Raw genomic sequence first — 72,089 nt, forward strand, 5'->3', positions numbered from 1 at the left:
TAAAAACAAACAAATCAGTTGGCAAAGTGCAACTCTCTCTCTCTCTCTCTCTCTCTCTATATATATATATAAATATATATATAAAATTCATTATGAGGATTATTGGAAGTTATGCTTTGATAGGTAGCTAGCTAGGTAGAAGGTTACTTCTTAGTTCTTAGAGCAGTTGCTTTGATAGGTATCGTATTTAATGAGAATTTGACTTCACATAGCTATATTTTTTAGGCCTAAATTTTATCACATGGTATATAATATACATTGAGAAACTTTAATCAAACTAAGAAACATAATGATAGTTAAGAACAATGGCGGTTCTAGGAATTTTGTTTAGGGTGATCACCAAGAAGTTTAAATTATACAAAATCTAATAAAGCGATAACTTGAATATTTGCTACAATTGCAAGTCGAGTCACTAAGGAGAGCAAAATTGTTATGATTGTAAAGCTAAAAATAGTATAAAAAGCTAAAAAATAGTATAACTATCATCACCATCAAAGAGAACTCACAACCACAATATTTTTCTTAGTACCATTTTTTAAGGAAAACTAAAATTAGAGATTATTTTATATGATAGGTTGAACAATACTTGTGGTTGTTTGGTTTATATTAATTTGTTGTTATTTGGGCTAATATTTATCGTTGTTATTTAAGATTTAAAAAAAAAAAATTTATAATAGGGATTAAGGATTATGTTTGGGGGACAAAAAATTTTTGGAGTAATGCTATGTTTGGGCTAATATTTATTGTTATTATTTGTGGTGAAATTATTGTAAAAATATTGTAAAGGTAACATTACTCTTATTTTTGTTGAAATTAAATTTTTATAATTCTCAAGTCAGAGTGTTCAACATTTTTATTAGGGTGGTCACAATAGATTAGTTTAACATATAATATTTTTTTAGCAAGTGTATATATACATTTTTTTTGCAAGTCAGACACAAGTTAGGGTGGTCCTGTGACCACCTTGGCTTGCATGTGGAGTCGCCAGTGGTTAAGAATATTGTAATTCAATTGGTTGATATTTCAATTGGGCCGCCCCTGTGTATATGTCTTATTGCACTTTTTAGTACTATTTATGGGTCTTATTGTACTATTCAACTAGTTTTTAATTATATATATATATATATATATATACTATTCAACTAGCTTTTAATTATATATATATATATATAGTACTTTCAGTAAAAAGTTTTCAATTTCAGCTAAATAAGTTGTTTTCAAATGAACACTTAGCCCATTGCCCATGTAATTCTATAAACAAAACCCACGTTCTCTGTTACAAACCCCTAATTAGCAATATCATGAAGAAGGAAAAAAATCCCCAATTTTTCTTACAATTATTTATGTACATCACCAACGCTCCACTCCGCCATTAGTCACCACATCATCTTCTTGCCTTCAGCAGCCTTCGACAATGGTTGCTACCTTTCAAAGCTTCCAACTAGGTGATCCTCTCCCTTGTGGCCAACCTATCACCCTACCACGCATGATGTTGTTCGCTCCTGTAATACCCCCCCCCCCAAAAAAAAGAAAAAAAAGAGAGGGATATTTAAGTAAATTTTTGTGGGGCCAATTTTATAATTTCTAATTATAAGGGAGTTTTTAGAAAATAAGGTTGAAACCCTAGCTATATATAAGTTTATTAAATCAACATAAAGTAGAGAAGGATTGACTACACCCTTGAGGTAAAAGCTTAAGAAATCTTGTTCTTTTATCAAATTTAGACTTTATGTGGTATTAGAATATTTTCTTATGTGGGTATTTTGACTAGTAATGAAACTACTTAAATATTCAAAAGTTTTAAGGATGCAAACGAATAAAAGCTTAAATTTATTTTTTGTAACTGGACAATGTACCTGTTGATTTTTCTACGTTTAGTGATAAGCGCATATTGAAGTTGCAGATTTAAGCGGGTGAGGGGTCAAGTTTCTGCACAGTATTTATGTCACGAAACTGTACTGAATTGATGGATTTGGAGAAAAACAAAGGTCTAGTGAGTATAGGTTTAGGTTTGAGGTCTGACAAGTTATTAAAAAAATAAATAAAAAATAAAAAAAGTTGTAATGTAAGTGCTTTACTTGAAGGATGGCCCACGTCCTTGTCTTTCGTAGTGTGATATAGTACTAGGAGCTATAGCCTTATCTTTTAAGGCATTAATGGTGGCAGAATATATATATATATATATATATATATATAGAAAAATATTATGATAGGTGGAATTTTAGTGTAAGATAAGTAGACAAATATGAGATATTTTTAGTAGTCTTTCTTTTGGTCGGGTATCGTTATAAGTCTTTCTTGAATTATTTGATTATTGAGTAAATGATTCTTGTAAATTTGTTAGGTGAGATCTAAGGATTTTAGAGAAAGTGTTAGGGAGAAGTTCTTTGTGGTGAGTTAGCCGAGGTAAGTAAACTTATCCTAATTGGTTTTATTTTGCATATCTTAATTACCAAAAATTGTTTACAGTTATTACAATTTTATTTCTATTGTATTACTGATTTCAAGTAAAGAATTATCACAAATATATCTGATTACTGAATATATGATGTATTTTATTTAATTGTTTTTTTTAGCTATATTGATTTAAAGTAAAGAATTATAGAAATATCACAAATAGATTTGAATATTGAATATATGATTATATATATATATATATATAAGTATGTATTTGAATAAGATATATTTTTGTTAGAAAGTATGATTTCATATATATGATTATGAACAATCTGACTATGAATTTATTCTAATACCTAGCCAATGGAGGTTATTCATTGGTACTCTGATACCCAAACCAATGGAGGTAATTCATTGGTACTCTAATACCCAACCAATGAGGGTTATTCATTGGTACTCTAATACCCAAACTAATGGGGGTTATTCATTGGTACTCTGATACTCAGCTAATGGAGGTTATTCATTAATATTCTGATTCCCAAACCAATGAGGGGTATTCATTGGTACTCTGATATCCAGCCAATGGGGGTTATTCATTGGAATTATGATGCCCAGTCATGAGGATATAGCGTGACCATATTCATAAGATTGTTAAGAATATGAATTACGTTTGAATATTTGAACTATTTTGAGTCCTTAAAACTACATATGTGATTTTGGAAATGTTTGAGTATTTGAACTATTTTGAGTCATTAAAACCGCTTATGTATTTTTTTTTGGAACATATTTTAAGTTATAGCTTTGATATATGGAAAACTAACTACTTTCTAAACCATCTTTGATATATTTGTCAGATTAAAGTATGTGATCTATTTGCAACTTATTATTTTAAGACTATGAAACTTCTTTAGTTATTTTTGAAAACCCATAGTATATTATAACTTTTGAAGATTCATATTACATCTTATTACTTTACAGATCTATTACTTGATAGAACTTATTAATACTTTGGTTACTTATTGAGTTGTCAACTCACTCCTTTTGTCCCCTCCAGTTTCAGATTGTGAAGAATAACAAGTTTTGGGAGTTTTGATGTTGTGTTGTGAGTAGGAAAGAAGCTCAGTGATTTTGAGATTGGATTGTCTTCTAATAGTTTTATATTTTTTGGCCAATTGGCATTATGTACATAAGGTTTGGTTTTGTTCCTTTTAAATTATTGGAGATCTATTCATAAAGAAATTGTTGAGGTATTTTTGATTTATTTGATTTAATTTTTGAGGATAAATTTTAGTTGCTAAGAAGGCTTTGCACACTTGTAGGGGGGTTACTTTATAAGCGTGCGGCAGTTGTCACATGTCTGTCTTTATATTTGGGTTCAGGGTGTGATAGCTCCAATTCCTAAACCACTTGACTGAATTGGTGACTACTAGTATCTCTCTCTTTGTGATGTATCCTAGGGTTTACTGAGAGAATGAAAAATATTGATTGAAAAAAAAAAAAAAAATCTAGGACCACAATATTTTGCACTATAACTTTGATGTGGCAAATATTATGTGGTGGGAAAAATGTGACGGATTTATCTAAAAGTAAAAAGCAATCAATCAAGGTTTGCCACATAAGATATTTGTGAAAAATTGTGTAGTAAATGTTGTGTTCTTAAAAAAATTAATATTGAATAAAAAAAACAAAACAAACAAAGAATGGTAGTATTGATTATTTTCATGATTTTTTTAATGTTGATTATCTTTATGTTTATGTAATATTATAATAAATTAATTTAATGAAAAGTTAGAAAATATTATATAATGTTGTTACTATTTTTTTTTTTTTTAATTCGATGGTCAAAGACGAGGGATTTGATATCTAGATGTTTACATTAAAAACGTGAGGAGGTGTCAACTAATTGAGTTATAAGACTCTTAACTAATAATGTTATTACTTGAATTGATCCTTATAACTAACTTTTGTTAGCTTTTTTGAATAAAAAAAATCACATAACCATCATATGACTAGAGACGCAAATCAATATTTGAAGAATTTTTTTTTAAAATGTGACAATGAGATAGTCACATAATTATTCTTTTCTTAAGAACTAACAAAAGTTAACCCATATAAGACTATAAGGAATAAAATAAAATCAATGAAAATTTGATAACCAAATTAAAAATAATATGATCAAAATATAGAAATCACAAAGTGTTTTTACCTTATTTATTTCTTTAGAAATTGTATTATATTTTTTTGGGAGAAAGCAACGATATCCTAACTGCACTGATTTAATAAATATTTTTTAAAAAAATTATTAAAAGAAAGCTAATTTTGTTACAACTTTTTATATTTTTCGTACAAATTGTATTAAAATGATTCATAAACAAATATTTTGAAGTTATATTTGAAAACTTAAATTTAGACTTAGATTTGAATTTGAATTTTCAATAAAATAAATTTAAAATGTCTTTGCTTTTCATATCCATTGATTTTTTTATATAATTTCAAATTTAATAATTTTAAAATCAATAAAAACCCTCAATCTTTTTAAACCATCGAACAGGATTTTTAGATTTTTAATCCTCGAAATCAAATTCAAAGGCATCAGTCAATGGGTCCAATTTAATTAGGCCTCCAAAAATTGAATGATTCTAGCACTGACTGTCAAAATGGGACTGGGACCCACTAAAGTCTCGGCTGCTTTTTTGACTCCTTCGCCACTCATCTTCTTCTTCTTCTAAGGGAAGGTTAGGATGTGTCACACATATCCACATACTGACGGTTTGACATATATACACACAGACACTCTACTTTTTTCTCTCTATCTTTCACACACACACACCACTTTTTCTTTCTTTGCACAGATCTTTCAAATTTCATTGGAAAATTGGCACCGAATCAGACCTAATATTATAGAGACTCTTTAAGGTGGGGGTGCTACGCACATTGTTGATGGCTTCGGTGATAGGACAACCTATGTAACTCATTAATTTTTTTATGGGAATGTAACTCATTAATGGACAGATGAGACAACACAGAAACACCACATTAAACTTCTTACTCCTAGTTATCTTGTCACACACCCAAAAAAAAAAAAAAATCTTATTCCTATCAATTTGCTTCTTCATTGAATAGGAGGTCAAGTTTTCTTTTTTCTCTCCTTTTTTTTTAGTAATGCCATACTTTTTTCTTTTAAAACTTGCTATATTTGCAATAAATATATAATATGATTGAATAATATCATTTTGTATGAATTTATTATGCATAAATTAAAACAAATCATATTAATAATTGTGAAAAAAATAGTTTATGAACTTTTTTTTCCCCAATATGAGAAGAGAGCAAAATAAATTGATTTTACTTTACAATACTACATGGTCAATAAATTTTATAGGGAACTTAGAGCATCCCATCAATATGTGATAAAATTTTTCCATTTTGCACATCTAAAATCTACTTTTTCTATTTTACACTCCAACTTTTACAAAACATCCACATTAGTTTGTCTATTATCCACATTTATTCAAATAAAATATTCAATCCACAGCCACCATCAACCCACCCACATAGCTGCTGAGGAAGAAGAAGTACAATGAGATCGATGGCTGAGGAAGAAGTCATAGTATTATAGGTAATCAAGCAAATTCAATAGCAACCCATCTTGTCATTCGCCTCGTAGAATTTCAATCTCTCAGTGAAGATCGAATCCCCATTGCTCACCTTAAACTAGTGTGATCCAATCTAAACACAAAAAGATAACAAAAAATCAATACCCCCATAAACAACCAATGAAAAACGACACCAAAAGATGAAGAAGAAGAAGAACCTGAACGACAGCAAAAACCAGGTCGTGTGGCTTGAAAACCCAATCGGAGGGCTCTAGTGGGTAGCGATGAAGGGTTTTAGGGGTTGGGTTTTGGAGAGAGGAAGTGGGAGAGGGAGAGGGAGGGAAGGGAGAGATGGGTTTGTGGAGAAGAGGGCTGAGGAAGAAGAAGAGGGATCGGCGGCAGTGGAGAGTGAGGTGAAAGTGAGAGCATCAAAGAGGAGAGAGAAAAAATTACTAAAATATTTATACAAGTGTTACAGTAACCAAGCATATATGCACAATTACTGTAGCAATTGTGTATAAATGCATAATTTTACACCCACTGATGTGGGTGTTTTTTTTGGCTAAAATGTGTAAAAAGTGTAACTTTTTCTATTTTACAAAACTTTCCACAAGCTAATGTGGTCGCTCTAGCCTAACATCTTATTCTAAGAAGATAACAAATTAAATTGATTTCATTGTACAGTTATAGAATTTATAGAGAATCTAGCCCAACTCTATCATGATTCTAGTATGATTAGGTTACATTGAATTGTCCTGAAAATACAGACATACAAAAGTCTTTGGATTAACAAGACCTTGATCCAATGTTCGTCCAAAAAAAAAAAAAAGACCTTGACCCAATGAAGTGATGAACCCTAATACATCTAACTTATAGAATGGAGTCATGTGGCCACCACACATTTGAGGAATTTTTTTGCTAGCAAATCACAGTTTTAGTCTTTTAGATAACTATGATTATCTAGCTTAAAATATATATGTACTATAGCTAGCTAGTGGGAACGAAGACTTCGTTTGACTCACTTTTTGATCACTCTGTATAATAGTAGTTCATGCAAAGTTAAAACTATACCACCTACTTTCCCAAAATGCATGAACTTGTGCTCATTCTTTCATTTGAGTAAAGTACATTTTGAAATATATGGTGGCCTATTATATAGTTGTACATCGTAGGGGCAATAATACAACCAACTTAGATGAAAACCAATAAGAGGTTGGTCACATTAGTATTTTGTAAAAATGTTGTAAAATAGCTAAATTAGACCTAATTTGGTACCATTTTTTTTTTCCGTCAATCAAGGGCCCTAGCCCTAGCTTAATACCATTTTTTTTCCTTGAATCAATCACAGCTGCTTACTAGTCAGTAACAAAAAATAATTCCCTACAACTTTGTTGTAAAATTAAATCAACAGGAATACTTTATATAAAATGACAGAAACTGATAACATCTAATTCGAAAAATCAACAAAGGCATCTATTCAGAATTCAGTCAAGGAGAAAACAAGGGTATTTATATATATAATGATAGGGACTATTAGTTTGAGTTAAATCAACCTGCTAAGAACGGTATACGTAGCAAGTTCTAAAAAGAAAGAATAATGCTTTGATCGAAAAAAAGAAGAAGAAACAATAATGCTAGAAATATAAACTATTTTTTCAAAAAATTTATAAATTGCTGATATAGTAAATGATTATTGATAAATGAAAAAAAATGATATTAATCAAACAAAAAATTAGACCCTTGGCCTTTGCTCTGAAAGCACACATAATGGTCCACTTTTGTATACTGTTTCTTGTCGGAGAACCTCTCCGTAGCATTTAGTTTACCGAGAATCTTTACAAGAAAATGTTTGCATGGATTATCAACATGATATGGACACATTAGATATTTCAGACCTTTTTTTTTTTTTTTTTTGGGAGGAAGAACTTAATTAAGGAGCTATCTGATCTTTGTATTGATGGAGCAAGCTAAAATCCACAACTACATAATAATGGAAGAAACAACTTTGGTCCTAATAAATGACCAATCAAGACCATATTACACCATGAAACCACACAAAACCCACCAGTAAAACACACGGCCAAAAAAAAAAAAAATTAAAGGTAAACGAATTTACTAATACACTGACTTTTACTGCTTGAATTTTTATATCTTTCTTTGTTACAAGCCTTTTCCTTTAGTTTTATATATCTAATTTTGTTTATATATGGTTTTTTAAAATCTTACTTTTTAAAGTATAAGAATATACTTTAATATATATTCTATAAATAAATAAATAAATAAATAAACTAGTGTATGCCAAGTAGTTACGATCATATTATTCTCACACAATCAATTTCGAAACTAGAAAAAAACCGGGGATACTTTTGAATTTTTTTTAATTAATATATAATAATATATACTATTAAAATTGTTGAGTTATTGAGAGATTTTACAAAGAAAAGAAAAAGTTTTTTTTTTATATTTTTATTTTATAAATCTAGTTAATGGAAAAAATAAACAATATATATATATATATATATATTTAAAATGAGAATGCAACTTTTTAAAATTATAAATGTAAAAGTAATAATTTCAAGAAAAAATATAGGGTTGTAATTTTAAAATTATCTCTCTCTTTGTGATGTATCCTAGGGTTTACTGAGAAAATGATAAATATTAACTGAAAAAAAAATCTAGAACCACAATATTTTGCACCACAACTCTGATGTGGCAAATATTAAGTGGTGGGAAAAAAATGATGGATTTATCTGAAAGTAAAAAGCAATTAATCACAGTTTGCCACATAGGATATTTGTGAAAAATTGTGCAGTAAATGTTTTGTTCTTAAAAAAATTAATATTGAATAAAAAAAATTAAAAAAAAAAAAAAACAAACAAAGAATGGTAGTATTGATTATTTTTATGGTTTTTTTAATGTTGATTATCTTTATGTTTACGTAATATTATAATAAATTATTTTAAAGAAAAGTTAGAAAATTATATAATGTTGTTACTTTTTTATTTTATTTTATTTAATTTGATAGTCGAAGATGAGGGATTTGATATCTGGATTTTTACGTTGAAAACGCAAGGAAGTGTCAAATAATTGAGTTACAAGACTTTTGACTAATAATGTCATTACTTGAATCTTGATGGCTGAAATATTTTAGGCTTAATCCTAAATGTAAGAACAATCCCTAGGGTTCGGGCCAGCTATAAAAACACGTCATGAGTTTCAATTTTCCTTAAAATTCCCTGAGGTTTCTATATCTGCCAAATTGATCCTTATAACTAACTTTTATTAGCTTTTTTGAATAAAAAAATCACATAACCATCTTATGACTAGAGGCGCAAATCAATTGAAGATTTTTTTTTTTTAAATTTGACAATGAGATAATCACATAATTATTCTTTTCTTAAGAACTAACAAAAGTTAACCCATATAAGACTATAAGGAATAAAATAAAATCAATGAAAATTTGATAACCAAATTAAAAATTAATATGATCAAAATATAGAAATCACAAAGTGTTTTTATCTTATTTATTTCTTTAAAAAATGTGTTACATTTTTTTTGGGAATAGGTAATGATATCCTAACTGATTTAATAAATATTTTAAAAAAATTGTTAAAAAAAACTAATTTTCTTACAATTTTTTATATTTTCTAAAGAGGGACAAAATTGGAGGTGACGGATCCACTTAGATGGACTTGACAGTGCGAGACAAATGGGCTAATAGTGAACAGACATAGGATGGACAAATCAAAAGGCCATGTGGCACTCAACTGGTCATTATGTGGTCTCCAAGAAACCCTAAATGGAAACGACTTGCGTCTCAAGATTAACCCTAGTCCATAAAGTCCCAATATGAATAGAATTCTAACATGAAGAGGATTCTAGAATATACGCACATTAATGGAGATTTTCTCCATAAGGAAAAAACTTGTGACGCAAGTAAAGGAGTTTGATTCTACACTACTATAAAAACCCGAAGACTTAAAAAAAAAAAAGGTACACATAATTCACCCCAGTTTTGACACTCTAGAGTTATGAAGAAGTTCTAATTTGACTTTCGGAGGGTATTTGGCCGGCATCATACTGGTGTTCTCTGTTAGGTCTTCTCTTTTTGTTGTGCAGGTATTGGTTCGGGTGTGCAAAGGCGATATGGCTCATTAGTGATTTTTCGGCATCATCATTTTCCATAAAAATTGTATTAAAATGATTCATAGACAAATATTTTGAAGTTATATTTGAAAACTTAAATTTAGATTTAGATTTGAATTTTAAATAAAATAAATTAAAAATGTCTTTGCTTTTCATATCCATTGATTTTTTTATATAATTTCAAATTTAATAATTTTAAAATCAACAAAAACCCTCAATCTATTAAAACCATTGAACAAGATTTTTAGATTTTATCCTCGAATCCAAATTCAAAGGCATCAGTCAATGGGTCCAATTTAGTTAGGCCTCCAAAAATTGAATGATTCTAGCACTGACTATCAGAATGGGAGTGGGACCCACTAAAGTCTCGGTTGCTTTTTTGACTCTTTGGCCACTCTTCTTCTTCTTCGAAGGGAAGGTTAGGATGTGTCACACATATTCACATACTGACAGTCTAACATATACACACGGACACTCTACTATTCTCTCTTTCACATGCACACACCACTTTTTCTTTCTTTGAACAGATCTTTCAAATTTCAATGGAAAATTGGCACCGAATCAGACGTAATATTATAGAGACTCTTCAGGGTGGGGGTGCCACGCACTTTGTTGATTGCTTCGATGATAGGACAACCTATCTAACTCATTAATGGACAGATGAGACAACACAGAAACACCACATTAAACTTCTTTTGTGTTCTTTCCTAATTCCAATTGTATTTCATTAACCAATTGCAACCACAATTCCCGAAGGACCAAAATCTGAACCAGTATTTTTTTCTTCTTGCTTATAAATTTGAACCAGTAGAATCCAAAAAAAGAAAATTCTGAACCAGTAAACAAATATAGAAGCTGTACTGGATTATTCTATCTATAAATGCCTCACACCAGTAGCCAAATTCTTCATCAACCCATGCACGCAAAGTTTGCAGACACACGCAATATCCACTCTCGAGACACACCCTCCGTAACACAAACAGCTACCAAAGTTATGGCATTCAAAGTCTTGTTCTGTAGCCCTGTACTTTTGTTGGTTTCCTTGCTCCATTTTGCTACCTTTGCTTTCTCCACAACATCTTCTGTGGCTGCTACAGCTGAAGTAGGTAAAGCATTTGAGGAAGCAGAAGCTCTTCTAAACTGGAAAGCCAGTCTTGACAACCAAAACAAATCTCTCCTGTCTTCGTGGGTTGGAGACCGCCCATGCATTAATTGGGTTGGAATTACTTGCGATGATATGGAATTGGGTGTCACGCGCCTAATCCTTTCCAGTTTTGGTTTGAAAGGTACGCTTTACAACCTTTAACTTCTCTTCCTTTCCCAACCTCCATAGTCTCTTATCTTTTACAAAACTCGCTTTATGGAACTATTCCTGATAGTATTGGAGACCTTTCTAAACTCACCCATCTCGAATTCTCTCACAATAATCTTTTTGGTGCATTTCCTCCTAGCATTTTTAACCTTTCCAAACTTCGGTTTTTCGATTTGACTGGAAATCAGATACCGGGAAGAATTCCACCCGAGATAGGCCAAATGATAAGTCTTCAATATTTAATGGTTTCCGATAATTTACTCAATGGTTCCCTCCCTCAAGAAATAGGAGCATTGAGAGATCTCCTTTTTCTTGCTTTAGATGGAAATAGTTTCATAGGCCCCATCCCAGGCTCCCAGCTATATATGGAAGCTTAAGCAATTTATCCACTCTTTACCTTGATAACAACGAACTTTCGGGATCTATTCCTCGAGAAATTGGAAAGCTGGGCAACTTAACCATACTATTCCTATTAAACAACAAATTTTCTGGTTCCATACCCCGAGAAGTTGGAATGATGAGATCTCTCACTCAACTCGATTTGTCATTTAATTTTCTCATTGGTCATATTCCCTCTTCCATTGGAAACTTGAGCGAGTTACAACAACTTTACCTTTATTCCAACAGTATCTCTGGTTCCATTCCTGAGGAATTAGGATTGCTTAAATATCTGTGGGTACTTCAATTACCAAATAATAATCTCATTGGTCCAATCCCTGCTTCCATAGGAAAGATGGTTGAATTGTCTGATCTTAGCCTATTTAGTAATAAACTCTCTGGACCAATTCCAACCACGATTGGAAATTTGACCAAGCTTACCACTTTAGCTTTGTACTCGAATGAACTAAGTGGTTCAATTCCCGCCTCTTTTGGAAACCTAGCTGCCTTGTCTAAACTATTCCTTCATGAAAACAAACTTTTTGGACCAATTCCAACCACTATTGGAAACATAACCAGGCTTACCACTTTAGATCTGACCTTGAACGAACGTTCTGGATCAATTCCAACCACTATTGGAAACATGGCCAAGCTTACCTTTTTATCTTTTCGTATGAACAAACTAAGTGGTTCAATTCCGCTAGAGATGAGTAATCTGACAAGTTTGACACATTTGCAACTTGGAAGCAACAATTTCATAGGCCAGTTACCCCCACAAATATGCCAATCTAGATCACTTGTTAACTTTTCTGCCCACTACAACCACTTTACAGGTCCTATCCCAAAAACCTTGAAAAACTGCACTAGCCTCAATCGAGTTAGTCTTGAAGGAAACCAACTGCCAGGAAATATAGCTGAAGCTTTCGACATCTACCCGAACTTGAGTTATATTGATTTGAGTAGTAATAATCTGTATGGTGAATTTTCATGGAAGTGGGTGCAATGCCACAATTTGAGAAGCCTAAAAATATCCAACAACAAGATCTATGGTAGGATACCACTTGAACTTGGCAAGGCAACTATGCTAGGTCTCCTTGATCTCTCTTCAAACCATCTAATGGGAAAGATTCCACAGGAATTGGGGCATCTAAAGTCATTGCTGGAACTTCTTTTGGATGATAACCAACTTTTAGGTAACATTCCTTTAGAAATTGGAATGCTATCTGATTTAACACATTTTAACTTGGCAGTAAACAATCTCAGTGGCTTAATCCCCAAAGAACTTGGAGAGTGCTCAAGATTATTATTCCTAAATTTAAGTAGAAACATACTTGATGGAAGTATTCCTTCTGATATAGGAAGCTTGCAGTCTCTTCAAAGTCTTGATGTTAGTCAGAATTTGCTTGTAGGAGAGATACCACCACAACTTGGAGGCACGAAACAGTTGGAAACATTGAATCTCTCTCACAATAATCTCCTTGGTTCCATCCCATCCACGTTTGGAGAGAGTGTGAGCTTGACATCCATTGATATATCCTACAATGAGTTAGAGGGTCCTATTCCTAACATCACGGCCTTCCACAAGGCTCCAATCGCAGCACTAAAAAAATAACAAAGGCTTGTGTGGTAATGTTGCTGGTTTGAAGGCTTGCCCAAAAATGATTCCTGATCCTCCATCTAAGAGGCACAACCGATTTTTGGTAATAATTTTAATCTCTCTTTTGGGCACGCTGTTTTTTATATTTGTCATTGTAGGAGTTTCACTTCTTCTTTTCCAAAGAGTGAAGAAAACAGAAGACAAGCCAAGAGAGTGCGTAACGATAATCTTTTTGCAATATGGAGTTATAATGGAAAAATGGTGTATGAAAACATCATTGAAGCTACGGAGGAATTCAATTCCAAATATTGCATTGGAGTGGGAGGATATGGAAGTGTTTACAAAGCTGAGTTGCAAACAAGCCAAGTTGTTGCTGTGAAGAAACTTCGCCCACTACCTGATGGTGAGATATCCAATCAAAAAGCCTTCACAAGCGAGATTCGTGCCTTAACAGAAATAAGACATCGTAACATTGTAAAGTTGTACGGTTTTGTTTGCATCCGAAACACTCTTTTTTGGTTTATGAGTTTTTGGAAGGTGGAAGCTTGGTGAAGTTATTAAACAGTGAGGAGGGAGCAAAAACATTTGATTGGATTAAGAGAGTCGATGTGGTAAAAGGTGTAGTTAATGCTTTATCTTATTTACACCATGATTGCTCACCTCCTATAATTCATCGTGATATATCAAGTAAGAATGTTCTATTGGATCTAGAATATGAGGCTCACATCTCTGACTTTGGCACTGCTAGGCTTTTGAAGCCTGATTCATCCAATTGGATGTCACTTGCAGGCACCTATGGATACATAGCTCCAGGTTAGTTTCTTTGTTGTTGTCTATAGTGTAAAAAGTTTTCCAAGCTTATGTAGGGACCATCCAATATCATAGCGTAAATATATTTCCAAGCTTAAGTTAGAAGAACATCTGTCATGGCTGACATGGACACCAAACAACCAATTTCCATAGTTATTACAACATATTTTAGAATAAAAATTTAATTATTTTTATTTTAGCTAACAACTTTTCAAAACACCCATAGCTAATTATCTATTCTATACTATATTTTATTAAAATATTAATTTTCTTAATTTTTTTAATTTTCTCTCTCTCTCCACTCACAATAATTAGCAACCAATAATTGAATAAAATAATAAAATGCACATGAAACAGGTCCTCCTAAATTTGGACAAGCATTATAGCAATATCTTATTTTGTCACACGGGTTCATAACCTGATGAGGGTGTTTTTTAAGTTTTATTGGCTAAATTTTAGTTAGGCCTTTTGCTATTTTAGCAAATTTAAGGCAACTACTCTAGGATTTTTAGCTATTTTCCTATTAATACATATTAAAGTTCATACTCAGGTCTATGTACTTATTGAGGAAGCAATTTAACTTTGTTAATTATTGTTTATACCATGATTGGGCCCATAGTAGAAATAAATTCATATAGAAGAAAATGTAGCCACTTGCAAGGTTATTTTGTTCTGGATGTAAACTTTTAAATAATTCTAACATATGCTCAGTTGTCACATAATACAAATTTTGCTACATTTTTTACCACATAATAGACAAGTTATCAAGTCGCAGACTAACCACCTGTTATGTTTCATTCTAAAAATGTCTAAAAAGTGCAAAGTCAGTTTTCAGTTTTTTTTATTTATTTTTAGGTGAAGTCAATTTTTAAGTTGATTGTAGTAAATGCAGTATTATATCATATGTAACATGCATGTAGTATAGTATACCTTTGATTCTATAGATGATAAAATTAAACGAGAAACTAGCACATGTCCCCCCCTATTTCACCCAATTCATAAAGCTAAAGGTTTTGTTCAATGCATAAGTTCTGTGAATGGATCCAAGTTCCAAACATATGATATCAATAAAATTGATATATTTTACAATTTTCTTATGCATGGGCCCAATTCAAGTAGTGTTTAGATTTTATTACTAATAATGGTGTTGCTATAACCTTGATCAATTTTTTTCCCATGCAGAGCTTGCCTACACAATGGAAATTAATGAGAAGTGTGATATTTTTAGTTTTGGAGTGTTGGCTTTAGAAATAATCATGGGAAAGCATCCTGGGGATCTGATATCATCTCTCTCATCATCAACATTTGCAACCTGTGATATGCTATTAAAGGATGTGTTGGACCAACGCCTTTCACTTCCAATAAATCAAGTTGCTAGGGAAGTGCTCTCCATTGCAAAGATTGCAATTGCTTGCTTGCACACTATTCCCCAATCTCGCCCAACAATGCAACAAGTTTCTCACGAGCTTTCAACTCAAAAACCACATATTCCAAATACATTATTCACGATCACATTAGGAGAAGTAGTTGATCTCGGAGGCTCAACTCTCTAATAGCTTGTTTTGTTTATGTTCCCATTGTCGTTCCCCTACTTCTTCACATATAATCCCTTCTGGTAAACTATTTATCTTGTTTTCTTGTATTATGTTTATTTGCAATCTGTATTATTCTAAATGTAGAATTGAGAATTTCGCTAATAAAACCAGAAAGAGTTTTTATTTGATCCATATATATTAAGTATATTCAATACATTGCTTGAGGATCTTTTTAGTTTGGATACATACATAATTGAAGTTTCAAGATGAGCTCTTCAAAATTGAAGTTTCAAGGTCATGTGACTTTACTTAGTTATTAGAAGCCTTGAGTTATTTAAATTTTAACACAGTTTTGGGGAAATGTTATTTCCTTTCAGCCTCTCTATAGACGTTGTAGAACCCATGTCTTTTCACCTTCAGAACCAAATACTTTTTCCACATGGGTGCAAATTGAAAGGATCCCAAGACTTGAGTATCATTTTATTTGTCACTATTTTAGTACTTCCCATTTAAAGTAGGACATGTTTTTACACCTCAGCCTGCATATAGTTCCACTGTCTTCTAATTCCACATCAATATCCTAGGAGCCTTTGTACACTCTTGTTGTCATGCATTACTTATGCATTTATTTATTTAGCATAGTGCATGTATGCCTTTTGTTTTTGGTTTAATATATAGAACATAGCATAGATTATTTTTATTTTTTCAATTTCTTGTCGTGCATTGTACCATTGGTTGACCATAGAACACTTTGTTCGTGTTGTACCTAGTGTAGCTTGACTTGAGCACTTTCATGCCCTAGCAAATTAGTTAAGTTGTAGAATTGTGGGAGTATTGGACGGCAATTGATCATGTGACCTAAATGTCATTTCGCTTATTTTGACGATACACTAAAAAATTAATTATGGGAGTAGGATATATATATATATATATATATATAACCATCTCACCACCAGTCTATATGTTACAATTATCCGTGTACTTATAGAAAAAAGTCGGTATCACAAAACTAAATAAAATGTGGTACACTACACACAAAAAGGGTTAATGTCAAAAAATATGCTTTATCTAAAAATTACGAAGCATAGGATGCACTTTTAATACCTTTAAAAATGACATATAGGAGATGTAGAGTTATATAATCTAACTCTTTAGATAATAGTGTCACTTTTAATACCTTTAAAAATGACATATAGGAGATGTAGACTTATATAATGTAACTCTTTAGATAGTAGTGTCAATCAAACTATTATGATATTGTATCTGATGATGAGTCCAATTTCCTAAGCTACCTCACATATTTTTGTAACTTGCTCACTAATTTGTTTCACGCACAACTATGATTTTAAAAATCAGACCGGACCGTCTGGTTCAATCGAGAACCGGACACCAATCCCTATTGTAATTGATGACTAAGGTTTTGTTTGCCATTGATGCTATTGTTATATATGTGTTTTGTCTTTGTCTTTTATCTTTCATAAAAATCTCAACTAAAAGACAAAACCACAGGTCCACACCACAGACTTATTAGATAATACACTACTGTACTGTACCATTAAATTAACCAATCAAATGGCCACACTTTACTATTTCTACTGTTAAAACAAAAGGCAATAACTTTACTTGTTGTAAAGTCAAAACAGATGGAGATGAGTTATTGAATATTTTTCCTTCAATAATCCCATATATAGCTCGCTTTGTTTTGGGTTTCCTGTTAATGGAGATCATAAGCACTGGAAGTGCCTTATGCAAATTCTGCTTTGCCTTATTTTAGTCCTTTGCAACTAGATACCATTGTTTACAAATATGAGCAAACCAAGCATGGTATATGGGTTCCGACAACTTGTGTAGAATCAAACTAAGAACGGGTACTGGAAGATAAGCCCATTCTGATTCAGATCTGAAAGAAATATATACGTTACAAATAAAGCCTTATTTACAGACGTCAAGAAAATTGAATTATTCATTAGCACATGCATGTATAAGTATTTTTCACGAACAAATAAGAGTGTGCTTGTATTTTTTCTTTGTTAAACCTTTCATAAATATTCTGAGTGGCTGGGATGAATCAAATAATCTCCTATAAGATAGTATGTAAGAGTACAAATTACAACGTAGTTGTGACTAACAAAAAGTATCCGGTTATATATATTTTTCAAAAATTGTATTGAAGACTAATCTTAATAATATGCAAGCATATAGTATTATATAAAATTTTTTTTGTTATAGTTCTCGTGCATTGAACGAGTTAACAACAAGTTATGCTAATAATTTTGAGACTCTTATCAACTTTTTTTTTTTTTTTTTTTTTTTTTGCTTGGCTGAATCATAGCAACTATTCAAACGTGGTGCGAGTTGCAGACAGCATAAGCACTATATGTTGAATAAGTGTAGGATGGGCTACGGGAGTGATGAAAGGTAATAAGAAAGAACCCTCTTAAAAATAACCATTCAATGGCAACAACAATCATAATTTAAACTTGTTTTTAAATGAAAAATTGACACAATAAAATTTAATACAAATATGCATTCTTTGTCTGGATCATTGATATTACATTACAAACCGGGCAATTATATTACTGTTGTTAAAATAGCATATACTAATTTTTTTTCTTTTTAAAAAAATAAAGTATACTCTAATTCTAAGTCCTAATTCCCATAAAAATAAAAACAATATTTCTATGTCCTAATTGAAAGGAAAAATTTTCTCATAACGGCTCCAACCAATAGGACTATGATTGTTTCGTTGATGAATTCACCCTTGTATTTTTTTTTACATAAATACGACTAGAGTTGAAACTTTTGGCATTCTTCTCAACCATTAATGTTTGTTTACTTAATAAACTAAATTACTTTTGTTAGGTTCTAAAGAATTAGGATCTTATGTATTTAGAACTCTAATGTGTATTGTTGGCAAACCATGATCAAAACAAGATGTTTAGTCGTGTTTAGATTTGCTCAAAGTTGGTTCATTTATGTAAAGTTGGAACAAGTTGATGCAGAAATTAATATCGCTTCTCGACTTGGTTCGATCGATCGAAACTTAGGCTCGATCAATCGAAAATCGGGTTAGATGCATTTTTCTGCAAAATTCCAACTTAGCCCTAGTTCATTTAAAACATTTATGTTTTATGTTTTTGCCCTAGATATATAAGGCAAACCCTAGCCACGTTTTTGTGTTGCTCATATTGTTGTTTGTGTAAATCTCTTGTGAGATCTTGAGGAACTTTCCTTTACACATGTTTAGGATTATCAAGAAGAAGATTCGTTCAAGAACTTGATGATCATTCAGTTGCTACCATAAGAAATTAAAGCGGGTGTGCTTGTACTTGCTGGAGAATCCAAGAAAGAAGGAGTTCGTGGTCTCGGAACTTGCACGTAGTCGTGTCAGTAAGTTTCTACTGGTGGATAGCAATAGGATGTTAGTGGTCTAAGTCCTGTTAAACAATTTCGATTCTTTCATAGTGGATTCAGGTTTATCTTGAGGATAACTATGTTAAATCCTCCCCAAGTTTTTACCGGTTTGGTTTCCTGGATGATCATATTATTGTGTTATTTATCTTTCCGCTACTTTGCATGATATTATTGTTTGATTGTGATAACCTAGATTTGGAATTTGGACTAAGTAACAACTTGACTAATTATCTAGGTTAATCCAATTGTATTTTTAAGGGGTCTAAAAACTATCAAGTGGTATTAGAGCGGGTTGCTTTCTTGTTGTTGATCTTTTGATCACTGAGCTGATCCTTGACCCCTGTTGTCATGGAAAATGGACATTCTCTTGTTATTCCTCATCACTTTGATGGGAATAAATATGCTTATTGGAAAGTAAGGATGAAAGCATTCCTGAAATCAATTGATGAGAGAGTTTGGAACTCCATTGAATACGGATGGGAGAAGCCCATTACTCCTGTTAGTGAGTGGCAAACTTCTCAAAAAGAAGCAGCTGCGTTCAATAGCAAAGTTATGAATGCTATCTTTAACGCTGTTTCTATGGAGGAATTTAAGAGAATCTCAAATGTTGAGATTGCTCATACTGCTTGGAATATCCTCCAGACTGTGCATGAAGGCACAAAGGCTGTCAAAATCAATATATTGCAGCAATTAAATTCTAAATTTGAAAGTATTAGGATGTCCGATGATCAATCTTTTGATGAAATTCTATGCTAAACTTAATGATATTGTTAATTCTGCTTATAACTTGGGTGAAATTTATGATCAACCTAAAATTGTTAGGAAGATATTTAGATCTTTGATTGAAGATTTTAGACCCAAAGTGACTGCCATCACTGAGAGCAAGAATGTGGACTCCATCCCTGTTGATGAACTTGTAGGATCTCTTCAATCCTATGAGTTGACCTACCTAAGATTAGCAAATCCAAATCAATGGCTCTTAAGTCAGTTGATGATGTTGATGTTGGAGGATTTGATGATGAGTTATTTGCTACAGAGATTGCTTACCTTGCCAAGAACTTTAAGAATTTTCTTAGAAACAAAAACAGAAGGGCAAGAGATAAAAACACTGCTGAATCTAGAAACTTTAGGAAGAATGATTCCACTAAGGTTAATAATACTGATAAACCTAGAGAAAAAGTAGGTCAATCTTCAAATAATTCTACGGGTCCTCAGTGTTTTGGATGTCAAGGGTATGGTCACATGAAATCTGAATGTCCTACCTACTTGAAGTCTAAAGGTAAGGCTATGGTTGTAACCCTTAGTGATGGTGAAGTTTCTGATGATGAGTCTGGTTGTGACGAGGATGGAAACTTCATTGCTTTCATTGCTATTGTTGTAGTCAATGAAAGCGTATCTGCTGAAGAGAACCCTTCTGATGAAGAACTCTTTGAGGAGGCAAATCTTCAAAAAGCCTACAATAAACTTGCAAAGTTGCTGTAAAGGATGCTATGAATGTTGAATTAGGCTTGAAGAAAATTGCATCTCTTGAGCTTGATAAGAAAAATTTGCTTGTTAAAATGTTTGATGCTACTGAACTTTTGAATAATGTGAAGACTGAGAACATGCTTTTACTTGATAAAGTTAAGAATTTGGAACATGAGCTTTCTATTGTTAGAGAACAATCTAATAGGTTTGCTAGTTTCAAACTTGATCATATGCTGAGTGTTCAAAAGTTTCCTTCTGATAAAATTGGGTTAGGTTTTGTAGAAAGCATCAATGTGTCTACACCCAATTCCACTATCTTTGTTCTTTCATCTTCTTCTGAACTCCCTGTGAGTAAGGTTGTGCTTGAGGTTGTCAAGCCCTTAGAAGTTACACCTCCTAAGAAGATTAGGGTTGATCTGAAAGAGTCTAAACCTAAGCAGCCTACCATTTCTAAGGACAAGTCACATGATAAGCCTGCATAAGTTTGTCATTTTTGTGGAAAGTTTGGACACATTCGTCCAAACTGTTACAAGCTGCAAGCTGCTAAGAGAGCAAACAAATCAAAAGCACATGTGCCTCAAGCACAAGATCCTATGGTACTCATTGGTGAATTAATAAAGGCTTTAAACCTTTATTCCAATTCTGGAGTTGGAAATCATTCCCATGTGAATAAGAACTCCAATGCTCGTGGTGCATCTAAAAAGTTTTGGATGCAAAAGGCTCAATCTAATTGAGTCCTTTTGACATGGTCCTTGTACTTCATTGCTATTCTTTGTGACCATTGTTCTTTGGTTTTTGTTTTTCTCTATTTCTCGAATTTGCATTGCATAACATTCATGCATCTCATTCTAGGTTGTTTTTGTTTATCTTTTTCAAATAAAAAAAAAAAGAAAAAAAAGAAAAAAAAAGAAAAGAAAAAGGAAGCAAATTGTGTTTTGCACTATTTTTTTGGTTTTTGAAAACAAGGTTGGTCAATTTATTTTCACATAACATGTCTTTTGTATCTTGTTTAGTTTTGATGAATTTACTTATTGCACTTTACTAGTTGAAGCTTTGTAGTGTATGTTGTGTAGGAAAGATGTTTATAATTTTGATCACTTTGTCTTGATCTTGAAGTCACATGTCTTTGACTGTCGAACTTGAACTTTTGAAGAAAAGCAGAAATAACCATCTTACCACTGTTCACTAGCCAATCATGAACATCTTAGCGCATATCGTAAAATTTTGTGCTCGAGAAAGTGTAGTCTCGATTTCATTGCTAAAATTGGTGTGTACATTATTGGACTTAATGCTAAATCAAATAATTGCTAAAATTGGTTATACATTATTAGACTTAATGCTAAATCAAATAATTGCTAAAATTGGTGTGTACATTATTCCGGCTATTTTAATAAGTTTCTGAATAATTAAAATTTGTGTGTAAAATATGAGGCAAAATAAAAAAAACTTACATGATTGCAAGCTTATGATCTAGGAGATGTGAGAGTTATATAATGTAACTCTTTTGGTAATGGTCTCTTTCAAATGCTATATGATGAATTTTGTAAACTTTGCGTTTAATTGCTATACTCATATCACCTCACATGTATCTCAAGTTTTTGCTAGTTGTACACACTACACAAGTTACTCTTTGCTAAACATTGTACGTGTTACTGTGTGTGTCTTTGGTCTGACCAACCAAGTTTGCAAATACTATGAGTTTTTATGCAAAACAAAATTGATGCTTGAAAATTTATGGAGAATGTATGAAATTTTGACTTTGGGAAAACTGGGCTTAAAACTGTTATTTTTGAAAAACATATCATCACATACTCATGCATTTTGTTCATCAATTTCAATGCTTTGAGATGTTTCTAAAAAATTTTTCAAACTCTTTTTGTTAATGAGTCTCTACCTGTTTCGATTGATCCAATCTGTTTTTCGATCAATCAAAATTGTGTTTAAAATTATTAAGGAGTCTCTGTCTGTTTCGATCAATCGAATTTTGGGAATAAGGTTTTTAAAAATTCATATTTGACTTGTTCAAACCACTTTTTCAAAAACTTTTCAAAACTTTTTCTCTCTCTCCGACTTGGCAAGGCTCCACAACAAATTTTTTGTCATTTTCCTCCTAATTTCTTGCAAGGTTTCTCTCTCCATAAGTCGGTATGTCCATATTACCCTTTCTTTTGCATTGTTTTTCATGTTTTCATGCATTCTTTCATGATTTATGGGTAAATTTTCGGACTATGCATAAATTGGGGTTTTTGATTAATCAAGCCTTATTTTGTGAAATTGATCAATGGGTTTTGTTGCTATATTGATATATTCATGATCTATGTTGGTTAATTTGATCAATTTGAGGTTTTGTGATAAATTAAAAATTCTAAGGCTTGTATTAAACCCGAATTGGGGTTTTTGTTCAAATTCGGTTTAATTGATGAAATTGACTTGTTGTTTTGATGTAATTGATCATTTTTACCTGTTTTCTCTAATGTGTAATAATCAATTCGTCAATTTATAACAAATTGAACAAGTGGTTTTTCAAAATTTGGGGGTTTTGTTAGAAACTCTATGCTCAAGCCAATTTTATGAATTTGAACTTAATTGCACTGCATTAGAGCATGCATCACGACATTTACACTGTCCATGCATCATATAGATTTTTTGTTCTATATTTTTTTTGTGCTAACTTGCAGTTTGCCCTTGGTTTTTCTTTTTCTTTCTTTGTGTCTTGGTCCTTATCCTAGCACCATGCCTAGGAAGACTAGAGCCCATTGGACCTTCTTCACTTCCTCTAAGTCTCCCTCTAAGAGTAAGGTGTTTAGGAATGACAAAAGCAGAGAGGCCTTTGAGAAACTGAACTGTAAGCGTAAAATTTAGGCTGAGCGTTCTGTTGTGTTAGATGAGATAGATCTTGCCATTAGGGCAAACCTTGAGAGTCAAGGTTGGCTGTCCTTGTTAGAGGTAGATCATCCACCCTCGACCACCCTGATTAGAGAGTTCTTCTCGAATCTCTCTTGCCACGTCTATGATTCCAACACCCTTGTTAGGAGTTGGATACGAGGTATTGAGTTCACCATTACTCTTCGAATAGTGGCTGATGCTCTTGGGGTTCCGGTCGTTAGAGAGCCTGTCTATCCCTATGAGGAGTCTCCATCCTTAGATGACGTTATGTCATACATCACTGGGTCTTCTATCTAGTAGGGTTTTGATCCTCGGATCACTTTTGCTGAGCTTACTAAGATTGCCTATCTTTTCTTTAGGATAGCGTGTCATTCTTTGTGGCCTATTTCTCATCTCCACACCATCCCTCTTGAGCGATGTGTGTTTTTGTACGCTTTTGTGTCTAGTGCGTCTATTAGCTTTCCACATCTGTTTCTTTATTCTTTGAACGAAGTTCATAGGAGTTTTGCCATAGCGCATGCTCTTATCCATCCTATTTTCATTCATAGGATTTTGTTGTTTCTCGGTGTAGCCGATTTCCCTGCTGGTGAGCCCGTTCATGTCATAGCTCCCATAGGTGCCACCTTCCTTAGGCAAAGGGATTTTCACTTGAGAGTTGGCTCTACGCATCCTAGAGGTGTGTCTTCTGGTGTTGTTCCCCCGCTTTCCTCTTCTACAGGTGTTGATGCTGCTGAGGCATCTGATGCTGTTGCTGATGATGCTGATGCTCCTCCACCGACTACTTCGAATGATTCAGACATTCAACATATGTTGGACCATGTCTTAATCGTTCAAGTGGCTCATGGACAGATTTTGGTGGACGTGCTTGATGAGATCCGTGCTTTGCGTGCGGAGTTGGCACAGTTTCAACGATTTTCACTGCCACCTGTTTTTGATGATGGATTTTGATTGTCCTTTGGCATTCCGTCACAAAAAGGGGGAGTACATACTTAGGCACTTTTATCTAGGTGCTTCACATTGTATTTTATCTTTTTAGCTCTTGCCATATTTTTGTTGGGCTGTTCATGTTAGGGGGAGATACTCTTATTGCTTTATATGTTTCTTGTTTCAACTGCTTATTGATTTATATTTATGAGTTATTCATTGCTATATGTCTTTATTGTGTGTTGGTTGAAATCAAGAATTTATTTTGTTTACTTGTATTTTCCACACATGCGGTTATGTATTTTGTTTAGTGTTTCAGGAAATATACATGTTGATTCAATTGAGCTGGTGTTTACACTTGCAACTGATGGATAGTAGTTAGGATTGGATTTGTTTTTATGAGCATTTTTTTGTAAAGGGCTTTTCTTTGTAAACTTTGAGCTTTTGGTTGTGTTTTGTCACGGATTGCCAAAGGGGGAGTTTGTTAGGTTCTAAAGAATTAGGATCTTATGTATTTAGAACTCTAATGTGTGTTGTTGGCAAACCATGGTCAAAACAAGATGTTTAGTCGTGTTTAGACTTGCTCAAAGTTGGTTCACTTATGTAAAGTTGGAACAAATTGATGTAGAAATTAATATTGCTTCTCGACTTGGTTCGATCGATCGAAACTTAGGCTCGATCAATCGAAAATCGGGTTAGATGCGTTTTTTTGCAGAATTTCAACTCAACTCTAGTTCATTTAAAACGTTTAGAGTTTTATGTTTTTGCCCTAGGTATATAAGGCAAACCCTAGCCATGTTTTAGTGTTGCTTATATTATTGTTTGTGTAAATATCTTGTGAGATCTTGAGGAGTTTTCCTTTACACAAGCTTAGGATTATCAAGAAGGAGATTCGTTCAAGAACTTGATGATCATTTAGTTGTTGCCATAAGAACTTAAAGAAACACAAGCGGGTGTGCTTGTACTTGCTGGAGAATCCAAGAAAGAAGGAATACGTGGTCTCAGAGCTTGCACGTGGTCATATCAGTAAGTTTCTACTAGTGGATAGCAATAGGATGTTAGTGGTCTAAGTCCTGTTGAACAACTTCGATTCTTTCATAGTGGATTTAGGTTTACCTTGAGGATAGCTAGGTTATATCCTCCCCATTTTTCTACTGGTTTGGTTTCCTGGGCGATCATATCATTGTATTATTTATCTTTCCGCTACTTTGCATGATATGATTGTTTGATTGTGATAACCTAGATTTGGAATTTGGACTAAGTAACAACTTGACTAATTACCTAAGTTAATCCAATTGTATTTTTAAGGGGTCTAAAAACCATCAACTTTTAACTACTAGTATGTTTTTGCTAAGAAAATAAAATACAGACAAAGAGTGACAGAGAGAAGGAAAAATTTTATTAAAAAAAAAGAAAAAGAAAAGACAAAGACTACCTGTTTATTGCATTAACAGCGGATTGCATTTTTTATTCTTCTCTCTTCAAGGAAAAGCTAGTAATATGATTTGTAATTGTATTGAGCGGAGGCAACCTACAACTTTTATATTGTACATATGTGTATTAAATATTAATCATTCTCGTATTAGAATTGGTTCCTAGCCAAACCGACTTAAGCCCAAGCCCAAACCCAAACCCAAACCCAAACCCAAACCCAATCCTATAATTCAAAAGTTCTTTAACAAAATTTTTTAGAACATCCCATCAAAATAAAAATATATATAAAAAATAAAAATTTTGAGAACATATATAATTTGACTGGGCTTTCCAAGTCCAAAACTCTATGAGCTTGCCTATTGAAACATTTCACAGTACAGACTCACAGGATTTGGGCCCACTCAGACCCATATCTAAAAGACTAAAACAACGACGTTTTGCACTTCATTGAAAAACAAGGACAACCATCTCTCTCTATATAATTTAAGAGGAAATTAATAGATTCTGTATGGTTATATGGTGTTGTGAAATTTTAAAATACTCACAAGTGTACGAACCGTACTGAAATATAGTTGGACAAGAACGAGGTCGAACCCATAGGGACTTGTATGAATGTAGGAAAATTAATTAAACCTTAACCAAATTAATCCTAATCTAGTTTAACAAAAATTGGTTTTTTTTTTTGGCAATTAAATATACTAAACAAATAATAAAATTAAGCAAATAGTTAAACTAAGCAAAAGATATAAAGCAATAAAAAGATGTAAACAATTAAGGGAAAGGAATTAAGGTTTTGGAATCCGCCTTGTAAATCATATCAGCATATATTTATGATCATTAATTTTTCCCAACCACTGCATGATAATCTAGAAATCAATCTTGCTATCATGGAAAATATCATCATTAAAATCCTTATTTTAAAAATCAAAAGCATGTTCTTCTTCGCTTCTTAAGTATAAAATCAAATCATCAATTGTATCTGTATCCAAACAAATCACAAGATATATTCAATTCTAAAAATCAAATCATAAATTGTATCCATTGACAGACAAATTACAAGCGATATCCAATTTTATAATCAAGAATTAATAAACAAAGCATTCAATTAATTAAGACATATCCAAAATCATGAGAAAAAAATGATTGAACTCATATATAGAATTTCATCTTAGTCAATTGATGTGAAGCAAGAATAATTTAAATCAATAAAGAACAACTATTGTGGGAAAAATCAAATCATATAAATATTACTGAAAATCCTTAACAAGGTTTCATCCTCAACCCTAATTATAAATTTAGCTCCTCATAGTAATTGAAAGAAAACACAAAAATAAAATACTAAACATTAAACTAGACAAATAAAATAAAACTAACTGTTATGGAAGAAAACCAAAGAAGTAGCCGCACTCTCTATGTATAGCCCCCAGCCCTAGCACTAGCCTCCGCCCCCATGAATTTTTTCCTAAAGAGCCTTTAAATAGGTCAATGAATCCTATTACAAGTTGAATTCCCGTTTGGAGAAAATCTCAGATTTTTAGGCTTCAATTAACCGACTATTTTGGCCCACTTAACTTCAGAATTCAGATTTTTGCTAAACTAAAAAGTTGTAGCCCTTTAAGTTAACTTTTCAGCCCAACTTGAATCATCTCAATTGGACATCTGAGCTAAAAGTTATGCTAAAAATACTAACTGATGTGCAGTCTGGATTCCTAATCTGAATTGGACTTGGTTTTGGTGCAAATTTCTTTTGATTCCTTGCTCCAATTGGACTTAAATTTAATTAGGTTGGTCTTTTCTTGAATTCATGCCTGGCTGGATGTAAGTTGGCTTGATTCAATTGGCCTAGCCCCACTTTGCACATAAAGCCCTTGCTACCTACAACACAAAGTTATTATATAATCAGTCACAAAATAACATAAAAGTAAGGCTAAACATGTAGATATGTGAGTACTTTATTGTATATATTTCATGCACATTATATGGCTATATTATTAGTCAATGAATTTTAATTTTAAGTTTCAAAGTTATATTGAAAATGTTAAAAGTACAAAATTATTTTACAAATTTTTTATATACTTGTAATGTGTTGAGTGGTTATTGATAAGTAAAAAAGTGTTAGCAATGTTAGATTCAAATAAGAGTTAGTAAAAATTTGTCAAATCAACAATTTGTAAAAATATTATAAAATAATTTTTACATTCCGGCCAAGCCATCTATAATTATTAAACTGGGTAATATACTTTTTTTATATATAAATATATATATATATATATATATATATGTGGGGTCCAAATAATTCATGGGCCGGGCTCGTTTACCCGTGAAGGGGGCTAGAGGCCCAAGCCAAGGAAAGGCTGTAGCCCAAGCTCGGTGGGATAACCTTGCAATTCAGCCGAGGACAGTTCTGTCCTCGGCAAACCCAACGTCCCACCAAAGAGAGGGGCAAAAACGGTATAGGACTAAGTTTGAAAGAAAATCTAAAATATCTGTGGAAAGCTGCCTTTACTACCATTTAATGCTCTGCACCTGACGGAACCGAATTCTTTGGCTTTTACAACCACCCCCAACGACTTTGGGTATGGGTTGATGGGACAAGTATCAGTCTTGGAAGATTTAACCCTACACGTGGACGAAGGACAGTGGACACGGGCTAATATAAAAGGAAAAGTGAGTAATCTATAGACTTGGCTGGGAAAAATGGCCAAAAACCAGAGCCTCCCAGCCCACCTCCAGGAGAAAGACTCCAGGGGTGAAGATAACATAACCTTGTATGAACACCATGAAAAACCCACCACCTGGTGATCAAGACCTAGCCTTTCAAACCCACGCTCTACAAATGACATTGTTTGGGCCTTTTCACGTGCGAACCCAACACAGTTAGGTTCGTTACGATTTGCGTCCTTACAATATATATATATATATATATATATATCTTCACCTTGAAATAAAAAATTAAAAAAAAAAGTTCCTTGTTCCATCATTTGAGTTATAAATTAATTAATTACAAATGCCTAATTAGTAATTACATTCTTTATAATAAAATATCCGAGCTTTTAAATGGAGCATTACCTTAGGAGTCGATCGCTTCCTTTTTCTTTTCTTTTTTTCTCACATAATCATAAAGCCTTTTCCTAGGGCTCATTTACACTTAGGTGCTCCCATTGTATGTTTGTATCTTTTTGAGGAAGATTGTATGTTTGTATCTGATACTACATTATTAAGAATTTTTATTTCTAAAGTCCATTTCTCTAAGTCCCAATAAGATGGGAACAAATTTCTAAAGTCCATTAAGTTCCATTGAAAAGAGGTCATAAATTAACAATAAAATAAAATATCAAAATCTATCATCTAGTAGGTTTGAGTAAATATGGTACAATTGGTTATTATTAGACTTATACCGTAAGGGAGAACCTACTTGTTCCATCAATTGGTGGTAACCAAATCATGTATGGGACCTGAAAGTTACTAATTGTTACTGATAGGATTTGAATCCATCTTTTTTCTTTATTTTTTAACAAATTGTTAATGATAGGATTTGAATCCATTTTTTTCTCTCTTTTTTAACAAATTGTTACTGATAGTCTTTTTCTCTCTCTTTTTTAACAAATTGTTACTAATAGGATTTGAATCCATCTTTTTCTCTTTTTTTTTTTTAACAAATTACTACTGATAGGATTTGAATCTAGAATATACATGTCCTTTATGAAATTATGTATTTTTTATATATGATGCAATGGCTGATTTAGCTTTTATAGTTGGTTCTTACAAAGTCCACATTAACATCAATAAATCATAAGTTCACAACTCAAATTAATAATACATAATTAGTTTTACCTTTTCAAATCACCCCCCATTCAATAGTCACCTAACCATGCAAAGACAATGTCCATATTATTCTAAATATAAACAATATAATAGCATCAGCATCAATCTAACTTATCTACAATCGTATTAGAATAATACGATTGTAGATAAGTTAGATAGCCATGTGGAATTATTATAAATATAAACAATAATGTTACTTAGCCATATGAAATTTTGCTAAATATAACTATCTAGCGATTATATATAAATACAAACATTAGCATAAAAAAAAAAAAAAAAAAAAAACACGATGGCACTAACTACTACTAGCACAGCCACCATCACCACTTTACTAATCTCCCTCTTCTTCCTCCCGAAAATTTATTCTTCTGAATTCACCCATATACATTTTGCAAAGGCAGACGTGGATCTTTTGGAATTTCCTCTAAATTTAGAATCCTTTGAAGCTGAATTCTTTTTGTATGGCGCTTTGGGTTATGGCTTAGATAAAGTTGCTCCAAATTTAACCAAGGGAGGTCCAACACCCTTTGGTGCTAAAAAGGCAAATTTAGATAATTTTATCCAAGATGTTATCCTGTAATTTGCTTACCAAGAAGTTGGACACTTGCGGTTTCTCTTTTAAAATAATTATTTAATTTCTTTTGGGATTTTTTGTTTGGGTTTAATGGCTAATGGGTTCCAGTTAGTTTGATTGATAAATATTTTTAGCCTTAAATAAGGGATTTGGGTTTGAATACCACCTATATTGAATAGAAACACATTGATGTCTTAACATAATGATAAACAATTATCATAATTATCATAATGTAGATACTATAGATTTTATATCCTATCATAGCTATAATTTTTTTTTAAAAAATTATCATGGTACTCTTTTTGATAATCAAAATTATCATGGTACTAACTATTAAGTTCTTGGTGCAAGGCCATTCAAAAAGTCGTTAAAGGATTTCCAAGACCATTATTAGACTTAAGTAAAGAATCATTTGCAAAAACAGTTGATGCTACAATAGGGAAAAAGTTGTCCCCACCTTTTGATCCTTATTACAGTGGAGTTCACTTCCTCCTTGCTTCTTACCTTATTCCTTATGTTGGACTTATTGGCTATGTTGGAACAATTCCAAAACTCAAAGCCCCTAGTTCTAGAAGGGTAATCAAGATTTAAACTTGATCCATAGTAATGTTCTACAAAACAGGTAGTATCAATAATCTATTGCTTATACTACCACTACAAAACACACAGGTCTTAGGCCGCGTTTGTAAAAACGCGACTACAAACGGCATAAAGCCTCGTTTTTAAAAAACGCGGCTTAAAGTGGGCAAAAGAAGCCGCGTTTTAAACATGTGGCTATAGAATATGTCTATAGCCGCATTTTTAGTGTTTATAGCCGCATTTTCAGGGGTGGAGCTATTGCCGCATTTAAAAAACGCGGCTATAGGACCTTCCTATTTCATTTTTTTTTTTTTTAATCTTAACTATGGCTACATTTATAAAATGTAGCTCTAGCTTACCTAAAGCGGCTTTAAATTTAGTCTAAAGTTGCGTTTTAAACACGCGACTTTAAATTTAGTCTGAAGCCACGTGTTTAAAACGCGGCTTTAGTTTGGGATGGGGTCACATTTCTTAAACGTGGCTTCAGTTTTTGCCTATAACTGCAGGTTAAAAACCCGGCTTTAGGCTTTATATAAATAGTATAGTAAAAAACCTACTAACCCTAGCACACCCTCTGAATCGCTTCATTTTCCCTGTGCCTCTCTTCATTCACACACACAAAAGAAAAGAGAAATCCCAAAAAATCCCAACCACGACCTCTTCTTTTTCTTCTTCCTTTATATTTCTTCTTCAATTTCTCTAACCTACATTCTCATTAGTTAGATTTTAGAAACCCATCAATTTTTGTTTTTGGGTTTTCTTTTTCTTTCATTCTTTCAATTTTTTAGAGGAAGAAAACGATATGAGACTGATAGTGGAAGAGGAAGAGAGCATCGTGGTATTGGTGCCTCCGTCGAATTTCCCAACGGTGGAGGACGGCATTTCTAGATCGGGCTTTCCTTAACCTAACAATCTTCAATCCATCATGTAGGTTTTTTTTTCTTCTCTATATCTATGTATTTATGTATCCAATGTTGAGATTTTAACGTTGTTCTTGAAGGGTTTGTTTGTTTCATAAGAAAATTTTTAAAGACAATTTCTTTTTCTCTTTCTTTTAGTTTATTTTCTTTTTTGCTTCAGATTTTTGTTTTAAACCAAAAAATATATATATGTTTAAAATTTTAGAATTTTCTAGAGTTTGATTGGTTGATAGGAAGTTTTGATGGGAAACAAAACAGAATTTCGATGTTTGTAGAAGTTCTTGAGTTTGTTTTGTTGATAGGAAATTTTGACTTAAAGAAAAGAGAATTTCGAGAATTATTTTTTCTTCTTTCGAGATTTTTTAGTCGCTTAGAAAAAGTTTGAGAAAAAAATAAAGAAAAAGATGTAAAGAATACACAATCTTAATTTTTTTTTGGGTAGGCAGAGGTTGTTATTGCTAATGTCTTGGTCAGCAGAGGTTGTTGATAAGGTAAAAATAGATATCATCTTGAAACCGCCAAAATCTCTCTCAAACACGCAAATACACAATCTGGCCGTGCAACAAGTGACAAAAAAGTGAAATATCTGTGAAGTTTTGGTGACACCGCAATTAATGAAAACCAAGTTTTTTTCCTTAATTTGCTGTTTGTTATGTGCTAAGGGCCGTATGATGTGTTATGCCAACATCTGGCCCACCAAATTTTCTAAAAGAAATAAATTAGAGAAAGTTATTCTTAATCTATTGTGCTATGTGCACCCTTGTTTTGTTTGGTTATAGTAATGCTGTGCTACCACGTGTATATTGTTGGGAGTAGCTTGTGTGCTTTATTAATTTAATTTTTCATTGATTGTTTGGTATAAGAAGTGGGAAGCTTAAGAGCCAATATATGTATAAAAATATATTAAGGGTTGGTTTCATTGTCTCATTATGATTTTGAGATTTTAATGAGCAATATGGTAGGTGGTAGCAAGTGAAGGCAGATCTTAGCCTGGAAAAGTTAAGAGGTCCAAACTAGAAAGGGGAAAAAAGGGTCAAAAGGAATCAAGCCAAAATAAAAAGGTCATAAGGAATTATAATCTATATTGAAAAGTGAGATTTGTATCAATAATTGGAGAGAAGATACCTGTCTATAGTGGTAATTTTATTTTTTGGATAAGTACATGCCTATAGTCAGGGACGGAACTATGTTCAAGAAGAGGGGGGCTGTGGCCCCCCTCCCCCCCCAATTTTTTTTAAAATATTAAATAATAGGTATATATTTAAGATTTTAGAAAAGAAGTCTATGAAAAATTATATTTGCCCCTCTCAAGAAAATTATATTTGCCCCTCTCGACTTCAAATTCTAGTTCCGTCCCTGCCTATAGTGGTAACTTAGTTGGGTGAAATTCTTTTTGATAGTAACTAGAGGAATTGGGGATAGGGGGGTGTTTGTTTATAGGAAACCAGGTAATCCAGTTCTGGCAATAAAATTTTTTTTGTTTGCTTAAAAATAATTAAAAGAAGTTTCGACATTGATGTGTTTCACCCATACGTGAAAAAAATAAAAACAAAACATCAATAACAGGGAATATTTAGGTGGGTTAAAGGTATGTTGAGTGATGTCTTGGTTCACGAGTGTCAGTTGTAGGTGTATTGCCATTGGTGCTTGAGATGTTTGTAATTATGATTGATTGTCTGAACTAACTGTTGTGAGGATAAATCACCTCTGATTTATGACTTGCAATAAAAGTTTTTATATGCAAAAAATAATTAAAAGAAGTTGCAACAATGACTTTTTTAATAATTTTTTTTTAGTTTTTAATTTTTATTTTTAGTAAGATGTGTTTTGAATAATTTGTGACAAATTGATATTGCACTGATTAGCTAGACATGTTTCACCATACACGGGAAAAAAAAAAAATTCATCAATAACTGTGGCCATAGATCACGTTTAAAAAAGTGCGACCATAAACCCCTTAGGCCTATAATCATGGGGTTTAGGTCACATTTGAAAACGAGGCCTAAAAAAATATGGCTATAGGCCAAATCGTTCTATAGCCACGTTTTTAAAAACGTGGCTATAGAACCTTTTTTTTGTAGTGTACCCTTTTGTTTTGTAGAATAAACTATTTTTTTATGCTAAGAAATGATAAAGCTTTTTTTTTTTTTTTTTTTTTTTTTTTTTTTGAGGAAACAATAATACTTATTTTTTAAATATGCTTATAATATATTACATAAATAAAGTACCACTACAAAATGGCTTAACTTTTGTAATAGTAGTCTGGGGTTATACGGACTGAAACTCTAACACACACAACCAATGTGGGATAAACATGTAATACTTATTAGAACATACAAACAATAATAAAGTTTGACAAATGAAATTTGTAATTCTTTTAATGGTCCATAATCAAGTTATATTTCATATAACTCACCTAATAATTTTTTAATTATATTAAAATTTTGAAAATCCTATCATTTAATTATATATGTTTTCTACATTTTTATCGTACAAGCCAAATTTGGTATCAACTAGATATAATTTTCTTTTTAATTAGCAGTATCATTTTTTTCTAACTATTTTTAAAGTAAAAGAAAATTGAATTTTAAGCATTTCATAAATGAGATAATAATTAATCTCTGATAATCTTTATGTTTTGCATACATATAAGATAAAAGGTGACAATGTAATTCAAGTTATTTAATAGTGGATTTTTCAAAATTTACATTTAATATATATAGTTATTGAGTAGTGTAACGTTGATAAATGTTACACCAAATTTAATGTAAACCCAACCCATTTTATTATTTGAGAAGTAGATTGTTAGAGCACGAAAACAAGAGTACATTCACAACACTTACTTTAATATCATAATAAATTACTACTTGTCCAAAAATTATCAAACCGTTATTCTAAAAATGTTGACTTGTATATGTTCAGCTTGTTGCAGGCCTTTTAGGCGTGGAATCAGGCCAAAATGCTGTTATTCAAGCATACCTATACGAGCATGCAAAGGAGATAGTGTCACCATATGGAATAACTGTGGGAGAGTTTATAAATCGCTTTTCAGAACTAAGAGATAGGCTTGGACATCAAGGTCACAAAGATGAAGGCCTTGTGGTTCCTCTAGCTGAAGGTGTTGAGGGAAAGATCAATGGAAATGTGCTTGCTGGAGACGCAGACTCTGTTGCATTTGACAGGACCATAGAAGAGATATTGAGGATTGTGTATGGCTCTGGTGATGAGAAAAAACCCGGTGGATTCTATCCAAAAGGAGGCAATGGTCGCATTGCTAGATCTCATCTACTTTAATTATATGCACACAACTTTATTACAAGAAACCAAGCTTCGGTGTTTTTTGGTTCATTGTTCAAGCTATGTGCCCATTGCATTAATAATGAATAAAACCACGTTCCTCCTATATTTTGTCTATAGACAAATAAACTAACCACTCATTTCGTTTGTATTTAGTCCATAGCCAACTAAACTAACCATCACCCGTTATGTTTCTTTCTGAAAATGATTAAAAAGTGTCGTGTAGTAGTATATCATATGTATAATATGTAATATATCATTGATTCTATAGATATTTGATTCTGTAGATAATTAAATTAAACTAGAATCTAGCACATGTCCCATAAATGGATCCTAACATATGATATTCCTAACATATGATATTTAGAATATTCAGCCAATATATATATATATATATATATATTTATATGATATTAAGAACATTGATGTATTTTACAATTTTCATATGCATGGACCAACTTCAAGTGATGTTTATATTTTTATTACTAATAATGGTGCTCCTATGACCTACAGGGGTGGTTTGATGCATTTGGGGGCCTAAGGCGAAAATTGGTTATCTTGTTTTATATATAAAATTACTATTAATCAATATGAATCACGTAGAATTTTTTTTTTTTTTTTTTTTTTAAAGTTTATAAACACAAAAAAATTGACAAAACTTTTTACATTTGTTGATGTGGCAGATTAATAGTAGTGAGTAAAAGAGTGATGTCAATGGTGAATCTAGTTGAAAACTAGTAAAAATTTGCTAACTTGACTATTGTGAAAAATGTTGTGAATTTTTTTGTGAATTGCTTTCTTTCTTTTCTTTTTTCTTTTAGAAGTGTTACATTCATAATATTTTTCATGACAAATCTTAGGTGTTAAGTTGCTTCTTGTTTTCTAGTTGAACCTGCCACTAAAATTATTTTTTTGCTGTCAATAACAACCTTTAACAATATGCTATTAAAATTTTTTGTAAAAATATTGTGAAAAATGTTATGGACATAGCATTTCTTTATCCTTTTCATTTGTTTTTCATTTGATAAGAAAGTATTATTTTATTTATTGATTAATATTTTGGTTTAATTAATACTATGGTTAAAATTTAGGGGCCTTTTTTTTCACATGAGGCCTTAGGCGGCCGCATCAATGACTTATACCATTGAGCCGGCCCTGATGACCTGGGTCAATTCTTTTCCTTGGCAAAGCTTGCAAATACAATCGAAGTTAATGAGAAGTGTGATGTTTTTAGTTTTGGAGTGTTGACTTTAGAAATAATTATGGGAAAGCATCTAGGAGATCATATCTCATCTTTGTCATCACCAACATAATTTACAACTTGTAATATACTGTTGAAGGAAGTGTTGGGCCAATGCCTTTCACTCCCAACGAATCAAGCCGCAGCAGAAGTGCTTACCATTGCAAAGATTGCTATTGCATGCTTGCACACCATTCCACAATCTTGCCCAACAATGCAACAAGTTTCTCATGAACTTTCAAATGGGAGACCACCTTTCCCAAATACATTACACACAATCACATTAGGAGAATTGGTGAAGTAGTTGATCTCGGAGGCTCAACTGTCTAATAACTTGATTTGTTTGTGTTCCCATTGCCGTCCCTCTACTTCTTCACATACATCCCCTCCTAATAATATGTTTGATGGGCAAGAATGTATTATGTTTGATTGGCAAAAATATATACATGGAAATGCAAAGTTGAGAATTTCACTAATAAAACCAAAAAGAGTTTTATATTATTTGAATCCTTAACAAGTATATTCAATTCATTACTCAAGAGTGTTTTTAGGTTTATATATATATATATATATAGAGAGAGAGAGAGAGAGAGAGAGAGAGAGAGAGAGAGAGAGAGAGAGAGAGAGAGAGATAACCCCATCTAAAATAACTCTTTTCAATAATAGAAAAATAGAATGCATGTGGCCAAACTCTAAGGCAACATGATGTACTAAATAACCTTCATATGTCTGAAGTCTATACTCAAAATATGTCATTTGTTTAAGTTGTTGAGTGATTCAGAGTGAAAAAAGAGAAAAGAGAAAATAAAGTCAACGTCTTTGCTACGTACTGAACTTGTTTTTTTACAATAAACTCAATCCACGGTTCATGTACTAGAAAATCTTTGGTCAAAAGTAGACTAACTCGGGATAGTTTACTTTTATTACGAGCCTATAATAGGTTTTGGTTTAGGCTTTTAAAGCCTTGATATGGTTTGGGCCACTTGGACCATGATATTACTAAGGGTCTGTTTGGTTAGAGGTGAAATAAGGAAGACAGAAAATAAATGAGAGAAAACAGGAGAGAAAAATGGGTGGGAAGAGTATTTAGTTTGGAGAGGAAGGGTATTTTGGTAGTATGTTCAAATTAAAACCAGTAACAACTTATCATTTAGGATTTGTTGTGAAAATATTGTGGACATAGCACTTCTCAAAAATTGTCCAAACAAATACAAATTAGCCCAAATCAAATTATTAATTATTAGCTCAAAAATTGTCCAAACAAATATTGTGGACATAGCACTTCTAAAATAGCTTTTTTTTTTCTTCCAAACAATGCACATTTTCAAATCATTAGTCTATTTGTGCTTACTTTAGTCTTTAACTGAATTTGTTGAATTTATGTGATACATTTTGTATACACGCATATGCACTAAAGTAATACCTAAATACTTTATTGAACATGATTAATGTGACAATTAAATGCTTAAGTTGAATATATAGAATGAACTTATAGTTTACCCATTATTCTTTTGCTAGCACTATGAACAATTTTTTTTTAAAAAGGAAATCACTTATATTACAAGATTCGTCTTCTAAGCAAATTCATATTGCACTTTAATAATCTTCTTTCAGATCCTAGGCCATGAGAAAATGTCTCATCTTTTCATCCTAATGCTCAGAATGAAATAAGAGTATATTTACAAAGAGGTTCTTGTCAACCTCTTGGCCATGATTTCCCTAAAAAAGAAATTAGTGGAGCATTGCGTTGATTTAATCCTAGTTATTTTTGCAATCTATTAGAAAGAAAATTTCGAACTAATAGATTATTGCAATAAAGTTATCACTGTAATAACTTTATATAAATTATTTTACAATTTATAACAATGGCAAACATAAAACTGGAATATATCATTTAGGGCAATCCAGACCCGACTAAAGCTTGAAAACCTGGCTAAATCGGTCGATGTCAACCCAATTCCAGCCTGAACCAAAGCTCCCGTAGGTTGGCGGTGGGTCTCCCTTTTCAAGAATCGACACTGGCAGGTTGAGTGGCGAGTTTCCTTCTCCAAAACTCAAGCCACCCATCCCAACCTGACCAGAGCTATATACGAAATCCAGCCAAATTCGGCAAGATCAAGCTAGATCTGGCGAGATCTCGACCAAATCCAACGAGATCTTGACCAAGTTTAGTGGGATTTAGCCTGATCTGGCCAAATCACAGCAAATTTCAACGAAAATTTGTAGATTCCGATGAAACATTTGCAGATTTTGGTGAAGTTTTGTAGTTTTCGACAACAATTTTACTATTCCTAGCGAACTTTACCACTAACCGAACCGACCTAAGCATCACCCAAATCCGAAACTGACACGATCGATTGATGTTGGTAATTAGTTTCGGGTCCTTCGGTCCTCCACCCGACACCGACGAGTTGGGTCTAGGCTGAGTCCAAAATCGACAACCTGGCTTGACTTGTGAACAGGCCTAATATCATAGCCATAACCTGATATCAATTATTTTATAATATATTACAATGACAAACATGAAGTAATTATCTATTACAACAAAGATATTGTTGCAATAATTTAAACCAAATTATTTTTGTCAATTATCTGTAATCTATTGCAATAAGTTTTGTAAAGTAATAGCCTTTTAATACAAGATATTCAAATAAATAATTTTTTTTTTTAATTTTTTTATTAAGGTCCTACTCTGAGTCAAAGTTGTGATCATTTTTCCTCACTTCCTCATTTTAATTCTTGGACCACCAACTCCATACAAAAATAGTCTCACATCTAAGCCAGAGATGTGACATCTATTATTATTTTCACTCCCATGAGTGGAACATTGGTAATCAGTTGGCAAAGTGCAACTCTCTCTCTCTCTCTCTAAATATATATATATATATATATATAATTCATTATGAGGATTATTGGAAGTTATGCTTTGATAGGTAGCTAGCTAGGTAGAAGGTTACTTCTTAGTTCTTAATTAGAGCAGTTGCAATTCTTCTTATGGTCTTCTCGCTCAGCAAGTTTGGTCTTGAATGTGTGTTTACATTTGAAGCATTTGAATTTCATTTGGTTGTGAGTCCTTAAATGATCCCTCAGTTCTGAATTAGTTCTGAAGGTTTGTGAGCACATATGGCAATTGTCATTGTAATCAGTCCACTCATAATTAGCTTTGGATTAGCCTGAAACCATTTGTAGTTGAGAGAGAGAGAGAGAGAGAGAGAGAGTGTGTGTGTGTGTGTGTGTGTGAAGTGACAATGCTTGTGGCTGAGTAAGTGATTGAGTGTGTGTGTGTGTTGTGAGTGAAGTACAGTGTGTGTGTGTGTGTGTGTGTGTGTGTGTGAAGTGACAATGCTTGTGGCTGAGTAAGTGATTGAGTGTGTGTGTGTGTGTTGTGAGTGAAGTGACAATGCTGTGTGTGTGTGTGTGTGTGTGTGTTGTGTGTGTGTGTGTGTGTGTGTGTGTGTGTGTGTGTGTGTGTGTGTGTGTGTGTGTGATGTGACAATGCTTGTGGCTGAGTAAGTGATTGAGTGTGTGTGTGTGTTGTGAGTGAAGTGACAATGCTTGTGGCTAAGTAAGTGATTGAGTGAGGACTAAGGAGTGTATTATTTTTGCAATCTATTGCAACAAAAATTTCGAACTTATAGTTTATTGCATTGAAGTTATCATTGCAATAACTTGGACTAGCCCTATATATATATGTAAGGTTGAATTAATCAATCATTTTGTTGGCTCTATTTCGTACCAAATTTGCTTGTAATTCAATATTTAGAAATCCTGTGTTTAGGTGGGAATCATATAAGGGTAGTGTCTGAGAGAGTGTGAAGAAAAGCTCAAGAGTGTGCACTCAAGAAGAGTCTCGCGACTGGATCTCACGATTGGCGAGTCGCCAAAGGTGGCACACGTATGAAGCATGCAAGGGAGTTAAAGGGTCACACCAGCTAAAGCACTACAAGACAAAACTTCCAGACTATACTAGGCAATTAGCTCGCGACTCAAACTTGCGACTCGTTCAAGTCGCAAGCTCAAGTCGCTAGAATGTTCTGTTTGATGAAAACTGACTGTTCGTATTCCTCACTCACCCTACTATAAATACCCTTACATCCACAAAATGTAGAGAGTTTCTAGAGAGAATTTTGAGAGAGAAACCCTATAGAGAAACAAGATTGACTCATCCACAATTTTCATCATTTGATTCTCCAAACTCCTCTACTCTCACCCTTTCCATTGATACATCCTTGAGAGGTACATTAGCCAAATTCTTATCTCACCATACCGATATCTATGAGGAGGTTATTTGGTGCTTGGGAAGCAATTCGGAAGAGACCAATTCATTTTGGTTTATGCAATGGGTTATTGCGGGATCCTGTAAGCTAGAGAAGACAAGGTTCGGCGTAACCCAGTTAAGCAAGAAGCTTGGAAGACTTAGGTGCACTGGGTAGATTAGGCTTGGAGGGTCTTCTGCTATTCATGTATCTTAACTTTATTCTCTAGTGGATTATTGACCGCTTGGAGGGTGGCGGAGAGGTTTTTCGCTAAGGACTTCGGTTTCCTCTTTAATAACACATTGCTGTGTTGTCTTTGTGTTTTGCATCTCTCTTGCCTTAATCTTTGCCTTTTAGTTATTGTTGTGGTTGTGATTAATTTCGGTTTAGATTGTTTTACTAATTTTGTTTTAGCTTATTTTTATATTCTGCACATACATTATTTGATTATAATTATAAGCTTGTGTTGATAATTTGTAAATTGGGAGTCTAAACGTTCAGAGGTCTTTTACACACTATTTGAACATTCGATATATATATATATATATATATATAAAGAGAGAGAGAGAAAGAGAGAGGGGTTAAAATGACCTATGCAAAATAACTCCTTCTATTAGTATAGAAGCAAATGCTTGACCGGACTTTGAGACCACAAAATGTACCAAATAACCACCATTTTTAGTGAGTCTATACTTGAAATGTGCACTAGTACTAGAGGGCTTAGGTTAGTGGTAGGAAGCTATCGTGACTCATTACACATGCAAGTTTGGGTGCTATAGATTCAAGTAGTGGCATGTCCCACTATGATTAGGTAGTCTCATGTCACTTATCAACGGGGTTTAAGTGGACAAGGAACCGTGACCACATGCATAAGCCCTTTTTTTTTTTTTAATTCTACAAAAAAATAAAAATAAAACGTGCTACTTGCAATAGTTGTTGAATTATTGAAGGAGATGAGAGAGTAAATAAAGAGTGTAAGCAATATTTTAATGTGGTTCGGCTTAATGGCCTATGTCCATAACAGAAACTTCTTGAGAGCTAAATCTTTGCCATTGAATTTGTTTTTTTAAAATGAGCCTAATGGATAGAGTTTATATTCTAAAAATTTTTAGGCTAAACCTATATAAAGTTTGGGTTAGTTTGCTTGTTCTATGAGCTTACAATAGGTTTGGATTTAGGCCTCTAGGGCCATGAAATGGTTTAGGTCACTTAGGCCATGATATATCTAACAGTTAAGCTGTTCAATCTAGACCCATACTTGACTCGTGGACACCCCTACAAGCAATTTCTTTCTTAAGAGTAACCATACAATATTTTGAAAGATTTCCTATCATAGTTTTGGTCAACTGACAATCGGGAGTCGAGTCAACGTCTCTTTTCATGCTTGATCCATTCTTAAAGAGTAAAATATAATGGCCAAGGAAGCATAATTAGCTCAAACTTGTGTGTTTCATGCACATGTATGGCCTGGATTTAGCTTAGACCCAACTGACTCATAGTTTACTTGGACACACACACCGCATGATCATTTAATCCCTGGATATAACCCAGCGGCTAGTACAATACACTTAGGGCCTTAGGCCAATTATGAGCAACAACACCTTTTGCGCCTGAAACCCATGAAATTTGAAAACATATGATTTGGTTCAATTACGAATCCTTTGTACTCCTCAAAAAAATCCTTTGTACTAATTTTTTTTAGTTGGACTTAATACTCTACTAATTACAAGTCATAACTTGTCATGTATTACATTTTTTTCTTTCCGTTTAAATTTTAATTATTTTATGAAGGAATAAAAATAAATACATAGTAAATTATTATTAGCGAAGTATAAAGTAAAACAAAAAAAGTGGTCCAGATAATTTATATTGTATTTAATTCCCCTTCCACATAGTAAACTAGATAATTGATTTGAATTGATTATGAAGTGTCGTGAACTGTCTTTGTGATCCATGTGAACTTGTGAGAAGGCAGAATTTATATTGCTCTCAAGATTATTTCCGGTACAATCTGTCCTGGTTGTCATTTCTGATTCTTTTCATCTGTGTCAATTTTTATAATCAGAGAGACTACACCTGAAATGGAGAGGAGTAGAACTAGTTCTATTCTCTCCGATTTCTTTTGTCACTTTTTATTTTTTATTTTTTATAAAGATTTATTTTGTCATTAGACTTGTTGATGAATCAGAAAAGATAAGACAAGTCGCTGATTACCCTTTCGGGAGTATTTTAAAAGGTGACAAGGTTCTCACAAGCAATCATATTTGCAGTCTTTGAAGTTGGTAATACATGTTTGTTGTTGGGTGTTGACTCTAATGTATAATGTGTTTGCAGTGAAGGCACATCTACTTGTTTATAACAGTTTTGTGGAGGCCATTTTCATTCTGAATGACTGCCATGCTATGAAGCACGGACGCATTTCCGGATTCGGATTTGGGTGCGGGTGCGGGTGCAGGTGCAGGTGTAGGACTCGATAATTTTTGAAAAAAGTAGGGTGTAGGTGCAGTAATTAAAAAATTATTAAAAATATTTTTATTTATATTTTCTATATATTACTAAGCATACTTTTTCATATAATGGTAAATATATACTAATTTAAGAGTAATAGTAGATAATAATTAAAATATGATATTCATAAATTAGAATACAATCCACAAGTTTATTTTTATTATTTTTTTAACATGTATTTCAACCAGGATTTCTGCCGGAATTGGTGCCGAATCAGCCCGTATAGGTGCAAATTGAAAAAAAAAAAAAAAAAAAAAAAAGGCCTAATCGGCCCGTCAGATGAGCGTTGCTGTGTCGCCACAAGTCTTGTACAGGTGCGGCGGCCCTGGAACTGCACCCTTGCTTTCTAGCTGCCATGCCCACGATGGACATACTGACTCTCAGGGCTCGAGAATGATGAGTCGAATTTTTTCCGTCAGGTTGGTATGCCCTACTCTATTCAGCAAGAACAGATCTGCCATTGAAATGCAGATTTATAACTAGTGTATGTGTTTCCAGGGGTAATGATGAGAATTCAAAAAAAAGAATGCACAACTATGTTTCTTTGCTGAAACAAATGGCTCCAGAGCACGTTTGGCCACCTTTGTGAAGTTCTGTGCAGAGATTCTTGCGGCAGCATCTGATGGTGTGCTTGATATAGAAGATATTACTGGAGTGTCTGTTCTACAGGTAAATTTGTGTTTTGTGGGTGAGCTCATCCATTCTCTTCTCTTGTAATATTGTACCTATGTAACCCACAAGACCTCATATTAATGTGCTCCTATACATGAAATAATTCTTAACAGATTAATATGAAGCTCATCCAGCAAGTACATGTCCTTTGTAATTGTTGCAGATAGTGAATAAATCGTGCCAAATACAATGGCTGGTGCGAGTGCTCTTAGTGTGCCTAAGCTCAAGTCTTGTAATGTTTCAAGCACTTCACAATGCGATCGAACTTTAAATGCATTGAAATCGTTGAGTAAGAGACATTCTTTTGACTCTGATGAAGAAAACTGATGCCTTATTGGTTTAAAGTTTCATCAATACTTCAATGTATATTTTAAAAAGAAAGAAAAGAACATTTTTGTGCACTATAGGCGTGTATGCAGTACGTCCTCTAATGCCACGGTTGTATTAGAAAAAAAGAGTGCCTTTTCTCCTATTCAATCTGAATGTAATAATTTTCATTTTACAGAAAACGTTTAAGCCTTCATTACTTGTTCCCTTCTATTTCAAAGCCACGAAATCCTGTTTTCCCAGGCTGATACGGCTATTGCTTCGGTGTGATAATTAAAAAGTGCCAGTTTGTAGAAGAGTGGCATTAAGCAAGGTGCAAAGTGTAATAACCACACACACGGACACAGCCCCATTGGTGAACTTCAACGCTGTAAAGTTTTTGAAGCTGCTCTAGTCCCACACCGAAAAAGTACGAGGAACTGTAAAAATCATTTATTTTTGGGGCCTTTGGGTTAAGATCAATTGTAGCATATGTTCATATCAGTTTAATATCTGATTCGTGGTCCATTGGATCACACAATATAAAGTTTACTTTTAATGGGCGAAGGTCCATAACTGTAGCTTGCACTATTGCACGGGCCTGGCAAAGCTTTGTAATTGAAACACAATAATTATTTTTTATAGGAACTAATCACGTCTTATCTTCGCCTAATCAATTTGACACACGCTTGTACACATTCTCAACCAAAGTAATCACAATTACCTAATAAAACAGATTGAACAGATTCATAGCATTTACCTATACGTATGCTTATAAATTTGAACGAGAGTCTTACATTGTTTTCTAATTTTAGATGCATTAACTTGTATGTTCTTACCAAAAAAAAAAAAAAAAAAAAAACTTGTATGTAAATGTAATTGATACAAATTTTGAGTATAATTGGAATGACTTATAAAAAATTTAAAGAAACTTGACATCAAATTATAATTCAATTAAAAGAGTACTTGACACCTGCAATGCAAGGATTTAATTAAAACTTATATGAAAGAAAAAAAATATTTATTTAAAAATATTGTTCAAACTTTAAAAGAGTTTTATCTAGATTAAATTATCAAAATGCAATGCATAATGATGGTATGTAATGTATAAATTTTATGATTCCAAAATGTAAAATTACTACGATAGATAATCAAAATAATTAAAATAACTTTTTCATTTTATTTTGAAATAGAACTCTAGATGGAGTAGAATTTTAAATTTATTAAATCTTACCTAATAGAGTTTTATCTAAACAGAACTATGGTTAGAGTAGATGTTCAAATTTCTTGAAACTTGGCTAAAATACTTTTACCCACTACAAAAAATCTTGACTTGTTTCGACCCACTTTTATTGAGGGTTCACTATTAATTTTCTTTTAGGGCTTTTCATACTTTTTTAACCATTGAAAAGACCAACTTTTTATTAAAAAAAGAAGAAGTAGAGTATCATATTTAATGAGAATTTAACTTCACACAGCTATATTTTTTAGGCCTAACTTTTATTACATGGTATATAATATACATTGAGAAACTTTAATCAAACTAAGAAACATAATGATAGTTAAGAATAATGGCAGTTCTAGGAATTTTGTTTAGGGTGATCATCAAGAAGTTTAAAATATACAAAATCTAATAAAGCGATAATTTGAATATTTGCTACAATTGCGAGTCGAGTCACTAAGGAGAGCAAAATTGTTATGATTGTAAAGCTAAAAAGAGTATAACTATCATCGCCATCAAAGAGAACTCACAACCACAATATTTTCCTTAGTACCTTTTTTTAAGGAAAAATGAAATTAGAGATTATTTTATATGATAGGTTGAACAATACTTGTTGTTTGGTTTATATTTGTTGTTATTTGGGCTAATATTTATCGTTGTTATTTAAGATTTTTTTAAAATTTATAATAGGGATTAAGGATTATGTTTGGGAGGCAAAAATATTTTTGGAGTAATGCTATGTTTGGGCTAATATTTATTGTTGTTATTTGTGGTAAAATTATTGTAAAAATGTTGTAAACGTAACATTACTCTTATTTTGTTGAAACTGAATTTTTATAATTCTCAAGTTAGAGTGTTCAAAATTTTTATTAGGGTGGTTACTGATGATGCCAAAAATATCACCAATAGGTCACACAGCACTCGCGACTCAAAGTGAACCTGCACAACAAAATAACTGAAGACCTTAGAGAGCACCGGTGTGGTGCCGGCCAAATACTCTCCGAAGGTCAAGTTAGAATTATTCTCAGAACTCTAGAGTGCTAGAGAGGGTAAATTATGCGTACCTTCTTTTGTGAGGGTATTGGGAATTTTATAGTAGTAGATGATCGGCTATTCCTCCTTGGTGTGGAAGTCTTTTCCTTATAGAACTCTACTTGAATCTTTCCGAGCGTGGTGAGCAAGGTTTTTCCTTGTAGAGGAGATCTACTTTCAGTGTGCGTGTCTTCTAGAATCACCCTTGTGCTCGGATTTCCATATTGGGATTCTAGGGCGTTTTAGGCAATGAGCGATAGAGACCTTAGATCAAGGGCCCTTACTGTGTCCTTCAGCGATGGGCCTTCAATGAGCGTTGGATCATCTCTACATCGGCCCAACAATTCCAATCTGGCAGGCCCATTACCACAGGCTCGTCAGGCTTATATTTTATCCTCTTCAGTTGCCCCTTTCACCCCAAGAGTCCGTCAGTTTAAAACAAAGGAACCATGGGGTGACGATCCTAAGGTAAGGGCGTGACGGATAATTTTTTATGACAGAATGAGACCAACGAGACTTAAAAAGGAGGTTTTAAGGTTACAGTTACAATGGGTTGACGGATTGATGCAAGCTAGGATGACGGTGCAAATGAGGAAACCGTCGAACATACCAACTACTGACAGGCTGTAAGGAAGTCATTAATGATGATGACACGTGTTGTAACTTGATTGGGTTTTATCTCGGATCGAAGTGTCGCTTTGGCTTCCGTGAATCTTCCTTATAAATAAGGGAGTCTTCCTTCTCATTTCTCCAATTTCAGCAAAAATTAACCTGTCAGAGCTCACCCGTCACACCTGTCAGAACTTATCCATCATATTTTTTTAGAGGTTGAACCGTCTAGTTGCTTCAATCGTCAGCGCTATACTTCCTCGTTTCACTCATAAAATTGGTAAGTGTTCTTTTCAAGACCAATCTTGTTTTAATTTACCTTACTATCCACACCCGTTATGAACATATAGACCCGTCAGAGTCTTAGGTTCTTGTCGTTTCGTGTAGGAAATGTCTAGTGCGTCCAGTAATCAGTTGGTTGTTCGTGACGGGCTAGATTACGAGGAAGTATATCCGTCCGGTCATAGAGAGCAAGATAGTCCTGGTGATGATAGGAGTCCGTCCTCCTCCTCCTTGTCCTCAACATATGAGGATACGGAGGTGGTTGAACAAGACGAGGGCTTTGATGACAATAAGGAACAGATTGTTAGATCCGTCGTCGGTGCTGATGGGCTCAGGGAGTTCGTCATGCTACCAGAGTGGACGGTGAATTACTTCTCGTCCGTTATCAAAGAAAAGCACTTCAAAACATTTAGGGATAACTATCAAATTCCAAACAATATTTCCATTCGTCTACCCCATAAATCAGAGAGATGTTATTATGAAGGGGTAGAGGGTGTCGGGGTATATGAGCAAATGTTGAAGGCCGGACTCAGGTTCCCATTGAGTTCACTTCACCGTGAGCTCCTTCGATATTTGGGATTATCCGTGAACCAAATTTCCCCTAATGCCTGGAGGGTCTTCATAGCGATGGAGATTCTGTACGGCGCAATGTCCGACGACGCCAAGAGGCTGACGGTTAGGGAGTTCCTTCATTGCTACCGTCCGGATGAAATTGATAGGTCTAGGGGAATATATAGCTTCGTTCCCAGGAGTCCGCTATTGAAGGTCATCTATGACACGCCGGACTCAAATAGGGATTGGAAGAGCCGTTACTTCTTCCTAGAGGGTGACAGTTGGATGTGTCGTCCAGGGGACACGGATTACATGCCCGTCGACACCACTTGGGGCATATTACACCCATCTAGTATGGACCGTCCTAAAAATTTAACTTTATTTCATTATGTATGTTTTAAGACAATTTAACTGTCCTTCCTCCTTTGCAGTTAGACGACGCCCCCAAGTTGACATTAAGGAGTTCGCCTTCCTTGAAAAAATCTTCTCAAAGACCCAGCCGGAGGAAAGGACTTGGGCGAAGTTGGTGTCACTTAAGACCATTCATTGGTATTGTGACAGACCAGAACCAACACCAGCTGCCGTCAAGTACGAGGCACAGATTAGAAGGTGTAAGTTCGTCACCCTATTTTTGATAAGTTACGTATCTTATTTTGATAATTAACATTCCCGACGTTTTAGAAATGGACAACGCCAAGAGGAGAGCTTTGATTAGATCCAAAGCCGCAAAGAAGACCGGCAATGTTGCTCCCCCTGTGACGGGCCCAAGTAATCCGTCCGTCAAGAGGAAAACACAACCCAAAGGGGATCGTCAGGCCAAGAAGGCCAAAGTGTCCTTGGAACCCGTTGTGGGACTTATGGCGGAGCCTCCGAAGACGACCACTCCAATCAAGCACGAGGTCGGCAAAGGCCTCATGAAGGGGCCGTGGAAGGATCAAGAGAAGCCGCCCATCCTTCTTCGGGAAGATTCTAAGCATGCCTTAGAACAGATTTCCTCCATCATGTCGGCGGAGGATTATGAAGACCTAGGCAACCATTCGACGGAGGCCATGGGTGAGACGGGCCTTTTTGCTATTACACAGGTAAGACAGCCTGTCTACTTTACCAATGCTAATTACTTCTATTTTTTTTTTTTAACTACCATTATTATTATTTTTTAGGCAATGGTCATGATGAAGGGGCTGATGGGACGGTGCCTCAGCCATGAGACGGCCCTGGATCGTGTACGGGCGAAAGTGGAGCAGACAGAGGACGAGCTTAATCAGTTGCGAAATTGGAAACCCAAGATGGAGAAGAAGCTCGAGCTTTCAGAGAAGGCAAGGAAAAGTCTTGAACAGGTGACAGAAGAGGCAAAGAAGACTCTTGAGAGCAAGGACAAGGAGATAGAAGAACTGAAAAATGAAATCCGTCAGGCTAAGGACGTCGCGGTTCGTGAGTACCATGACTCCGACGCCCTGATTACTGAACTAGGTGACTCCTTCCATCAAGGTTTCGTGGATGCCATCCGTCTGGTCAAGCAAGCTTATCCGGATTTGGACGTTTCAAAGTTCAAGGTCGAAGACCCTGCTTAGACATCCGTCATACCTGCTACTTCAGAGGATACAAATGACCTCTTTGCTGATGACGATGTCCTTGGTGACGGGGAGTCAGCATCGGCAAAAGTTGCACAAGCTCAGCCTGATATGGAAACGGTCCCTCAGTTCGTCGTTAATGAGGACAAAGTTCGGTAGCTAGATTTTTTTTTATTCATTTTTTTATTTTTTTATTTTTTTTTATGTACTTGGAGAACAATTTTCATCCGTTGCTGATGATATGTAAACATTTCCTTTTAAGGGCCTATTTTTTGTCGAATGCATCCGTTCACTCCGTTTTATATGCTGAATGTTTTAATTTTTTGAACTTTTTAATTTTGTACTTGAATTTTGTCATTGTGGGACCTATTTACACCCGTCCACTTATTTGTTACTATTGGGTCCGGCATGTATGGGGATGGTTTTTTGTCGGAAGAATTCATTTTTTGGAAACCCGTCAACCCCGTGGGATAGTTTTAAGTTCGTCCAAGTTGAACATTAAATTTTCATCCGTCCATTTTTTGGTCTTGCTTTTATATCTGTCCACTTTGGACCAAACTTTTATCCTCTTGGGATGATCCGTCCGCTTTGTGGACATGTTTTGTCTACGTCCATTTTGGGCTTTAAGTTGTCATCCTTTAGGATGATCTGTCGATCTTGTGGACTTATCTTGTATCCGTCCATTTTGGACTTCAATTCGTCGTCCTCATGGGATGATCCGTCCACTCTGTGGAACTGTCTTGGACTTCAAATCGTCATCCACGTGGGATGATCCGTCCACTTTGTAGACTTTTTTTGTATCCGTCCATTTTGGACTTCAAATTGTCATCCACGTGGGATGATCCGACCACTTCGTGGACTTATTTTGGATCCGTCCATTTTGGACTTCAAATTGTCATTCACGTGGGATGATCCATCCACTTCGTGGACTTGTATTGTATCCGTCCTTTTTGGACTTCAAATTGTCATCCTCGTAGGATGATCCATCCACTTTGTGGACTTATTTTGGATCCGTCCATTTTGGACTTCAAATTGTCATCCTCGTAGGATGATCCGTCCACTTTGTGGATTTATTTTGGATCCGTCCATTTTGGACTTCAAATTGTCATCCTTGTAGGATAATCCGTCCACTTTGTGGATTTATTTTTGATCCGTCCATTTTGGACTTCAAATCGTCATCCTCGTAGGATGATCCGTCCACTTAGTAGACTTTATTTTGTATCCGTCTATTTGGGACTTTAAGTCGTCATCCTTATAGGGTGATCTGTCCACTTTGTGGACACAATAATAATGATAAAAAATCCATGTAGGAAATCAAAATTGTATCTGATTATTCTTTTTAATAGAAATGCGTAAGGGAAAAGTACCTGCCCCATTGGGCTTAAAAAGGCACAAATAGATTGTAGCAAAAATAGTTGAAGAAAAACTAATAATTAAAAAGCTTAAAATAAACTGGTCAATTGGGGGATCGTTGCTGTTCGCCGTGTTTACTACTACTGGTAGTACTTTCTCAAGTGCTCGGCATTCCATGGATGTGGCAGCTTCTTTCCGTCTATCGTCTCCAGGTGGTAGGTTCCTTTCCTTTGCCATGACGTAACTCGGTAAGGTCCTTCCCAATTGGGGCCGAGCTTTCCCTGTGTAGGGTCTCTAGTTGCACCCATGACCTTCCTGAGTACGAGGTCTCCTACTTGGAAGTCTCTGTGTTGAACCTGAGAGTTGTAGTGTCTGGCCATGCGATCCTGGTATCTAGCAAGCCTTTGTTCTGCCGCCGATCTAATCTCGTCTATCAGGTCCAGCTGTAGCCGCATTGCTTCGTCATTCCTGCTTTCGTCATGGTTGTGAACCCTGTAACTCGTGAGCCCAACTTCGGCTGGGATGACCGCCTCACTCCCATAAGTAAGTCGGAATGGCATCTCTCCTATTGGGGTCCTCGTCGTTGTCCTGTATGCCCATAGTATGCTCGGCAATTCTTCAGGCCATATGCCCTTTGTCCTCTCGAGCCGAGTCTTGATAATTTTAAGCAGGGATCGGTTCCTGACTTCAACCTGGCCATTAGCCTGAGGATGGGTGGGTGATGAGTAGTGGTTCTTTATCCCTAGCTGTGAGCAAAAATCACGGAAGTAGCCGTTGTCGAACTGCCTCCCGTTATCCGAGACAAGGACTCTAGGAATACCAAACCTGCATATGATGCACCTCCAGACAAAACTTCTAATGTTCTTCTCCGTGATGGTGGCCAAAGTTTCCGTTTCTACCCATTTTGTAAAGTAGCCAATACCCACTACCAGGAATTTCAACTGTCGTACCATCGTTGGGAAAGGTCCCATAATGTCTAGTCTCCACTGAGCGAACGACCATGGAGTCGTCATTGGGGTCAGCTCTTCGGTTGGTTGTCTGATAATATTGCTGAATCTTTGGTATTTGTTACAGCTTTTAACGTAAGCCTCGGCATCCTTCTGCATGGTTGGCTAGTAATACCCAGCTCGTACCAGTTTGTGCACCAACGACCTCGATCTAGAATGGTTCCCGTAGATCCCTTCGTGTACCTCCCTCATTACGTAGTCTGCCTCTTTGGCACCCAGGCATCTTAGATATGGACAGGAGAAACTTCTTTTGTACAGGATGTCTTTTATCAAGACGAACCTTGCCGCCTGGACCTTCAGTTTTCTTGCTGCCTCCTTTCCGTCTGGCAGTACCCCGTTCTTCAAGTATGAAACTATCGGTGTGGTCCAGGTGCTTTCGGAGCATATCTCCTGCATGTTGCCGGGATCTATTAGTGGAGAAAGTTGAACAAAAGAAAGTACATTACTCGGGGTTATCATATGCTCTGTTGAAACGGTTTTGGCTAGGCGGTCGGTGAGCTCATTTTCGCCCCTGGGGATTTGGATGATCTTGGCTTTTAGGTCGTCGATTCTTGCCCTTACTTGATCAATGTATCTCTTCATCCTTTCCCCCTTACATTCATAATCTCCGTTCACCGCAGTAAATGACTACGCTCGCGGCTCCTGCGGCTTTGGCTAGGTCGAGGCCTGCTACCACTGCTTCGTATTCCGCTTCATTGTTGGTGGTGGGGAAGTCAGGACGGACCATACATTCAATCCTGTTTCCTTCAGGTGACAGCAGTACGATGCTGGCTCCCGCCGGTTCGTTTATTAGATGATCCGTCGGTATATATGCTCCACTGAGGGGACTCTTCTGCCCCCTTGTCTTCGTCACAAGTAAATTCTGCTATGAAGTCAGCTACGATCTGTCCTTTAATAGCTGTACGTGGGCGGTACTTGATATCAAATTCGCTCAACTCTATTGCCCACAACGTTATTCGACCTGCAGCTTCAGGATTGCTCAATGCCCTTCGCAAGGGCTTGTCGGTCATTACGTTCACTGTATGGGCTTGAAAGTAGGGCTTGAGCTTGTGAGCCGCCATGACTAATGCAAAGGCGAGTTTCTCCATAGGTGGGTATCTTTCTTCAACATCGCGGAGCGCCCGGCTGGCGTAGTATACTAGCTTCTGTACCCCGTCCTCTTCTTTGATTAAGGCCGCGCTGACTGCGACAGGGGAGACAGCCAAGTAGAGGAAGAGTTCTTCACCTGGTTGCGAGGGGCTCAGCAGAGGTGGTGAAGATAGATAGGCTTTTAACTCCTCGAATGCTCGCTGACACTCGTCCGTCCACTCGAAAGACTTCTTTAACGTGCGAAAGAAGGGCAAACACTTGTCCGTGGCTCTCGACACGAATCTATTTAATGCCGCTACCTTGCCGTTAAGGCTTTGTACTTCCTTCACATTTCTCGGGGGAGCCATCTCTATTATGGCTCGGATTTTGTCCGGGTTAGCCTCAATCCTCCTTTGAGATACCATGAATCCTAGGAATTTTCCTGCTGTTACGCCGAAGGCGCATTTTTCCAGATTGAGCTTCATGTTATAGGATCGAAGCGTGCCGAATGTTTCTCTAAGATCTTCCAGGTGGTCTTCCTCCTTTCGGCTCTTCACTAGCATGTCATCGACATAGACCTGGACATTCCTCCCGATTTGTTGTGCGAACATCTTGTTCATCAGCCTTTGGTATGTTGCGCCCGCATTCTTTAGGCCGAATGGCATTACTTTGTAGCAGAAGAGGCCTTAATTGGTTACGAACGAAGTCTTCTCCTGATCAGCTTCGTGCATGCGGATCTGGTTATAACCTGAGAAAGCGTCCATGAAGCTTAGTAACTGGTGTTGAGCCGTCGAGTCTACTAAGACGTCGACCCTTGGAAGGGGATAGCTATCTTTGGGGCACGCTTTGTTAAGATCGGTGAAGTCCACGCACATCCGCCACTTGCCGTTTGCTTTTTTAACCATCACTACATTCGCCAGCCAATCGAGATAGTAGACTTCCCTAATGAAGCTTGCCTCTTGTAGTTTGCGGACTTCTTCCGCAATTGCTCGGTCTCGTTCCGGGGCGAACACTCTCTTTTTCTGTCGGACGGGTGAAAAGGAAGGTAACACATTTAATTTGTGTACCATGATCGAGGGATCTATTCCTGGCATGTCGTCATGACTCCAGGCGAACACGTCTTGATTGCTCCTTAAGAAAGTTATGAGCTCTTGACGGATTGCAGGGTTAGCGAGCGTTCCAATCTTGGTTGTTCGATTTGGATTGGAGTTGTCAAGAGTTATCTCCTCTAGCTTCTCTGTTGGTTCCGTCACCGTTCGGTGCTCTTCTATGTTCAAGGCCTGGATTTGGTTTTCCATCTCCATCATGGCCACATAGCATTCTTGTGCGGCCATTTGACTTCCGCGCAGCTCTCCTACTCCATAATCCGTAGGAAATTTGATCATCAGGTGGTAAGTTGAGGTTACCGCCTTCCACGAATTGAGCGTGGGTCGTCCGAGGATAGCATTGTAGGCAGACGAGCAATCGACCACCAGGAATGTTACGTTCCTGGTGATTTGCTGGGGGTAATCGCCTACCGTCACCGATAACGTGACCGCGTCCAAAGGGAATACCCAGCTTCCTCCGAAACCAACGAGTGGGGCGTTTGTCGGCATTAATCGCTCCTTGTCCACCCTCATTTGCTGGAACGCCGGATAATACAAGATAACGGCTGAGCTGCCGTTGTCGACCAACACCCGGTGCATGTTGTAGTCTCCTACCCTCATGCTGACGACGAGAGTATCGTCATGTGGATGGTGCAGGCGTCGTGCATCTTCTTCTGAGAACCCAATAATGGGGCCTTCTCTCATTGCTATCTTCAGTACGGTGCCCGTTAGCTGAATGCTCTGTACCATCCGGAGGTACGTTTTGCGAGCCTTTTTTGAAGACCCGGCTGCAGCTGTTCCTCCGATTATCATCCTTATGTCCCCTATGGGGGGTCTTGGTTACTCGTTCTCCCTTCGGGGGTGTTGTTCTTGTGGGGGTGGATCTGTTCTCTCCTTACTGACGAACTTTTACAGCTTTCCTTGTCGGATAAGGGCTTCAATCTGCTGCTTCAAGTCGTAGTAATTGGTTATGTCGTGACCATGGTCACGGTGGAAGCGACAATATTTGTCCCTAGATCGTTTGTTGGGATCACTCTTCAGCTTTCGAGGGAACGTCAGGGCCCTTTCGTCCTTTATTTGCATTAGGACTTGGTCTATCGGGGCGGTTAATGGGGTGAAACTTGTGAATCTTCCCCCCATGGGTTTAGAGCGTCTCTCCTCCCTTCGTTCTCCTACCCTGCCTTTCTTCCGCCCCTGGTCCTGTCGGGTGTCTTCTTACCTCTCTCTTTTCTTGGGCCTCTCTTCTCGGGCCAACAACGCGTCTTTAGCATTCATATATTTGGTGGCCCTGTAAAGCACCTCTGACATGGTCTTTGGGTCGTTTTTGTATAGGGAGAACAAAAACTTACCCCCTTTCAGCCCATTCGTGAATGCTGCTACAAGTATCTTGTCGTCGGCTTCATCGATCGAGAGCGCCTCTTTATTGAAGCGGTATATGTAGGCCCTTAACGTCTCCTCCTCTCATTGCTTGATATTCATTAAACAAGCTGTGGACTTCTTATACCAATGTCCTCCGATGAAGTGTGTAGTAAATTGAGCGCTTAGCTCCTTGAAGGTGCTGATGGAGTTGGGTGCTAGCTGGCTAAACCAAATCTTTGCCGCGCCCTTTAGGGTTGTAGGAAAGGCCTTGCACATAATTGCGTCTGCCACTCCTTGAAGGTGCATCAGGGTCTTGAAGGTCTTTAGGTGATCTAAAGGATCCTTGACCCCGTCATAACTATCCATATGTGGCATGCGAAACTTACTTGACAGGGGGAAGGAGTTGACGGTGGTCGTAAATGGTGAGTCAGTCCGGTTGACAAGGTCGTCAAGATCACTGGACACTCGTCCCTTGAGAGCGTTCATCATCACTTCCATCTGTTCTTTTATCGCCTGCATCTCCGCGATGATGGGTGGCGGAGCCGTATCTGCAAGAGAAGGGAGGCTCGTGTCCCATCGTTCTGGTTTGCTTGGGGTGTTGCTAGCCTGTGGTCCTTCTTGATTCCTCCTTTCAGTGCTGGTCCCTTCTTAATCTGCTCCTTGGTTATTGGGAGCTGCATTTTTCTGGTTCAACTGCTCTTCCAGGTCGTGGTTTTGTTTGGTAAGGCGTTCCACGGCTGTGGCGAGCGTCCTAACCTGTCTCTCAAGAGCAGTCGTGGGGGCTTCTTCTTCTTGAACGTCGTTAGTGGTTGCCATTGAGTGAGTGAGTACCATGTAACTCTTTTGTCTAGGAAGCGATAATGTGCTACGTTTCCCATAGACAACGCCAACTGATGATGCCGAAAATATCACCAATAGGTCACACAGCACTCGCGACTCAAAGTGAACCTGCACAACAAAATAACCGAAGACCTTAGAGAGCACCAGTGTGGTGCCGGCCAAATACTCTCCAAAGGTCAAGTTAGAATTATTCTCAGAACTCTAGAGTGCTAGAGAGGGTAAATTATGCGTACCTTCTTTTGTGAAGGTATTGGGGATTTTATAGTAGTAGATGATCGGCTATTCCTCCTTGGTGTGGAAGTCTTTTCCTTATAGAACTCTACTTGAATCTTTCCGAGCGTAGTGAGCAAGGTTTTTCCTTGTAGAGGAGATCTACTTTCAGTGTGCGTGTCTTCTAGAATCACCCTTGTGCTCGGATTTCCATATTGGGATTCTAGGGCGTTTTAGGCAATGAGCGATAGAGACCTTAGATCAAGGGCCCTTACTATGTCCTTCAGCGATGGGCCTTCAATGAGCGTTGGATCATCTCTACATCGGCCCAACAATTCCAATCTGGTAGGCCCATTACCACAGGCCCGTCAGGCTTATATTTTATTCTCTTCTGTTACAATAGATTAGTTTAACATATAATATTTTTTTAGCAAGTGTATATATACACTTTTTTGCCAGTCAGACACAAGCCAGGGTCACTTGCATGTGGAGCCACCAGTGGTTAAGAATATTGTAGTTCAATTGGTTGACATTTCATTGGTGTTTCTAACGAAATTATCCGGTTCAATCCTCCCACTCCCAATTATCAATGTATAAAAAAAGAACAAAAAAAATGATAGAGAGTTACAAAGGAAAAAAAAAAAAAAAAAGTCAAAATATGTATAGGAATCGTAATTACACTATTAATAGGTCCCACTGTACTTTTTGATATTATTAAAAAAATTTTAGATTAGTTAAATAAGTTGTTCCCAAACAAACAATAGTAATAATTTTTAATTTGCTCGAGATTGACTCCTTGATTGTAGTTGGACACCAATCTGTGGGAACGTTGTTGCTAAATTTCAAGAGGGTTGTCGCTGAATGGGAACAATAGCACTAATTGGTTGACCTCCCTCGCTCCTGCGTCAACAAGTAGAGCACCATGGTCCCCGCCCCTGACATGCAGAGCACAGACACTTGACCAAGCTTAATTTGAAGCAGTTTTTCGAGTAGACATCGACCAATGGGGAGCGTCTTACACACGAAAAATTGTCATAGAAAATGCTCAGTCGACCAACGGTACAAACATTCAAAGCAAACCTACATACACGCAAAGCAATTATACAGGACAATCTTTATCATAGACTAGCATTCGTTTTTGTTTGACGTTGGATCCAAGTTAGCGAGACCAATCTTTACGTTTAGACCAATGACGGTGTTTTTTTTTTTTTTTTTTTTTTTTTTTTTTTTTTTTTGAAAGGGACCAATGACGGTGTTGAATTGAGCGTTCTAATAACATTAATGTGTAATGGAGAAAATATTTTTATGTAAAATCGCACACAAAATTATTATTGATAAAATTGAGGAGATTGCGATGGAGGTTATTGTGGAATCCGAGATACACGGTCTCCCTCAAAAGACTCTTCAGAGGATGTATGACAGTATGAGGGGGACTTGAATTAAAGGCTTCTGTTGTGGAAGATGCTGCGTATGGTATCTGATAGGCATTTATAGCTAGTATCTAATTTTGATCACGTGTCATTATTTTAATGAGTCTAATGCACTGTATGCATTGTATGCATTGAACTTAAACTTCATCCATTTAGAGTGTGCTTGGGAAGGATGAAACTAATAGCTTATTAGAGGTTTTTAATTTATTTTTGCTACTATGTATGTGTCTTATTGCACTTTTTAGTACTATTTATGGGTATTATTTTAATATTCAACTAGCTTTTAGTTTTTATTTTTTTATTGTTATTATTTTTTTTTTATAGTACTTTCAGTAAAAAGTTTTCAATTTCAGTTAAGTAAGTTGTTTTCAATTGTACTATTTATGGGTCTTATTTTTTGCACAATAATATTATAGACAATTGATGTGGTCGATTGTGAGTGGTGGGTTTGTGAGCATTATACACTCAACTACTTCAATAATTGTGAAATTTATTGTGAGAAATAAGTTATATTCATAGCGTAGTTGAAAGGTTAGAGACCAAATTAAAATACGATGTAAATGATAGAGATCAAATATATAGTTTACTCTAAAATAATTGATATGTAGTCAATTACAATAAAATTAAGAATATAATTTAAAGACATAAAATTTAAACGTGTAATTTGATTCCTTAAGATAAAATGAGAAAATAAATCAAAATAAAAATGTTAAAGAATATAGAAATATACTTGCGTATATGTGCGTCATTGCCTTGAATGCTTTTAAAAAATAATGTAGAATTCATCACTTCTTTGTCTATTATTCCAAGCAGTAGAAATGTGGGTTTATAGAAAAAATACTAGACTTTTTAGACTTTTTTGCACACTAATATTATAAACAACTGTTGTGGTCGATTGTGAGTAGTGGGTTTGTAAGTATTAGTTGTGTCCACATTATACAGTCAACTACTTCAATAATTATGAAATTTGTTGTGTGAAAGTTATATCCATAGCATTTTTTTTTTTTTTTGGAAACATATCCATAGCATTTCTAGTATACAAATATAATAAAAAAAATTTTAATAAATATTTTGTAAGACCTACTAATCACCATCTTTTGTGTGGGAAAAGATGAAATATGTGGTTGCTTTATGGGAAGTAAATTGATTTGTGTCAGAGGGTGCAAAATGCTACTACGAAAAACATGGGTTTTCCCAGCGCTTCAAAGACCTACAGTTGTGGTTTTGAAATACCGGTATAGCTCAATTTTGTTGTTGTGCGCCATTAAGCTCAAGGAGAATACTCTATTATTGATAATGATAACCCTAATTTAATAGATTTACAATATAGTCGTGATTTGATTAATTAATTTATTAATTTACAGAAAATTTTTATAAATTTTATTAATCAAATAATGAAAATTACATAACTTGTCAAAGGAAAACAAATTACAACACTTTGTCTCTAAACACAATTGAAGAAAAGAATTACATGGTTTCATTTCCATCCTGAAAAGAAATATTACAAACTTACTCTAGATTATAAAAATTAAGTTAAGGGCCGGGGTTAAGTTAATAATGTGGTAAGCACTAACCCTGCCCAAACTAAAATCTGTCTTTTAGAGAAAAATGGCCAATATAACCAAGCTCACCTATCTTATCATAAATTCTCAAATAAAGACATGAACATATAATTTTTTTTTTCTTTTCAGGAAAAAAAAAAAAAAAAAAAAAAACCTCCATGCACATAATGGTCGCATAATTGAAAATATCAAAGCTAAGACACAAAAGGGTTAGTCATGAACCAAATAAGTTGATAACATGCAATGCAAGAAATAAAACCATGCAATGCCACCTATTCTAAGATGTGTGGATCTCCACAAAATCATATTGAAATGCATGAAGCCGCGAACATGTGAGAATGTGTGTACAAATCCTAGATATTGTTTTTTCATGATGGATGAACACATTTCTATATCCTTAATTAAAACCCACTAAACAAAGTTTATGTTTCTATAAGGCCTGAAAGTGGTTAAACTCAACCTACCATGCACAACCGTCACATCAAAATATGACCTACAAAATAGGTAAATTTGTCATGAATTTTGACAAGAATGTTGATTTCATAATAGTTAAATTGCTAGATTAACAAGAAATTTCTACTTATTTGAAGAAAAAGGAAATGAAAATTTTAAAAATAATTTAAAATCTCCTACAACCTTGTTGAAAAATTAAATCCATAACAAAAGCCAAAATATATAGTCAAATATACGCTTTGAAAAAAAGGTCGATGGACTGAAGGATTAAGGTCTATAACATTCGTCTTGACTTTGACGATCTTATTTCTGAAGATGTTTCAAGGAACTTGTCTGATCAATTTCTATATGTTCTAGAATTCAAGAAAACGTGGTCCATATTTGTATGAGGATTGTATTTAAAAAAAAAAAAAAAAATCAGCTAAGGTTTGCTTGTAGTCAACATATAAATCTTGAACAACTTCCCTCCGACGTACGTACACGTTCATATTAGAGAATCAAAGTGACTACGAGAAGTTTAAGCCATGTATACAGGTATTAAACAATTAAGTCTAGTTTACGGGAACTTTGAATACAAGCAACTAGTTTAATGAAGAATCAACGAGGGAATTTATTGAGGTATATTAACATTTCAATTTTCTTAATTCTATGGATAGAATTTTGGGATGTGAATAAGGTTAGGATGTGTCACACATATCCACATACTGATAGTCTAACATTACACACGGACACTACTTTTCTCTCTCTATCTTTCACGCACACACCACTTTTTCTTTCTTTGCACAGATCTTTCAAATTTCAATGGAAAATTGGCACCAAATCAGACGTAACATACTAATATTATAGAGACTCTTCAGGGTGGGGGTGCCACGCACTTTGTTGATGGCTTCGGTGATAGGACAACCTATCTAACTCATTCATGGACAGATGAGACAACACAGAAACACCACATTAAACTTCTTAGAGCATCCACAGCAGTGGATCTAAATTTTTAGCCTTTTAGCTACACAAAAAGTTACTTTATCTATTTTACTTACATACATGCTGCAGCAGTGGATCTATTTTAGATTTCCACACAATAAAATAATATAAACATCACAATAAAATAATATAACCACTACAATAAAATAATATATCCCACTACTAAAAAAACATCCACAGCACCATCCACAACCACCTCTACCATCAGCCACACCCACAACCACTACCACCAGTCCACAGCAGCAGAAAAAAAAAAAAAAAAAAAAAAAAAAAACCCTAAATTGAACCCACGACCACAAATCACAAATCAGACCTAGCCATCACAAATCGAACCCACACCTATACGACCCACCACCACCACCATCTCCATCGTGATTCCTGAAATCCAGCAACCCAAACGCCGAAACCCACCAAACCCAAATCCAGCTACCCAAACGTCAAAACCACACACCGATCTCAACCTCGATACCAATGCACACCGGAGCACAACCACGACCTAGTGGCGGAGTGGAGGTGAGGGAAGCCACTTCGATCCACGAGCACGGAGCACAACCACGATCCACGGAAAGCCACTTCGATCCACGAGGCTGGAGCACAACCACGACCCAGCAGCCGGAGCACAACGTTGAGAGAGTGAGGTTGAGAGAGATACTGGAGTTGAGAGAGTGAGATTGTAGAGATGAGATGAGTGTGAATGAGAGAGAGAGAGAGAGGCATTTTTTTAATAAAAAACCGGAATAAAATAATGTTATTTTTTTTAGCCCTCATGAACAGTGCACATCTGTAGATAGATGTGCACGGTTCACGTGGAGCTAAAAAAAAAGGATATAGCTCCACTACTGGAGCATCAATTTTGTGTTAGTGTAGCTAAAATATAGCATTATAGCTTTATACCTACACTGCTGCAAATGCTCTCCTAGCTATCTTGTCACAAAAAAAAAAAAAAAAAAAAAAAAAACTTCTTGAATAATATCAATTAGTCCTATCGATTTGCTTCTTCATTGATTAGGAGGTCATGTTTTCTTTTTCTTTTTCTTTTTTTTTTCTCTCCTTTTTCTAGTAATGCCATACTTGCTATATTTGCAATAAATATATAATATGATTGAATAATATCATTTTGTATGAATTTATTATGCATAAATTAAAACAGATCATGTTAATAATTGTGAAAAAAAAAGTTTATATAAAACAGATCATGTTAATAATTGTGAAAAAAAAATAGTTTATAAACTTTTTTTTTTTCACAATATGAGAAGAGAGCAAAATAAATTGATTTTACTTTACAATACTACATGGTCGATAAATTTTATAGGGAACTTAACCTAACATCTTATTCTAAGAAGATAACAAATTAAATTGATTTCATTGTACAGTTATAGTATTTATAGAGAATCTAGCCTAACTCTATCATGATCCTAGTATGATTAGGTTACTTTGTCCTGAAAATACAGACTTACAAAAGTCTTTGGATTAACAAGACCTTGACCCAATGTTCATAAAAAAAAGAAAAAAAGAAAAAAAGAAAAGAAGACCTTGACCCAATGAAATGATGAACCCTAATACATCTAACTTATAGAATGGAGTCATGTGGCCACCACACATTTGAGGAATTCTGTTGCTAGCAAATCACAGTTTTAGTCTTTTAGATAACTATGATTATCTGGCTTAAGAGGAATTCTTTTGCTAGCAAATCACAGTTTTAGTCTTTTAAATAACTATGATTATCTGGCTTAAGATATATATGTACTATAGCTAGCTAGTGGGAACAAAGACTTCGTTTGACTCACTTTTTGATCACTCTGTATAATAGTAGTTCATGCAAAGTTAAAACTATACGACACTCTTTGCCAAAACGCATGAACTTGTGCTCATTCTTTCGTTTGAGTAAAGTACCTTTTGAAATATATGGTGGCCTATTATACAGTTGTACATGGTAGGGTGATAATACAACCAACTCAAATGAAAATCAATAAAAGGTTGGCCACATAAACATTTTGTATAAATGTTGTAAAATAGCTAGATTAGACCTAACTTGGTACCATTTATTTCCGTCAATCAAGGGGCCCTTGCCCTAGCTTAGTACCATTTTTTTTCCCCTTGAATCAATCACAGCCGCTTACTAGTCAGTAACAAAAAATAATTTCCTACAACTTTGCTGTAAAGTTAAATCAACAAGAATACTTTATATAAAATGACAGAAACTGATAACATCTAATTCAAAAAATCAACAAAGGCAACTATTCAGAATTCAGTCAAGGAGAAAACAAGGGCGAAAATCACCCAAGGAATATTCGACTTTGAATGAAAAGGCGAAAATCACGGACATTCTTACTAACAGGGAGAAATTTGAGGCGCATATCCAGGAGATTGATGATGAAATCCGTAACGGCACTGATCTTTCTTCGGTTACAAATGCTACTAATGATAATCATGTTTGCAGGAATAAAGGAAAATCTGATAACACGTTGACAGAGAGGAGAAAGGATGAACTTCACGTGGAGGGGACTTTGGACCATGGGCCACATGATATGGGCTGCTTGGGTAATGGGCCTATTGCAAATAACCCAACTATTAGAACTTGGAAAAGAATCATCACTGGGCCTAAGTTTAATAATCCAAATCTGGAGGAGGCACATGCAGGAAATAAACGTGCACATGACCATGCAAACACAAACACGGTATCTACGTCAAAGAAGAAAAAAATGGAAGCCGAGGTGGTTGAAGTAAGTAAGATGCTGGCTATGGAGTTTACAGAAACGGCGGTGGCTGCGAGACAGCACCGCCGAGATCAATGAATGCTGTAAGCTGGAACTGTCGGGGGCTTGGAAACCTCCGAACAGTTCGACAACTCCAAGAGGTTATAGCCTCTGAAGATCCCAGTTTAGTGTTCCTCATGGAAACTAAGCTATCCAAGGAAGAGATGACTAAAAAGAAGCGTACTCTCGGATTCACAGAAGGGCTGGTAGTGGCTAGCAATGGGAGTAAAGGGGGATTGGCCTTACTTTGGAAGAAGGAAATAATGGTGGATGTTCAAACATTCGGACCGTGGCATATAGATGCAGAGGTGGGAGGGAGTGATGGCGCAGGGAAGTGGAGGTTCATGGGGTTTTATGGGCAATTGGAAACGAGTAGGAGAGAGGAGACTTGGCGTATTCTAGAAAGACTTGGGAGCTCAAACCATCTCCCCTGGCTGTGTATGGGGGACTTTAAAGAGATCGTTAGTGATGCTGAAAAACTTGGGGGCAATCTGAGGTCACCTAAACAGATGGAAAGGTTTCGGGATGCAATAAACAGATGCCGATTTAGAGACTTGGGGTATGTGGGGCCACGTTTTACCTGGAACAAAATTTTTGCAAATGGAGATAGTTGGTGGATTCGACTAGACCGGGCATTGGCCACGCCGGAATGGTTTTTAAAATTTGCAAATGCGAAGTTATACCATCTGTCGACCACTGCGTCGGATCACTGTATTTTAGCTCTTCGGTGGAATCAAGGGGGGGAAAGGCGACATAAAGGTGGAAAGCCATTTAGGTTTGAAGCAATGTGGCTCCGTGATCCAAGGTGTGCGGAGGTTGTAAGTGAAGCGTGGGAGTCTGGCCTTGGTGTATCTACAAGTCATCCATTGCAGAATTGCATTTCCTCATGTAATGCTCGTCTCACTCAGTGGAACAAGCAGGAATTTGGCCATGTTGGAAACCGGATCAAATCACTTCGAAATAGGCTCCAAGCACTGGAAACCAACCCGGAGCACAATCTGGAAACCATCCGGCAGGTCAGGCAGTCTCTAAACTCTTGGTTGGATATAGAAGAGGTCATGTGGAAACAACGATCTCGGAATATTTATCTGAAGGAAGGGGATCGTAATACTAGTTTCTTCCATACAAAAGCTTCGAACAGGAAGCAAAGGAATTGGATTCAGGGGCTGGAGGATGGGAATGGGCTATGGCAGGAGGGTATGGATGATATTGAGTATGTCGCTACACAGTATTTCTCCACATTATTTACTTCCACTCAGCCGGGAGATATGACAGAACTTTTGAATGCCATCACACCTACAGTCACGGATGCAATGAACCTGCTGTTAACCAGAGAGTTTCAGGCCTCAGAGGTTGCCCTAGCACTGAAGCAAATGCACCCCAATACTGCGCCAGGTCTGGACGGCTTGCCACCCCTTTTCTATCAGAAATTCTGGTCGCTCACAGGCACATGCGTCACTCAAGCTGCACTGGATTTCCTGAATCATGGTATTGTTCCTCCTAACTATAATGACACACAGATTGTTCTTATTCCCAAAGTCCAAAACCCTAGAAAAATTACTGAATACAAGCCAATTAGTTTATGTAATGTAGCCTACAAGATAGCCTCCAAAGCTGTTGCTAATAGATTGAAAAGTGTTTTATCAACTATTGTCAGTGAAAATTAGAGTGCTTTTACCAAAGGGCGTTTTATAACTGATAATGTATTAGTTGCATTCGAAACCATGCACCACATTAGCCAAAAGAAGTCTGAGAGGGTGGGGGAGATGGCTCTAAAATTGGACATAAGCAAAGCCTATGATAGGGTAGAATGGACTTGCTTGGAGAATATTATGAGGAAAATGGGTGTCCATCAGAAAATGATTGAAGTGATTATGAGATGCATAACTACTGTCACATATTCTATCCGCATTAATGGGCAAACCCGAGGTAGAATAGTCCCTTCTAGGGGCCTTCGCCAAGGGGACCCATTATCTCCTTATCTGTTTCTATTTTGTGCAGAGGGTCTTTCAGCACTACTTCGTCGTGCAGCGGAAAGGCAAAATATCAATGGTGTAGCTGTGTGTCGGAGAGCCCCAAGAATTTCCCACTTGTTCTTTGCCGACGATAGCTTGATTTTTTGTCGAGCATCTTTGGAAGAATGTGATGAGTTACAGCGCATTTTCAGTGTTTATGAAGCTGCCTCAGGACAGCAACTCAATAAAGCCAAAACTGCCCTATTTTTCAGCAAAAATACTCCGCGGGCAATACAGGAGGAAATAAAGTCTAGATTTGGAGCTCAAGTCATCCGCCAGCATGAAAAATATCTAGGATTGCCTTCATTGGTTGGGCGATCCAAGAAGAACACCTTCCATGATCTAAAAGACGAACTGCGTAAAAAACTTTCAGGGTGGAAGGAAAAACTCCTATCGAATGCGGGCAAAGAAATTTTAATAAAAGCAGTGGGCCAAGCAATACCTTCTTATACTATGAGTTGCTTCAAACTTCCAGATTCCTTATGTGATGAGCTTGCTGGTATGGTCCGCAAATTTTGGTGGGGACAAAATAATGGGGTTGACAAAATGGCTTGGCTTAGCTGGGAGAAGATGTGCACTCCTAAGGAAACAGGCGGTATGGGTTTTAGGGACCTCAAAGCATTCAACTTGGCTTTACTAGCCAAACAGGGATGGCGCCTTCAAACCTCTACAACTTCACTTTTCTACCGTGTCTTCCATGCTAGATATTTTCCACATGGAGACTTTCTCTCAGCCACTGTGGCGACAAGACCTTCATATGCTTGGAGGAGTATAATTGCTGCACAACAGTTAGTCCGGAATGGGAGCCGTTGGAGGATAGGAAATGGAGCCAAAGTCCGGATTTGGGGAGACCGCTGGCTCCCTTTATCCTCCACTTTTAAAGCTGTCACACCATGCCCGAGTGGTGGGGAAGAACTATTAGTGGCTTCGTTAATCGATCACCAAAGGGGAGAATGGAACTTGGAAGCCTTACAGCGAACTCTCATGGCCAAGGATGTGGAATCGATTCTTACCATTGCATTGAGCCCAATGCTGCCTGATGATAATATTATCTGGGTGCTAACTCCTTCAGGGAAGTTCACGGTGAAGTCAGCTTATAGCTTGGCCCTTAAAGAGAGAGCTGGCAATGACGCAGAGGAGAGCTCAAACTCAACACGGATGAAGGAGTTTTGGAAGTTTATTTGGCGGTTGAATGTCCCTAATAAGATTCGAAGCTTCACGTGGCGTGCTTGCCGGAATATCTTACCCACAAAGGTTAATCTCTTCTGGCGAAGGATAACGGCGGATAGTACATGTGAGGTTTGTGGAAGCCTTGAAGAAACAACAGGCCATGCACTCTGGCACTGTCACCGTGCGAAGGAAGTATGGAAGGAAGCAGGGATGAATACGGATAAGGTAATGGACAACTGCCCGGAATTCTTGGACTTATTGTGGTATGCCCGAAACGTGAAGCAGTGGCCAATGGAGGACGTGGGTTTGATGGTAACGACGGCATGGGGCATCTGGATGAACCGGAATGAAGTGCGCCACGGAAAGAGCAGAAAACCAGCGTCCGTCCTCGTTGGGTGGACAAAAGAGCTCTTGGAGAACTTTGTGATGGCTAACTATTCTACACGGCCCTTCAAAGATTCTGTGGAAGTAAGATGGCAACCTCCCAAGCCTCCGTGGTACAAGGCAAACATGGACGGTGCAGTTTTTACTCAGCAAAAGGAAGCTGGAATTGGAGTGGTGATAAGGGACCACCACGGAGAGGTAGTGGCAGCACTTAGCAAGCAAGTAAAGGCTCCGTTGGGTGCTGTTGAGATAGAGGCTAAAGCAATGGAGGAAGGCGTCCGCTTCGCATGGGAGATGGGAATCCGAGACTGCCTGTTTGAAAGTGATTCCCTCACTGTCGTGAACGCCATGCAACGATGTACAGAGGCCCCAGCTTCTATTGTTAATATTATTAATGGGTCATTGTCCCAGCTGTATGGGTTTAGAGATGTAAACTTTAGCCATGTGGGCCGGTCAGGAAACAAGGTTGCACACACGCTAGCCCAATTTGCTAAAAGCGTGCCAGACTATTACGCGTGGGTTGAGGAAGTTCCAATTTGTATTGAAGGGCTGGTGGCCCAAGATGTCATGTAGTTGGTCTTGAGTTTTTTTAAAGTAATGAGTTTCACATAAAAAAAAAAGGGGGCATTTATATAATGATAGGGACTATTAATTCGAGTTAAATCAACCCGCTAAGAACGGTAGCATTATTCTTCATTTTTAGATCTTGCTACCGTTTGAATCCCATCAAACAAAGAAAAAAAAATGAAAATTTCTAAAATTGAAAAATTCTACATCACACGACTTGGCGTAAATCTATCTATAAATTCCTTACAACTGTACCCAAAATATCTTCATCAACCCATGCTTGCAGCAAACACACATGCAATATCCCTCTCCATCTCGAGTTTAATTTTGTAATAACAGACAGTTACCAAAGTCATGGCATTCAGAGTCTTGTTCTGTAGCCATGTAGTTTTGTTGATTTCCCTACTCCATTTTGCTACTTTTGCTTCCTCCACAACTCCTTCTGTGGCTGCTACAGCTGAAGAAGGCAAAGCATTTTATAAGGAAGCAGAAGCTCTTCAAAACTGGAAAGCCAGTCTTGACAACCAAAACAAATCTCTCCTATCTTCGTGGGTTGGAGACCGCCCATGCATTAATTGGGTTGGAATTACTTGCGATGACTTGGAGTTGGGTGTCACTCGCCTAAACCTGTCAAGTTTTGGTTTGAAAGGTACGCTTTACAACCTTAATTTCTCATCCTTTCCCAACCTCCTTACTATTGATCTATCAAAAAACTCGTTTTATGGAACCATTCCTGACAGTATTGGCAACCTTTCCAATCTGACCCATCTTGACTTGTCTGACAATAATCTTTCTGGCTCCATTACTCCCAGGATTGGTAACCTTTCCAAACTCCTGCTTCTTCATCTGTCTCGCAATAATATCTCGGGAAGAATTCCACCCGAGATACGCCAATTAACGAGTCTTCAAACTTTTTTGTTTTCCACTAATATGCTCAATGGTTCCATCCCTCAAGAAATAGGAGCATTGAGAGAATTAAATGTTCTTGCTTTAGATGAAAATAGTCTCATAGGCCCCATCCCAGCTTCTATGGGAAACTTGAGCAATTTATTTGTTCTTCACCTTCAATCTAACAAGCTTTCAGGATCTGTTCCTCCTGAAATAGGAAAGATGGGCAATTTATCCAATGTGAACCTTCAAAACAATGAACTTTCGGGATCTATACCTCAAGAAATTGGAAAGTTGGGCAACTTAAACATACTATACCTTTTAAACAACAATTTTTCTGGTTCCATTCCCCGAGAAGTTGGAATGATGAGATCTCTCACTCAACTTGATTTGTCATCTAATGTTCTCATTGGTCCAATTCCCTCTTCCATTGGAAACTTGAGCGAGTTACAACAACTTTACCTTTATTCCAACAGTCTTTCTGGTTCCATACCTGAGGAATTAGGATTGCTTAAACATCTATGGGTAGTTCAATTATCAAGTAATAGACTCACTGGTCCAATCCCTGATTCCATAGGAAATTTGGTTGAATTGTCTGATCTTACACTTTATGAAAACAACCTTTCTGGATCAATTCCAACCACAATTGGAAATTTGACCAAGCTTACCACTTTAGCTTTGTTCATGAACGAACTAAGTGGTTCTGTTCCACTCGAAATGAATAATCTTACCAATTTCATAAAATTGGAACTAAGTTTCAACAATTTTACTGGGCCATTGCCTAAACGGATATGCCATGCTGGAGCACTACAACATTTTGTTACCGTTGATAACCATTTTACAGGCCCTATCCCAGAAAGCTTGAAAAATTGTAGTAGCCTCGTTCGAGTTAGGCTTGATGGAAACCAACTAACAGGAAATATAGCTGAAGATTTTAGCATTCATCCGAACTTGATTTATATCGATTTGAGTGGTAATAATCTATATGGTGAACTTTCATCGCAGTGGGGGCAGTGTCATAACTTGACAAGCCTAAAAATTTCCAACAACAAGATTTCTGGTAGTATACCACCTGAAATTGGCAATGCAACAATGCTAGGCGTCCTTGACCTCTCTTCAAATCATCTGGTGGGAAAGATTCCAAAGGATCTGGGGCGCCTGAAGTCATTGCTCAAACTTCTTTTGAACAATAACCAGCTTTCAGGTAACATTCCTTCTGATATTGGAATCCTATCTGTTTTAGAACATTGTAACTTGGCAGCAAACAATCTCAATGGCTTGATCCCCAAACAACTTGGACAATGCTCAAAATTGTTGTTCCTGAATCTAAGTAGAAATATACTCCATGGAAGAATTCCTTCTGATATAGGAAGCTTACAGTCTCTTCAAAGTCTCGATGTTAGTCAGAATTTGCTGGTAGGAGAGATACCACAACAGCTTGGAGGCATGAAAATGTTGGAAACATTAAATCTCTCTCACAATAATCTCTCTGGTTCCATTCCATTCTCGTTCGGTGATAGTGCAAGCTTGACATCCATTGATATATCCTACAATGAGTTAGAGGGTCCTATTCCTAACATCACCGCCTTCCGCAAGGCTCCAATCGCAGCACTAAAAAATAACAAAGGCTTGTGTGGTAATGTTGCTGGTTTGAAGGCTTGCCCAAAAATGATTCCTGATCCTCCATCTAAGAGGCACAACCGATTTTTGGTAATAATTTTAATCTCTTTTTTGGGCACGCTATTTTCTATATTTGTCATTGTAGGAGTTTCACTTCTTCTTTGCCAAAGAGTGAAGAAAACAGAAGACAAGCCAAGAGAAGTGCGTAACGATAATCTTTTTGCAATATGGAGTTATGATGGAAAAATGGTGTATGAAAACATCATTGAAGCTACGGAGGAATTCGATTCCAAATATTGCATTGGAGTGGGAGGTTTTGGAAGTGTTTACAAAGCTGAGTTGCAAGCAAGCCAAGTTGTTGCTGTGAAGAAACTTCACCCACTACCTGATGGCGAGATATTCAATCAAAAAGCCTTTGTGAGCGAGATTCGTGCCTTAACAGAAATAAGACATCGTAACATTGTAAAGTTGTATGGTTTTTGTTCGCATCCAAAACACTCTCTTTTGGTTTATGAGTTTTTGGAAGGAGGAAGCTTGGTGAAGTTATTAAACAATGAGGAGGGAGCAAAAACATTTGATTGGATTAAGAGAGCCAATGTGGTAAAAGGAGTGGCAAATGCTTTATCTTATATGCACCATGATTGCTCGCCTCCTATAATTCATCGGGATATATCAAGTAAGAATGTTCTATTGGATCAAGAATATGAAGCTCACATCTCTGACTTTGGCACTGCTAGGCTTTTGAAGCCTGATTCATCCAACTGGACGTCACTTGCAGGCACCTATGGATACATGGCTCCAGGTTAGTTTCTTTGTTGTTGTCTATAGCATAAAAAGTTTTCCAAGCTTATGCAGGGAGCACCCAATATAATAGCGTAAATATTTTTCCAAGCTTAAGTTAGGAGAACTTCAATCATGGCCGACATGGACACCAAGCAACCAATTTCCCAAGTTATTACAACCTATTTTAGAATAAAAAATTAATTATTTTTATTTTAGCTAACTACTTTTCAAAACAGCCATAGCTAATTATTTATTCTATACTATATTTTATTAAAATATTAATTTTCTTAAAATTTTTTAAAATTTTCTCTCTCTTCACTCACAATAATTACCTACCAAAAATTGAATAAAATAATAAAATGCATAAGCAACAGTTCTTCTTAAATTTGGACAAGCACTATAGCAATATCTTATTTTGTCACATGGATTCACAACCAGATGAGGGGTGTTTTTTAAGTTTTATTGGCAAAATTTTAGGCCTTATGCTATTTTAGCAAATCTAAAGCAACTACTTTAAGATTTTCAACTATTTTCCTATTATTACATATTAAAGTTCATACCCACGTCTATGTACTTATAGAGTAAGCAACTTAACTTTGTTAAAATCGTAGGGTTTGTTTAAAGTTAGTTTAAGATTAATTATTACTTATACCATGATTGGGTCCGTAGTAGAAATAAATTCATATGGAAAAAAATGTAGCCACTTGCAAGGTTATTTTGTTCTAGATGTAAACCTTTAAATAATTCTAATATATGCTCAATTGTCACATAATACAAATTTTGCTACATTTTTACCACATAATAGACAAGTTATCAGGTCGCAGACTAATCAACTATTATGTTTCGTTCTAGAAATGACAAAAAAGTGCAAAGTCAATTTTTAAGTTTTTTTTTTTTTTTTTTAGGTGAAGTCAGTTTTAAGTTGATTGTAGTAAATGTAGTAGTATATCATATGTAACATGTAGTATAGTATACCTTTGATTCTATAGATAATAAAATTAAATGAGAAACTAGCACATGCCCCCCCCCCCCTCCTGTTTCAGCCAATTTTTAAAGTTTTTTTAAAAGGTGAAAGTCAATTTTAAGGTTTTTTTTTTTATATTTTTTTTTTAATTTTTTTTTAAGGAAAATCAGTTTTTAAGTTGATTGTAGTAAATGTAGTAGTATATCATATGTATCATGCAGTATACCTTTGATTCTAAAGATAATAAAATTAA

The 72,089-nt window shown here is 35.7% G+C and overlaps 2 protein-coding genes, 1 non-coding gene and 2 pseudogenes across 3 annotated transcripts in view; all 5 read left to right on the forward strand.

Moving 5' to 3' along the window:
• Positions 1-10,985: 10,985 nt before the first annotated feature.
• LOC115994254 lies at positions 10,986-15,957 on the forward strand (annotated as a pseudogene).
• Positions 11,020-11,828, forward strand: LOC115949781 (receptor-like protein 35). Its single transcript, XM_031067058.1, has 2 exons — positions 11,020-11,425; positions 11,473-11,828. Exons 1-2 carry the CDS (start codon positions 11,020-11,022, stop codon positions 11,826-11,828), a joined length of 762 nt encoding a protein of 253 aa, XP_030922918.1.
• Positions 15,958-30,010: 14,053 nt separating the features above from the next.
• On the forward strand, positions 30,011-35,197 carry LOC115994134 (annotated as a pseudogene).
• Positions 35,198-44,526: 9,329 nt separating this feature from the next.
• On the forward strand, positions 44,527-44,726 carry LOC115951097. The gene has a single exon (XR_004083228.1). It is a non-coding gene; the product is annotated as a U2 spliceosomal RNA (small nuclear RNA).
• Positions 44,727-68,825: 24,099 nt separating this feature from the next.
• Positions 68,826-72,089, forward strand: part of LOC115950700 (MDIS1-interacting receptor like kinase 2-like) — a 3,961-nt gene continuing 697 nt past the window's right edge. Inside the window, exons 1-2 of the mRNA XM_031067928.1 lie at positions 68,826-70,117; positions 70,235-70,891. Of these exons, the coding sequence (XP_030923788.1) occupies positions 68,833-70,117; positions 70,235-70,891 (1,942 nt within the window). The 5' untranslated portion in view covers positions 68,826-68,832. The remainder of the gene's footprint in view (positions 70,118-70,234; positions 70,892-72,089) is intronic.

This window comes from Quercus lobata, chromosome 6 (genome assembly GCF_001633185.2).
Source record: "Quercus lobata isolate SW786 chromosome 6, ValleyOak3.0 Primary Assembly, whole genome shotgun sequence".
NCBI classification, from domain to species: domain Eukaryota; kingdom Viridiplantae; phylum Streptophyta; class Magnoliopsida; order Fagales; family Fagaceae; genus Quercus; species Quercus lobata.

Excerpts from the sequence above, each read along its gene's own strand:
- LOC115949781 (XM_031067058.1), top strand. The coding sequence starts at position 11,020 with ATGCCTCACACCAGTAGCCAAATTCTTCATCAACCCATGCACGCAAAG. Across the intron at positions 11,426-11,472 it reads TTCCAGTTTTGGTTTGAAAG|TCTCTTATCTTTTACAAAAC; the intron begins GTACGCTTTACA and ends CAACCTCCATAG.